This window comes from Setaria viridis, chromosome 7, assembly GCF_005286985.2.
Source record: "Setaria viridis chromosome 7, Setaria_viridis_v4.0, whole genome shotgun sequence".
Lineage (NCBI taxonomy): Eukaryota > Viridiplantae > Streptophyta > Magnoliopsida > Poales > Poaceae > Setaria > Setaria viridis.
This window is the reverse complement of record NC_048269.2, coordinates 26,826,869-26,888,548: the sequence shown is the minus strand read 5'-3', so window position 1 is coordinate 26,888,548 and position 61,680 is coordinate 26,826,869. Positions and strand designations below refer to the sequence as shown.

The 61,680-nt window shown below is 47.6% G+C and overlaps 6 protein-coding genes, 2 long non-coding RNA genes and 1 pseudogene across 10 annotated transcripts in view; 5 read left to right on the top strand and 4 right to left on the bottom strand.

Annotated features, from left to right (window-relative positions):
* The first annotated feature begins 8,731 nt into the window (after positions 1 to 8,731).
* Positions 8,732 to 12,530, top strand: LOC117863167 (cytochrome P450 87A3). Its single transcript, XM_034746773.2, has 8 exons — positions 8,732 to 9,450; positions 9,549 to 9,698; positions 9,966 to 10,217; positions 10,303 to 10,392; positions 10,875 to 10,953; positions 11,079 to 11,185; positions 11,880 to 12,010; positions 12,100 to 12,530. Exons 1-8 carry the CDS (start codon positions 8,815 to 8,817, stop codon positions 12,188 to 12,190), a joined length of 1,536 nt encoding a protein of 511 aa, XP_034602664.1. The 5' UTR covers positions 8,732 to 8,814; the 3' UTR covers positions 12,191 to 12,530.
* A 4,693-nt stretch (positions 12,531 to 17,223) lies between these two features.
* On the top strand, positions 17,224 to 19,654 carry LOC117864812 (uncharacterized; annotated as a pseudogene).
* A 1,935-nt stretch (positions 19,655 to 21,589) lies between these two features.
* LOC117863366 (probable glycerol-3-phosphate dehydrogenase [NAD(+)] 1, cytosolic) lies at positions 21,590 to 22,588 on the top strand. The gene is made up of 4 exons (XM_034747033.2): positions 21,590 to 22,019; positions 22,211 to 22,349; positions 22,382 to 22,388; positions 22,468 to 22,588. Exons 1-4 carry the CDS (start codon positions 21,774 to 21,776, stop codon positions 22,586 to 22,588), a joined length of 513 nt encoding a protein of 170 aa, XP_034602924.1. The 5' UTR covers positions 21,590 to 21,773.
* A 2,201-nt stretch (positions 22,589 to 24,789) lies between these two features.
* LOC117863010 (spliceosome-associated protein 130 A-like) lies at positions 24,790 to 26,944 on the bottom strand. The gene is made up of 3 exons (XM_034746578.2): positions 26,304 to 26,944; positions 25,723 to 26,204; positions 24,790 to 25,368 (listed from the first exon to the last, which is right to left on the bottom strand). The coding sequence occupies exons 2-3, from the start codon at positions 26,094 to 26,096 to the stop codon at positions 25,221 to 25,223; spliced, it is 522 nt and encodes a 173-aa protein (XP_034602469.1). The 5' UTR covers positions 26,097 to 26,204; positions 26,304 to 26,944; the 3' UTR covers positions 24,790 to 25,220.
* A 5,537-nt stretch (positions 26,945 to 32,481) lies between these two features.
* On the top strand, positions 32,482 to 35,060 carry LOC117865528 (protein IQ-DOMAIN 22). Its single transcript, XM_034749753.2, has 4 exons — positions 32,482 to 33,064; positions 33,645 to 33,821; positions 33,895 to 33,963; positions 34,043 to 35,060. The coding sequence occupies exons 1-4, from the start codon at positions 32,663 to 32,665 to the stop codon at positions 34,790 to 34,792; spliced, it is 1,398 nt and encodes a 465-aa protein (XP_034605644.1). The 5' UTR covers positions 32,482 to 32,662; the 3' UTR covers positions 34,793 to 35,060.
* A 5,333-nt stretch (positions 35,061 to 40,393) lies between these two features.
* On the bottom strand, positions 40,394 to 41,198 carry LOC117865147 (uncharacterized). Its single transcript, XR_004642461.2, has 2 exons — positions 40,589 to 41,198; positions 40,394 to 40,502 (listed from the first exon to the last, which is right to left on the bottom strand). It is a non-coding gene; the product is annotated as an uncharacterized lncRNA (long non-coding RNA).
* Positions 41,199 to 46,719: 5,521 nt separating this feature from the next.
* Positions 46,720 to 51,115, top strand: LOC117864455 (probable pectin methyltransferase QUA3). Its single transcript, XM_034748568.2, has 7 exons — positions 46,720 to 47,227; positions 48,034 to 48,237; positions 48,316 to 48,526; positions 48,620 to 48,881; positions 48,982 to 49,353; positions 49,807 to 49,902; positions 50,607 to 51,115. Exons 1-7 carry the CDS (start codon positions 46,862 to 46,864, stop codon positions 50,827 to 50,829), a joined length of 1,734 nt encoding a protein of 577 aa, XP_034604459.1. The 5' UTR covers positions 46,720 to 46,861; the 3' UTR covers positions 50,830 to 51,115.
* A 191-nt stretch (positions 51,116 to 51,306) lies between these two features.
* On the bottom strand, positions 51,307 to 53,211 carry LOC117864456 (RHOMBOID-like protein 2). The gene is made up of 5 exons (XM_034748569.2): positions 52,710 to 53,211; positions 52,455 to 52,618; positions 52,166 to 52,329; positions 51,809 to 52,050; positions 51,307 to 51,724 (listed from the first exon to the last, which is right to left on the bottom strand). Exons 1-5 carry the CDS (start codon positions 53,057 to 53,059, stop codon positions 51,613 to 51,615), a joined length of 1,032 nt encoding a protein of 343 aa, XP_034604460.1. The 5' UTR covers positions 53,060 to 53,211; the 3' UTR covers positions 51,307 to 51,612.
* A 7,690-nt stretch (positions 53,212 to 60,901) lies between these two features.
* Positions 60,902 to 61,680, bottom strand: part of LOC117864198 (uncharacterized) — a 4,036-nt gene continuing 3,257 nt past the window's right edge. For all 3 annotated transcript variants that reach the window (XR_011898717.1, XR_011898718.1, XR_011898716.1), the window contains 2 exons: positions 61,583 to 61,680; positions 60,902 to 61,502 (listed from right to left, as the gene is read on the bottom strand). The exon at positions 61,583 to 61,680 is cut by the window's right edge. This is a non-coding gene — a long non-coding RNA (uncharacterized lncRNA). The remainder of the gene's footprint in view (positions 61,503 to 61,582) is intronic.

The following is a 61,680-nucleotide window of genomic DNA, read 5'->3' as shown; positions in this document are numbered from 1 at the left end:
CGTGATGCACGACTCAGCACTGTGTAGTCAGTGGAGCAGCTAGCTAGCTAGCACGTACCTGGCTGGTAGCCTGAAACGACGACATCGTGAACCATATGCTATTGCGTATCGCGAGAGATCAAGAAGAGATCGACTCGCCATGCGTGTTTGCTTCTCTCACTCGTTTTTTTCTTTGTTTATTTTTTTGAACAAAAACTTTCTTCTCTCCTTGCCAGTGACTCTGTGCTCGATCTTGATTAATCTTCAAGTCTTCGGTAGCCTACTCCTGAACCGATGGAACTCTTGCATGTAGTCAAGGAGGTATGCATTCCGGTAATCCTGTATACTCGTTGTCATGCACTCAGCCTCTAGCTCATGCATGGCATGTGAGTAGCAGGCAGGCGTAGGAGAAGCTAGGCTAGCTAGTACTAGTAGCTCATCTGATTGTTGATGTTTCAGTCAAAACTTGATGTCCACTCCAGTCAAAACACCTCCATGATTGTTGATGTTTCATATGTAGTGATGGATAGAAGCAACTTGGAGGTTAAGAAATTGGACCGAGCTTTAAAGTATTAAGTAACGGGGAGCAAAATGGTTATTTTTATTTATTATTTTTGCAAAAAAAGAATCTTGGTAACCATTCAGCATACATAGTTTGAACTTTGAAGAAAAAAACTACTTTTATTTTTGCATTAATGAGAGGATAAAATAAGGCACATAAATTCAATCCTAAGTTTTTTTTTGAAACATTTTTCTACGAAAACCTCAAACATTTTCATGTGTTCTTTCACAAAATTAGAATTGATAAAGTTACATGCCAATAAATCATCAACGTACCGTGCTAAATTGTAGATCTGTGGCGTACCATAAAAGGAGTAATATTCCCTTTGCTTTGATCCAAATTGTAACTCGCTAGAGTTATCATGCAAGCAGAGGCGGATCTAAAGGAGGGGCTAGGGGGCTACATGTGTGAAGCCAATGGATCCCCCCACCCCCCTAAGCGCCATGTTTTTAAGCCATGGATGAAGGAGTGTAAGAAGAAAATAGAGAGGAGGAAGAAGAGAAAGAGGAAGGAGAAGAGGAAGAAAAAGGAAGGATGAGCAAATGAGCCCCCCTAGGCTGCCTCCTCCACTGCATGCGAGTAATATTACGTGCATGATTCCCCAAAACAATACTATATGCATGTTATGACTAGATCCATTGTGAAAAATGCTTCAAAATACGTGTTTTTATTTGGAATGCCATAATTTCCATAGAAAGCATGTTATTCTAAATACATTTTTTTAGAATTTAGATTACATCATAAATATACCAAACCACTTGTCAGATTTCCAATTTCCAAGTTTCCATGCCATTTGGCACAGCTCCAAGTTAGATTTAGAGTTTATAAACTAAAATAAAAGTGATATTTCAGTATCTATTTTAGAGTAAATTTGACTTGGTGCTGTAGTCTCGTGCTAACCAGATCGACCATGGCTCCAGTTTTCACCTAGCACCAATTGCCTCAGTTGCTTTGCCTGCACCACTGCACGTGAGCCTGTACGTTCTTCGACTCAAGCGCACATGAATATGGTTGGTCGTGTCCCGATGTGTATGGCGCACTGCGCTTGTACATGCAGAGATACGTTGAGTACTTTGAGTCTTTGACCGGTCACGTAGCATGCATGCACAGAGCATGCAGGCTTTGACAGTTCAGTTTGACTGAGATCCCCTGTACGTTGCAGTGCATGGTTACCTGGATCTGCATGAAGCAGGCGGAAACTTGGCTACGAGGTAAAGGCACCTTGTATATAACATAATAGCCATGATTATATATGTGCATAAGTGGTGTAGACTAAACATATTATCAAAGCAAGTGATCCCCTGTTCAGTTCAGGAAAGCTTAAAGTTCGATCAGCGCAGTCAGACACGGAACCTTCCTTCAGACCTCTGCTTTGCGATTACTGTGACTGTGGCATCTATGGAGAAGTGATCTTTTAATTTAACTACACGAGTGTTTCGTGCTTTTCAGCAATACCTAGATGTTCCACAAGTATTTGAGACCTCCCTTGAGTTCACAGCCACACACTGCTCGCCTTGGATTTCCAGGAAGTTTGGGGCTTGGAGTCTCTAGCTTCCCGGCCTAGTGCTTCAATTCCTTCAACGGCTAACTGTAGCTAGCTAGCTAGGTGCCGGGAGCGCTAGTAGGCCTACGTGGAACCTGCAGCTGTGTTTCGTCCAAATACACTGCACATCAGAAGCGAGTGATCTCGCACGAGCCTTGTCCTGGGCTGTGACTAGACAATGCACCGATATGTCGCTGAAAACAAGCGCAGCTGAGTGAGCAGGCAGGTGCAACGCGGCGGCGACAGACTATGAAGAAACGCGCAGTTTTGGTGAGCCATCCTAATCACATTGCTGTGCTACAGGTTGGAGCCTGGATGTCTCAGCAGGATTTGGGTCCAAACCAAAACGATACCCCGTAGTAAACTATCTGTAACTGGCTTCACCATATCTAGAAGTGAGATCATATCCTTGTGCTACCGATCGAGTACCGACCATTTCTTGGCCTGATCTCATCAGTCATCAGCTTCCCGTCATGCAATCGCCAGAAAGATAGCGCCCGGGGCAAGTACTAGGCTACGTGCTGAACTGCTGATCAGTGATCACCGGGCTGGCTGGTGTGTTAGATTGAATTTGTCAAGGGTCACTAGTTTAACGTCTCATAGTCCGTACCTACTCGTAGGAGGGGCGATGGAATAGCTAGAGGCCGCGTATTGCAGCTGTTGCCCTCTGTAAGAAAAGGACGGGAGTGTGCATATTTTTCATGGTTTACTACCATATTTTCATCATCTTAATTACTGTATATAAAATTTTAGTGGCAAAGGTGTGCACTTGTTGCACACCACGGAATCTTAGTCTGCCAAGTTATATATTGAGTTCAACTAATAAAACCAGTAATTCTCTGCACGAGCTATTAATTTTAAGAGGTATAAGTAGTAGATGTTCGTGGATAAATTTTGCATTCCTACTCAATTAAAATCGTTTATATTTATTCTCTCATTTTCTCTCATTTGTTTATATTTCTAACTCAATACTAATATAGATATAGATACATTGCAACCTTTATCGGACCAATTACTCTTTATATACTTTACCACCTTCCCCTGTAGTTTTCCCCTTAGCATTTCATCTATGTATGTGTTTAACATATGTCTAGTTCAAACCATAACTTTAAACTATGCGTCTAACGTGTTAACGATATGTGCATGAACCCTTAGATGAGGGTTTTGGTGGTTGTTTTATGTTATTTTTAATAATCGAAGAAATGTGCAATTTATATGTGAATTTGGGAAATACTTTAAATTATTTTTCATAATACCATTAGTGGATAATTTACATGTTACTTTGTGTGTGTGTGTGTTTTGGTTGGGGGGGGGGGGGAGGGGGGGGGTTGCTTTAGATGGTTCTGATGATAACAGGGGGGTAGAGGTGAGTTTTTTTTTTTGGAAAACAGAATCGATCGGTGGGTACATTATTTGTCAATGGTGATTGGAGTATGTTGAATTCATGGGTAGACGTTTCTGCTTTCTGTGAGAACTTTTTAATTTATCTCTTTTTCTATCACGTCTCATGAGAGTTGATGTGGAGGCTATCTTCAAACATAAATTTCTGCCACCATAAAAATTGTTTTCAGTGATTTGTCTAATGATTTTTCTGCCACCATAGAGGGGACCCGGACTCCCGGAGACTTTTGGGCAATGAAAGGCACAGCGCATGCAGGTGCATCAGACGTGGACGCTGCTGACGAAGAAGCTTTGTATTCCCCTGTCGGTGGGAGCTGCAGCAGTCTTCCTCCAACCCCGATACGTATGAACGAAAAGGAAATAATGCCACGTTCCCGTGGCTGACTGGCAGTTGGAACCATTTCATCATCATGCCTCGGACAGTTGCGGCGTTTACTTACTCGATCGGCATCGGCAACTGGACGGGTACTACGCAGATCTCTTCTCGCTCGATAATCCATGGTACACTGCATGTCTGCATTGCACACATGAACATAGGTTGATAAGAGTCGTAAGACACAAGTAGCTAGTACTAAAATTACAAGAAAGTACAAGCAGATGGGCAGCTATAATTCCCAAAAGTCGTTCATGGAAAGCACCCATCAGAAGCACGCCGTACGCAAACTGCAGGCACGTCCGATCCGCAGATCTCTGATCTCTTGCTTGCATGAACATAAATCCTCTATTGTTGCTTGTTGCACTTGCACCATCTGACGATCGATCTGACAGTTGCTCGATAAAAATCAGCAAGAAAGTAGCGGCCAACAACGCAAGTGGTTCACTTGCAACAGCTATATTTGTATCTGCACTCCAGATACAAATATATTCTCCCGCTAGATCGTTTCCTTCGCCCACAAGAACACACGCACCTTTTCAGCGTCCATGCATCCAATGCATCTGTCCGGTCGAAGCCTTTTCATCCCTGTCGCAATGATTCGGCGGTTGGGATCGCGGAGCGGATAGGGTCGTCGCCCTCGCTCCCTGCCTCTCCCCGCTGCCGCCATCGTCGTCGTCAACAAGTGGACTCGCGCGCGCGAAGAATCTACGCTCGATTTTTCAACCCCGGGCCTCTCGCGGCCGTGGTTAACAAACCGGCCACGCGAACAACGCTCCTCTTAAACAAAGTAAGCTGCTAGGGCTTCGCGTCGCGTACGAGAACGCGACGACGGCCGCTGCGGCTAATCAATCTGCCACGCTCTGCTCGTGCTGTGCTGCTGATGCTTAGCGCCTTAGCCAATCAATCAGTGCGTGCTGCTAGTCTCTAGAACCCCATGGGGGGGCGATCCTGAGCGAGAAAGTCCACTGGGGGGAGCGAGCTGCAGCGCGAGCCATTTGCAATAAAGCGGCATGGCCACTGGTCGTCGATGATCGAGCGAGGGATGAACTGGAAATATTCGCGGCGACTGGAATGATTGGGGAGCTAGTAGGCGGACTGTGCAACTCGCATCGGCGGCTCAACACTGATCGATCTGGCTGTCGTTTTCTTGGTAGTATGTTAGTTGGTGAAAAGGGGGAGCTGAACCCGGGGGGGAGAGCGTGTTGCTAGCTTAGCTGCCTGCATATAGGCTATGGCTCCTCCGTGTTCTAGACTGGAGACCACCGCACGTCACGTTCACACCTGCCGCTGAAGTTTATCGTTTTAAGTATGCGCGTAATGTGATCGCTGCATAATTACGCGTACAGATCGGATCAGGAGTTGGTCGTAATTAAACTAGCTAAGATTATCGTTAATTTGCTGCGGCTTCTTGAGTTCTTGTATGTATATATTCCGGGACACAGCATAGCTGAAGGAACAGACCAACACGTTTATTAGGATGATCCGGAAGGAAAATATCTTCCATAACATCCACCGTTGGATCGGTAACTAGAGACGTTCACCCTATTTTCTGGTATGTTTCGGTTCTCCAATTAGACCTCAGCCCCTACATTGCCCCTACCCTCAAATTAGGGTCGTGTGGGTGGGTCGGGCTCCCAGATCATAGGCTTTTTATGCACCGGTCTAATTATATAGCACATGTTCATATTCTTCATCCTTTCTTTCTTTCTGAACACTCCCCCCGCCACCCTCCTTAATCTGGGCCGTCGACAGTCCTCCCACTTACCACCGGCGGCATCCCTACCGGCTACCGCACCACTTACGTGTCCGTGACACACTGTTTGGTGCCTCCCTCCCCAACCGAATCAGCTAGCTGCCACAACACAAAGCATACCCAAGATGGAAATTCTTGGCATTTTCAGGTGATTTAAAATTCAGTAGGTGTGTCGTTATATCTTTCAATATTCCATTCGGGAAGGCGCAATCCGCAATGGACGTGCACGAGAGTGCCCATTCGTTCAGCATACCACGATAGCAGCAATGTTGCTCAACAAGACTTCCCTTCTCCACTGCACACAGGATCCCAGTTTCCGAGAGCTTCCCTCCGTGATTTGGACCCCCATTCTGCAGGCTAAAAAATATTCTGATCCCAGAGGCGAAGCCCTGTTTCGCTGTTGGTCATGTTACCCCCCGTAGGAGGGGGCCACTTGTGCGCGGCACGCGTGTGGCCCCGCTGTCCCCGTACGTCCCATACGGAAACCCAAATGATGATCTGTACTACAGTGCCCCCATATGCGTCCAGGAGCACGTACGCGTGTTGCAAGGTTCATGCATTTTTCTGCCCCGTTTTCTTGTGCTCGGAAACTGCAGGGCGCGCGCGCTCGGGAGAGCCGGTGCCGGTGCCGCGGGCTCCAGTGCACCGGCAAGGCTCGGACAAAGGCAGCGCGAGACCAACGAAAATGAGCGTTCTGCGACGCCTTTTTCCAGCAAGAATCCCAGCAGCCACACGGAGAAAGTGCTTGAATTCTGCTGGCTGTTCTCCTTCCTGAACTTGGTCATGTGCCGAAGAAAGCTGGGACAGTGCTAGTAGTACGAAATGGGCGCGTTCAGCTGTTCTCCGTGTCTTTTTCTTCGTGAGTCCTAAAGTGCCGTTCCTCTTGCTACGTGCGGAGCACTTTATGTTAGAGAATGGGTTTATTAGATGGCAAAAAAATTGGACACCTGAATGGAAATGGCAACCACAGAGCATCACCAGCTAAAATCTAAAAAAGGAAAGGAAAGAAAAGAGCACCACCGGCCGTGTCGAATCTATTTGACACATCTGACGGATTTATGCGCCAAGTACAGCGCCCAGGACCGCTTCAGCTGGTCCTTGCTCGCTTCCAAGAAGATTCAGAAACCGGATTGATCTGCTTTTTTTTTTTTGGTCAGAGCTGGATTCAGGCTAGCATTGCAGATAGGATTGTTTAGAGCCAAGGAACTTAATCTATATACTGTCTAGATAGCTGGCGAAATAGTATAAGGGCACTGATGAAGCTCTAAGTATAGACCTTAGATTGTGACGCCTGACGCGTAGTAGTTGTACAGCCGGGAAAAGAAGGAAAAAGATCGATGCAAAAGATTGCGAGAAAAAAGTTCAACTGTTGATTCCTATCCAAGGGCGCAGGGAGATCAGATTGGCGTGTGCCGGACTGCCGGTGAATATACAATCAGGTTGTTTTGTGATAAGCACGTAGGCCACGAATCATAAAAATAGTGTGTACAGTTTCTTATGCTTAAAGTTCACATATATTTGACTGATGACTACTCCCTCCGTTCCAAATTATAGATCGTTTTGACTTTATTAGATTCATAGACTTTGTTATGCACTTAGATATACCCTATGTCTAGATACATAATAATATCTATGTATCTAGAAAAGTCAAAACGACCTATAATTTGGAACGGAGCTACGAGAGCTCTGAAGCAAGTGCAATGCATGCAAGGAGTGTACTGCACTTTTCATGTTTACTAGCAGTACGTTTGGCTTGACAATTGACATGATGTTTGTAATAAGTAATTTTTTTGGGATAAGTATGTAATAAGTAATAACAGAGCCTTGCCACAACATAAAAAAAATACAAATAAATCTGAAGTTGAGAAGTGACCACATCACCAACTGCAGCTAATGGCTGCAGTACGGCGCTACTACTGTTCCATTCTCCCCACCCACACACAAAAATGGGCAGCATGCAGTACAGTGTCCGTGCTTGAACCCTGAAGCCGAGGCTGGAATCTCGTGCTCCGATGATGGAATGAGATGAGAAACAATGGTGCACTTGCCCACGCGCTGTGGATAAACAAAGGCATCGCCTGGCACCGAGATTGATGGCAGAATAATCCATGGTCCGGAGACACGCCCGGCAATTCTTTGCTGTTCTTTTCTGTACTAGTATATCCCCTGGCCAATTCCAGCCAAGCTCTCACCAGCCAATACGGGCGCCCAGAGGAATCGATCGCAGCCAACACTAGCTCCTCCCCACAACCACGGTCTACCACAAATAAAGGGAAGTATTCTTTCGTTGAACAGATCTGAAATTACAATCTTGTCCTCGGGTGCTTCTTAATTTATCAGAGTTGCCTTGAGTGTAGACTGCTAAACCTCATGGTAGATCAACTACTCCGAGCTTCTTTTAGGGGGAAAGGGTGTTTAGGGGACAAATTATGGAACGGAGAATTCAAATTTTATATGACAATGAAAAAAAAGATAAAAACAATTTATATGTTGCACTTGAGTAAAAATATATTCTCCTCAAGGAAAAAAAAATGTTCTTCTACAATGTCTTGCTCAAGATAAAAAAAATGGTTCGCTAGAATGGTGCACTTAAGATTAAAAAAAGTATTCCACTTAAGAATATAAATGTTTTTTGCCTATTGAATTTGCGAACGTTCTGCCTTAGAAAGTTGCTCCACTTAAGGAAAAAATATTCTAACTTTGTAAGAAAATGTTCCTGAATGTAGATGTTCTGAAAGTTGATTTAGACGGTTCAATGTAGATCAAATGGTCCAAAAGAGTGACTGATGGATAGGAAAAATATCAGTCGCCTTACAAAGTTACAAGGAGATAGACCCAAGGATTAATGAATCACATCCTTGCAAAAAAAGGACTAAAGAAATTGCAAATAATGTGTGAATTTTCTCATTAACTAAATGACCATAAAATTATCAGTCCTAAATAAATTATAGTAGTATTGTTAGAAAATCCAAAATATATTACTGCTATAAGAAAGGGCATATACGTAAACAATAAATATATAAAAGGGGTTGTACGCTTATTCTTTTCTTCCCCTCACTTTTTTTTAAGGCCAAGCCTTTCAGCGAGGTGGTTTATAAAAGCCAATCCCCTCAAGCCCATACTCCCACAAACCCACACATAACCCCTCTCCTCCCTGCCTCCTCGCTAGCTGCCAGTCTCCTCCTCCTTCCCCTTGGCACATGCAACCATATCTTCAGCTAGCTTCTCTCCGCCTCGCCACCACCATCCCTCTCTCCCGGAAATTATATACCGCGAACCTTCTCGCCATCTCGGAGGCCATGGCCGCCATTGCCTATATAGCTCTCTGCGCCGCGGCATTGGCGGTCCTCGCCGCGCTCCTCCGCTGGGCGTACAGGTGGAACCACCCCAAGTCGAAGGGCAGGCTCCCGCCAGGCTCCATGGGCATCCCCCTCATCGGCGAGACGCTGCAGTTCTTCGCGCCGAACCCGACCTGCGACGTCTCCCCCTTCGTGAAGGAGAGGGTGAGGCGGTACGGGAGCATCTTCAAGACCAGCATCGTGGGGCGGCAGGTGGTGGTGTCGGCGGACCCGGACATGAACTACTTCGTGTTCCAGCAGGAGGGGAAGCTGTTTGAGAGCTGGTACCCGGACACCTTCACCGAGATCTTCGGCCGCGACAACGTCGGCTCGCTGCACGGGTTCATGTACAAGTACCTCAAGACCCTCGTGCTCCGCCTCTACGGCCAGGAGAACCTCAAGGCGGCGCTCGTCGCCGAGACCGATGCCGCGTGCCGCGGCAGCCTCACCGCGTGGGCGGCGCAGCCCAGCGTCGAGCTCAAAGAAGGCCTCTCCACTGTAGGCATATATGCAGCTTGCCTGTCGTTGATGCCATTGCCAGATTATTAATTGTTGTTTATGCTCGTATTAACACGGATTGCTGCTTCGATTTGCAGATGATATTTGATCTTACCGCCAAGAAGCTGATAGGCTACGAGCCGTCCAAGTCGTCGGAGTGCCTGAGGAAGAACTTCGTGGCGTTCATCCGCGGGCTGATTTCTTTCCCTCTGAACATCCCCGGCACGGCCTACCATGAATGCATGGAGGTAATAACATGCGGTGGCTGCGAATTCATCTCATCAGAATAACTGAAGAACAACCCTCAAATTGCACCATCTGCAAGCAGTTTGCACATGCCAAGCCCATAAACTAGTGATCAGCACACGCGCACGGTTGTACCTGCGCGCGTACATTATTTCACAAATTAAATTCTCAAGGAATATTTTCTCCAAGTTTAATTCTTGGTTGGACAGTGAACAGCATTCGCAATCGAATTTTCTAATAAATTTTCGTCGGTGGATGTACGACGACAGGGCCGGAAGAACGCGATGAAGGTGCTGAAGAGCATGATGAAGGAGCGGATGGCGGATCCGGAGCGGCGGTGCGAGGACTTCTTCGACCACGTGATCCAGGAACTCCGGAGGGAGAAGCCGCTCCTGACGGAGACCATCGCGCTGGACCTCATGTTCGTGCTCCTCTTCGCCAGCTTCGAGACCACGGCGCTGGCGCTCACCCTCGGTGTCAAGCTCCTCACCGAGAACCCCAAGGTCGTCGACGCGTTGAGGGTAAGCAATGCAACAAAGCCAGGAGAAATCGATCGCCGACTCTGACGGAGCAAGCTAACTTTGCTACATATGCGTGATCGAGCAGGAGGAGCATGACGCGATCGCCAGGAACAGGAAGGACCCGGATGCCCCGGTCACGTGGGCCGAGTACAGATCGATGACCTTCACGAACCAGGTGAGCCTAGCCCGGACCCTTGCTTAGCCTAGCTCGTTCGTACTACTAGCAACTGCGCAAGTTGCATTATTGTTAACTTGCCAAGACAGTATAAACGAGTGGCCAATCAAGATCTAGCAGTGCAACTCTGCAAGAATCTTGGTAGCCCGACGCTGCAGCCAGGCCCAAGCTTGCTATAGTTAATCTTACTTAATCAGTGTATAAGAACACGGCCCAAGCTTCGAGGTTGATAGATAATCTTACTTGAATAGTGTCTAATAAGAACTACAAAGCCGATTGTTAATTCGCCGCTGAAGATTAAAGAATAGAAGGGGAATCAAAAACTTGAGGCCGCGATTTTGCCACAGTATAGAGAGTTTATTTACACGCAGTAGTAAAGCGCGAATTGCCAAGCTCTTGGATGCCTCTCTGAACTGAAGTGCAGTTCTCTGAACCCAGCAAGTGCTGAGAAACTGACACCCCTGTTCTCTGTGTCTCTGAAGGTCATCATGGAGATGGTGAGGCTCGCAAACATCGTGCCGGGAATTTTCCGGAAGGCCCTGCAAGACGTTGAGATCAAAGGTACACATCAGGAATACCATCCTACACATGCAGTGGCATCTCTTGTTCTTTGCATAAGAAAATGTTCTCTCCAGCAAATTGCGTGGTGCTCAATTTTGTGCTGTGTTTTTGTGGCGTTGGCACAGGCTATACGATTCCGGCGGGATGGGGTATCATGGTGTGCCCACCGGCTGTGCACTTGAACGCTGACATATACGAAGACCCGTTGGCGTTCAACCCATGGAGGTGGCAGGTTCGTCTCCTTCAATATCTCAGCAACCACTAGCGTACTCTGCATCATTCATGTCAGCTTTAGGGTTGTGTGTCACAGGTCGTTCAGCTTGTTTTAGGTCGTGAGAGATTGTGTTGTTTAGTTGTATCTAGGGAGTAGGAAACGCTATGATCTGATCTGCTCACCGAACCTGCATATATTCTCCTCGCCATTAAAACGGAAATCACAAAGAAGAGTACTTTAACCAACTGCAAAAGTCTCCAATAATTGGCAGAGTGATTAATTAGTATGAGATCGCAAGGCTCTGATCCCAAGTACCAACTTGGCCACGGAGATCAAGAAGGAATTCGGTTGGTGTCCGTGGTTCCTGAACCATCGCCGAAGCTTCCTTTCCGAGTAGTTTAACGACAAGGTCAAAATGGCAACAGATGAACATGGTGTAGATCAGTAACAAGAGACAACCATGCAAACGTACCAAGTATATAGGCACACAGAGAGTGCCTGATTGTCTCACTGTCTGACAATTGTTTAATTGCGTCATCGGGGTTTGGAGCTCTAATCAGAGGTTTCTCAAACCGGTAGCTGAACCATGTGCTATTTCACTGATCCCGATAGAAGATAAGAATTTAAATAGAACAGAGTATGATGCATTTTCTGCATTAGAGAGCAGTATTCAGATCGAAGTTAGTTCCTAAATTTGTTGTTCTCTGAACAGGACAAGCCTGAAATCACCGGAGGAACGAAGCATTTCATGGCGTTTGGAGGTGGCCTTCGGTTCTGCGTTGGGACCGATTTCAGCAGGGTCCTGATGGCGACGTTCATCCACAGTCTGGTTACAAAATACAGGTAACATTTTTCACATCTGCTACAGCATTATGAATCCGTATCTTGTGTTATAGAACTATGAAATCTGAAATTTGTTTCTTTTATGACAGTTGGAGAACAGTAAAAGGCGGGAACATAGTCCGGACCCCTGGCCTTGGCTTCCCAGATGGGTTTCACATCCAGCTTGTCCCTAGGAATTGACCCTATTTTTGATCTCTGACATGTTTGGTTCATCGAACTAAACACAAGATTGTCTGTGTAAAGATATCGACTTTTAGGTCTCTTAGGGACAGCATCAAAGGATGGAGAATCGTATACTTAGTCTAGTGTTAGGATACACATCCCTAGTTAGAAGTGCAGTCATATTACCGAGTCCTGCCTCTGATCCATGCAAAGGGGTTTTTGTACTTTGGTCGTCTGTTTTCCATGTGGTTAGTAATCTACCATGTGTTGTATGTATATCTGATCATACTTGTCTAATGAAACACTGAATACTGAAAGGTTTTTGTGGAGCCATGCGAAGAAGCTCCATTCGTTCCCAGCTTGTTCAGCCATAGTAGAAGTTAATGACTGAAACCAGCCTAGTCTTCAAGACAGCAGCAGCAGTAACTGTCGAAATGGGCTGCGGTTACATCTCGGCGCAGGAGAGCAGCTACCCTTGACACAGGAAACACTGAAATCCTCGGCAGTAAAACATTTACATGGTGCAGAAAACAGGAATCTTATTGGACTGCATAAGATACAATCTTAGCTACGATTTGATAGAGCAGTCTCGAATCGCCACAATTTGTGTGTTTTGCACGTAATCATCCAAATCCCACAGGTCAAGCTTGATCTCTGAACCGGATCTTTTCCAACTGAAAAATCTTCCAGACATAGGTTTGCTATGCACTTTTTGTGACCTGTTTACCGTTGGTCATCTTCGTTTGCTTCATTGCACAACCCAAGGAGCAGCTAACACAAGCCACAGTAGTGTTATTCAACTCTGATAGTGTTCAGACTTGTTAAAGAACGCTACACAAGTGGAGTTTAATTATGTGATCAAGATGGACTTTCTGTAGACATGCCAGCGACAGGATCTCCCCCGCGGGAACATAATCGGAGGATAGAGATCTCGTTATCCAGCAGCTCGTCCCAAGCGTCTGATTTACTCGTCTGACATGACTGTGTAGCGCGTCAATGTGCATCTCGAGGCCTCTCTGAATTTGCTGTTGGTAGTGGATGCCCCCCTTCCTTGCAGAAGGACAGAAGGTCCTCGTGTTGATCATGCGGAGGTTGTGGTTAATTTGAAGCCAGCCAGTTTGAGTGATGTAAAAGCCTTTTGTAGCAGTGTAGACTTGGCTCCGTTACTCATTCCGTGATCTTGCCTTGTTCAGATGAGGTTTCTGTTCAGACAAAACTGAGATCGTGGCAAGCTAGCTTCATGCCTGTCGAGAGTGAGACGCTGATGTGTCATAGCATGGAATCACTGTCAGCATGCTACCTCCTGTAGAACTTCTGAGCAAGCGAGGCGCTCGGATTTTGCTAGCTTAGTTTTTTCGCGTGTGCTGACCCAGTTAGAACCTACTCCTACTAGTTGCTCAACTTACCTGATGCTCATTTCTACCAGAATTGTTCTTATGGAGGCAAGGCCGTGGCGCCCTGCTATGCTATTTGACAAAGGCCCATAGCCCACACATACTCGTAAGCACTTCCACCCTGAAACATGGGTTCAACATGGTGTACTGAAATCGAATCAAGCTCCATCCCTCACTTGCAAGTTGCAAGTGGAATGCGACGAGGAGCGGGGCCAAGTCAGCAGCCCCGATCTCTAGTAGCGGCGACGAGCGAACGCCACCGCCGTCCACGCGCGGGCGCCGCAACGCCGAGCTGTAGCCTGTAGGCCCGAGGCCCGTGGCCCCTCAGTCTCAGGCCGCCGCGGCATCCCTGGAGGAGCGAGGGCCGTCGGCGGCGCGGGAGGGGAGCGGGAGCCAGAGGATGCACGCGGAAACTCCTCGGGGGCTCACAGGGGGCCATGGTGGCGAATCTGGCGAAGGTCACCGGCGGCAGCGCCACCTCGCTGGCGCCTGGCGGCCATGCCGCCGGCCAAAATGTTTACACGTAAGCCCCTAAATAGTTTCAAATAGCCCCAATCGCGACTAATAATTGCGATCCGATTATTTGCAAATACCCTCCTGATTTGAATCGCGACTAATAATTGCGATACGATTATTTGCAAATACCCTCCTGATTTGAATCGCGACTAATAATTGCGATCCGATTATTTGCAAATACCCTCCTGATTTGAATCGCGACTAATAATTACGATCCGATTCAAATACCACCCTGATTTGGATCGCGATTATTGATCGCGATCCGATTACTTACAAATTGGTCCCTGGTTTGGCGCTCTATCTCCTCATCGGCTCATGCTCCGGCCCTTACGCCGACGCCCTCGCCGCCTTTCATTCCATCCGCCGCCGTTCGTGAAAATCCATCCCCACTTGAGCCCTAGGCGGCACGAGTCAGCTCTCCCGCAGCAAGACTGCAAGAGAAACCGCTCCATTCGCCATCGCCAGTCCCCACATCCAACTATCCAAGCCGAGGAAGAGTCACGTGCTTGAGCGCTCACGCCGCCGAGCATGGCTGCAGGGCAATCCTGAAGAGGCTTTGAAGAATCTTGCTAAAAAGCTTTGTGCTCTGTCTGTATCACCATTCTGGGTATTGCTTTCCACTTAGGGCCTGTTTGTTTCATTGGAATCTGCTGGAATTGGAATTAATTTCCAAAGTCACCCTGTTTGGCTGTCCTCGGAATTGGAAAGAGGGATTCCTGGTGATTCCATCCTTCCTTCCCCACATTCCGAGCAAAATATCAGGAAAACGATTCCCCCGACTCCTCGCCCCGACTCGCCTCCCCCCGACGCCTCCTGACTCCTCGCCCCTGTGCCGCCGCCCCCGACTCCGCGCCACCACCTCCCGCGTCGCCTCCTCCTCCTCCGGCGCCCCCTCCGCCAGCCCCTCCTCCACCACCCCCGAATCTGCACCGCCTCCTCCTCCTTCGGCGCCCCCTCCGCCAGCCTCTCCTCCGCCGCCCCCTCCACCACGAAGACTCGTCCTCCGCCGCCGCCACCTCCTCCGCGAAGAAGGTGATGTCTACCTCCTCCGCCGCCTCTCCTCTGCGAAGAAGACGACGTCTACCTCCTCCACCGCTCCCTCCTCCTCAGGCGCTCCCATCTACCTCGCCGCTCTCTAGGGTTCGTGCAACGTCTCTTCTCCTCTAAAATTCGACAAATCATTGGTTCGTTCTCTTTTGAACTCTACAGATTATTGCGTCGTTCTCTTCATTAGGTAGTGCATCGTGGTTGAATGACTAGATCTCCTCCTGTGTTAGAAAAGCCAGCTGCTACGCTTTGTTCTCCTGCTAAGGTCATATGTGGGCCTGGACTGTGGGAGAAGATCCAGTTGACACTTGATAGAGAGGAGGCTGCTATGGACATATCTGTGTGCGAGAGATGAAACTAAGTTTTAGATTCTGTCCACTGATTAGTGGACCTCACCACTCCAGATTTAGATATAGGAAACTTAGCTAGACTCAAATATTAGCAAACCATACAGATTTTCTTAGATAGCCTTTTCAGATTCAGCTGCATTAGATTTCACAGACCAAGTATAAATTCTGCATTCCCCAACCAACAAATAAAGCTAGAACAGCACCAGTACAGAAAGAGACCTTAAATCCATCAGATTTGCGCTTCAATTCAATCTGCAAAAATGCCTAGTCGCTTCCACAATTAGAGATAACACGATTGGTTATAGAGAAATAAAAGGGGCAGTTAGGACACCCAAGCTACACCCCAAAAGCATCAAAATCACATCTTTATGATTTCTTTTCTTTTGGCGATAAGCACGCACAAAGCAGGCAATTGATTACTTGAATTGAATCAGCCAGGTACACAAACTCACATAGGACCGGCAAACTGAAAAGAGCCAGCAATGCTCAGAGCTAGTAGGCTCCTTCACTTTTAGCAAACTGATTGTTCACTTATGGTGGTATGCTTTGTAATCAGGCAGTGTCAAGCTGATGACATTGAATAAAAACTATATTGTACACCTGGTGCCTATCCCCAATATTTTGTAGGAATATATGACACCTTCCATCGTGGATGCTTAGTTTCATAGTGGCTGCAGGATTATTATGTAAGCTACTAGAAAGTTACCATTTTAGTGCAAACCTGGAGCATCTCCTAGAGTGAAATTAGATTAGGTATTGGGGCACTCCAGAGTTCAGACTATTTGCCAGTATTATTTTTTGTTAACTAATTAAACTGTAACACATGAAGTTACTGATTATCCAAAATGTTAACTGATTATTTGCCTGTATCATTTTTACTGACTATTTGCCTGTATCATTTTTGTTAACTGATTATTTTTATCTTCTGATTATCCAAAATAGTGTAGCATTTTGATGATAAATTAAAACATTATCCAAACTAGCTCCCATATATAGTTCAGGTCATGGCAGTTTAGTAGAGCAGGAAAACCAACACTGACGGTTATTTTCCCAATATAACCAGAGCCATTTAGGAAATGGATGATTTACAGCAAGATTTACACCTCTTGCACAGTTGCACAATAACCAAGGAAAAATGTTCAGTTCAATTTCCTGAATACAATGTCTGCAAGTAACAGCTAGTCCCGCTCTTCACTAGTCCTGAGCATGCACACAACACATAGCACATAAAGATAAATTAGTTTACTGGTTATTGCAGCACATGGGCCTCATTTCTTTTCCAATGCTGGGTGCTAAGTTAGTTAATTATGAACCTTTTTGATGATAAATTAAAACATTCCTTTTTGCATATGTGCTTTAGATGCCTGACAACAACATAAACTTGGTTAATACAAGCATGGAGCAAATGAGAGAGATGCGTAAGAAGAAGAGAAAAAGAATGGCTGCTTTATTTATTTCTGTTGTCATGAGCATGATTGTGCACTGGTATCAGCGTAAGAGACCTAGACATATCGTTGATCCGGATGAAGTGGCTGAGAGAGATGTAGCTACACGCAAACAAATGCTAAGAAATCTGTACTAAGGATCAAATGTCTATTGCTATGATAGTTTGTGCCTAACTAAGAGATCATTTTATGACCTATGTGCCATCTTACGTGAGAGATGTGGTATGTGTGATAACAAGAATGTGTCGGTAGAAGAAAAGGTAGCAATCTTTTTGCTTGTAGTGGGTCATGGCATTAAGATGAGGATGATTCGTAGCTCATATGGATGGTCATTTGAGCCAATCAGCCGTCACTTCAATGAGGTGCTTAGAGGTATTCTATCATTATACCATGAATTTATCAAGCTTCCTGATCCATCAGCTATAGAACCTGAGGATTCCAAGTGGAAGTGGTTTGAAGATTGCCTTGGAGCATTAGATGGTACACACATTGATGTTTTTGTGCCTTTGGCTGACCAAGGGAGGTATAGGAATAGGAAGCAACAGATTACTATAACAAGGGTGAAGGGTAAGAAGTCAGGCTCGGGCAGGGGTTACATTTCTTGGAATGATGACATGGACAAGGCTCTTCTTGACACATTTGTGGAGTACTATAACAAGGGTGGCAGATGCCAGAATGGGTGGAAGTCTCATGTCTATACAGCTGCTATCAAGAATGTCCGAGAAAAGTGTAATGTGGATATCTCAAGAGACAATATCATGGCGAGGAACAAGACCTTTGACAAACACTACACTATCATCAATGGTATGCTGGAATCAAGTGGATTTGGTTAGGATTGGAACAAAAATAAAATATCTGTTGATAGTGATTCTGTATGGGAAGAATATGTGATGGTAAGTTTCAAAAACTACTAATTTACTTAAATTTGTGTTAAGTTCAGAACTGATATGCAGTAAAATCCAGGGTAGACCTGATACGTAGTAAAATCCAGGAGCTGTTATGTAGTAAACATGATAGACTTGTTAAGGTAGACCTAATATGTAGTAAAACAGGGTAGACTTTTTAAGATGCCTGTCACTTGTTATTTGAATATCAATATGTTGAAGTATTACTGAAGTTGCTCCAAATATTTGGGACACATTAGCTGTCTGGGAAACAATATGTGCCTTGTATGTTTTTCAAGTTACCTTTCTCTTATGAATCTATTTTAGTAAAAGGTTAGGTTCACGATGATATGTTTTCCAAATTTGCCACATGGCCTTCTGTGCTTTTGAGTTATTTAACCTATAATGCTACCTGTTTGATAAGCTCAGTATTTATGGGTTGGTCCAGTCTATCAGTAGGGGAAGGGTAATTCAAGTCTTTTTTTCAGATGCAATCAACCTGTACAGTGTGCAATCCACAATTTTAGAGTGTATAAAAAATTCAGAGTGAACTACACACTGGTTTGATGCAAATGAGCCCTTAATAGGCTGATGCTATTGATTCCCTTGTCATGTGCATGTGGATGTTTGAATAATTTCTAGGATAACTGACCAAGTTCTTGTTCCTATCTGAACCTGCTCACATGCATGGTTTGACCATCCTGTGTCCTGTGTCAGTGCAAATGGCACTCCTGAACCTTCTTTAGTCATAACAGTGGAGGGAATTATTTGGGTCTTTAACATAAGAATTGGATTGTGGGGGGGGGGAGTGGAATGGTTCTAGGGATTTATCATTGTGTCTCCTCTGATTGACTGTCAATTTGAAACAGTTCCCTTTTACTTTCATCTTCCTTTGGGGCTTATTTGGCTAATAGGCTAATACCACTAGTTACCTTTTAGGTCTTATTTCCTTTTGTGTGTCCTCCTAATAGGCTAATTCTACTGGTTACATTGACATGCATTTGAAAACCTAAAAGGTTTATAGAACCAATGGGTCAAGGTCCTGTTCTTTTCTGAACCACCTTATTTGGTTTGACCATCCTTCCTTCCTAAACATGGCACGTCTGAACCTTTTCCTGCTGATGACAGTCGTTAGGATTATTTGGGTCTCAAGCATCTGCAGCAATTCAACATTGGATGGTGGGGTACTGAAATGGTTGTAGGGATTTCTCATCTTGTTTGCTCTAGTTATCTAAGAATGTAGTTGTCCTCCTACAATTTTAGTCAGAAGATATACTTGCTTTACAAAATATCATCATTATCTCTGCAGTGTTATCTCTGCAGTATAAAACAGAGTTTAGGTTGGATATACATGTGTTAACCATTTGTTTTTTGTAGAAAAACAAAGAAGCTTCTGGGTATAGGCACAAGACTATCTTGTACTGGGACTCAATTAGCTTGGTGTTTGGCAAAGACCATGCTACCGGTGAAGCGGCAAGGACTGCAGCTGAGAGCTCAAAAGACATGAGTAAGGAAGATCTTAGTAACAAAGAGCCCACATCATCGGCAACTTCAGAAAGTTTAAAGAGGCAACGGTCAGGTGACTCTTTTACCTCTATGATAGCTGAAAAAATGGACAAGTTCGCTGAAGCACTTAAGAAGGAAGCCCTTAAAGGCCCAACATCAAAAGAAATTCTAGACACACTGAATGAAGTACAAGGATTGGATGAAGACACTTTGTTGGACCTATTTGATATCCTGACCGGTGATGCACGCAAGTATGAGTCTCTGTTGGCGCTTCCAGAGAAGATGAGGAAGAGGTGGCTCCTAAAACAGCTCAAGAAGTGAAAAAATTAGTTCATCTATAAATTATACTATCAAGTGATGGATAATGTCTATTGAACTTGCATTGCCTTGTAATAATTTGTGGCTTCAACTATATGAAGGATACTATGTTTACCTGGTTGGAAGGATACTATGTTTAGATACATTCAAATTACTGGTGTACTGAGTTCGGAAGAGAGAGAGAGAGGTGATAGTTCGGATGAGAGAGAGAGAGGTGAGAGTTCGTATGAGAGAGAAGCAGCTTAGAAGGATGAGAGAGAGAAAGCGGTATTCAACTGGATGGTGGAAACTTCATATATTACTAATAATGCATCCAAACAACATTTGGAATTTAATTCTAAGAAAAACTTACAAGAAAATTCAATTGAATCAAATTCTACGAATCCATTTCCTATAGAATCTAATTGCTAGAATGATTCATGGAATGAGTTTCAATTCTAGGAAAACAAACAGGACCTTAATTGAACCATATACAGTGTACTGTACTGTTGGGCTGCAGTTCAACTGAAAAATTCATTTCCTTCTCACTTGGGCCTGGGCTTGTGAGATAATTTCCGCTTATCGAAATCTGCAGGGAGCTTCAAGCTACAGACATTCTCGACGCCTTTTGAGATCAAACAATGAGGAGTGCCCTTCGGGAAATGATTGGGATGGCATAACCATGCACTCTGCCGCCCATCTTTCTTCAAAAACCATGGCCTTAGTCGTCCTGTATATGAGTATACAATATAAATGAAGGTTGGATGAGTTGAATGTGCCATGCTACTGGTAATTTCTGATAATGCTTGTAGCATGTATCTCTGTATTGATTCTGCCTATATGTGAGTTTGATAACTATTAGTTGTGTAAATGGGCTCTAGCCTGGTTGGCTAGCTCATTCTGGAGTGGAGAGCAACCACGGTTCGAATCCTCATTTGCACAGATATTAAGCCATCAATATGGCCGGGGGGCTAGACCACTATAGTCGTTTAACTATTAGGCCCTGTTTGGAGAGGGGGTGCTAAACTTTAGCACCCCACTTTTTAGCACCTTTTAGCACTTGGACTCCCAAACAGGGGTGCTAAAAGGGGTGTGCTAAAGTTTAGCACCCCCATTTTCTTTAACACACCCAAGGGATACTAAAAGGTGCTAATGGGTGCTAAAAGTGGTCCCAAGCTCATTTTTTCCCGTGCTGCCCCCCTCTCTCTCCTCTCCACTTTTCCCCAAGCCAGTCATAAATGAGGGCAATGTAGTCATTTCTCACCCAATGTGCTAAACTTTAGCACTGTATCCAAACAACCTCAAGTGCTAAACTTTAACACTCTATTTGAGGATGCTAAAATTTAGCACTGTGCTAAAGTTTAACATTGTGTATCCAAACGGGGCCTTAGTTTTGTACAAAGAGATAATTGAATCTGTAGATATTGTTTTACTACTGAGAAAAAAAATGCTTAAGAGATTCTCCTTGCTTCATTTTTCAAGAATAGAAGATCTTATTGGAAATTAGCATTTGTAAATGCTACACTGGTGACTTCTCATGTGTCAATATATTTTCTCTTTATGTTGCAGGAGTGATTTCAGCTTTCATAAACCAGAGTGTAACGAGCAAAATATACATTAATAACTTGAGAAACTTGCCTGTCCTGTGCTTGCTGACTCTGTAATTCTCCAGGTAGTTCTTCATTGCCAGTTGTACAACAGATCACTGAATAAATGTTATTAAGTGCCTGTTATATGAACACCCTCCACTCATGAGCACTCAGTACTGGAGGAAGAATTTTTTTTCGAGGAACAAACAGTAGGCATTCCGCCGACCCATGAAAGTCTTTTATGTTTAAAGTTTAGTCGATCTGTTTAACAGTCACCCATCTGGCCATTACCATGACCTCTTGCCTTAATAGAGTATGGGTGGCAGGGTGGGTACACTAAAATCAGAAGGGTACCTTAGAATTTTAAGAGAAAAAAACAATCGAATTGGAAAATCTTGAAATAGGGATATAAAGTTAAATAGTTGCTACTTACTTTCTGATAATCTCCATTCTTTGACTCAACATTGTATTTGTCATAAATGGCCGTGGACACAAATGGGATAGTATGTTCTACTTTGTTTTACTACATTTTGTGAGTTTCCGTTTCACCATATTTCTCTTTATGTTTCAGGAATGGTGACAGCTTTACCAAATGAGAGTGCAACAAGCAAATCAGTATATTTTGCTCATTGCACATCAGAGATGATATTCATTACTCACGTGCTAACAGAACAACCTGAGAAACTTGCTGGTCCTCTGCTGGCTAACACATATGTAATTTTCCTAAAAGGTCACAGAGTATGGTATGGACAAATGCTTGCCAAGGGAGAGTTGAGTCCTGACATGGGTGATAGTCTCAGGGGAAAGGGAATGATTCAGGTAATAATATAACCATGTTCTTTATTCCATTCAACTTTATTTTGGGAATATCTTTGACAAATGTTGAAAGGCGAATATTAAAGTAGATGTCAAAGCTTCCTGGATATCTCACAACCCTGACTTTGCAACTGTTCATTTTCCTTTTAACATGGTGTGTTTCACCATGATCGTTTTCTCGTTCCATCGGACAGGGTATCTCTGCCGTTGGTGCATTTTTTGAGCTGCTTAGTCGACCCAGCTTAAGTGTGCAACACCCAGAAGAAAACAAACAAGTTGCTCCTGCTGAACTATACCCAATCCTGAAGAGGCTGCATAACTGGAGAATTGACGGTGTGCTTGAGGAGTGAGGGCTGCAGCCCAAGTGAAAAGGTAACACTTCTCACTCATGCCTTTAGCTGCTTCATGTTACTCTTCTGATATATTATACTTGACATATCAAAATTTGCAGGGAGCTCCCAGCAAGAGACATTCTCCAAGCCTTGAGGGATGAAACGATGAAAGATCCTCGCGAAAGGATTGAGATGGTACAAAGCCACGCATTCCGCCCATCTCTCCTTGGAAAACCATGATCTTGTTAGTGTTTGTATACTAGTAGATAGAACATAAATAAAGGTGGGATGAGATTGAATCCCCCAAGCTACCAATTATTCTTGGTCAAGCTTGGAGCAGGCCTGTGTTTGAGCTATAGGGGCTCTGCAGTTGTGGAATTCTTTGTCCTCCTTCATTGCCATGTTGTACAAGAGATTACTGAATCAATAAACTTTATGATCGCCTGTTATATGAACACGTAGTTGAGAGTACCTCATGAAGAAACTACTCTTGAATCTCTTGATGGAAATTAATACATTTTACAATGTGTCAGCCTGTCAGGTCGACTGTATGTGCGGATACATTCTACAACCTGTAGCATGTTGGACTGTTGGTTGTGGGACTTGGGAGTGCATTATAAAAGCAAAGCAGTCCGTGCGCAGCTGCGAGCACCACCTGCCGTCGGCGGACCACCAGACATACTCGCTGCAAGTGTAATGGGACCAGGAGCGAAGCCGGGGCTGGAGCCGGAGCCGGAGCCGAAGCCCAAGACAGTAGCCAAGACATCGGTGAAGAAGAGGAAGCTGCCAGCCCTACCCACTCTGCAATGCCAGGGCTAGCGACGAGCAAACGCCACCCGCGGCCCGCACCACCACCAGCGCCTCCGCCGTCCGCGCGCGGGCGCCGCAGCGCCGAGCTGTAGGCTCATCAGTCTCAGGCCACCACGGCATCCCTGGAGGAGCCAGAGCCATCGGCGGCGCGAGAGGGGAGCTGGAGCCAGCGGATGCACGCGGGAACTTGTCGGGGGCTCACACGGGCCCATGGCGGCGGCGGCGGCGCCACCTCGCAGGCGGCCATGTCGCTGGCTCGACTTTTTACAGGTAGGCCCTAAATATTTTTAGATAGCCCCCTGATTTTGGATCGCGATTATTCGCGATCTGATTATTTAAAAATACCCCCCTGATTTGGATTATTTACAAATTGGACCCTAGTTTGCCGCTCTGTCTCCTCGTCGACTCGTGCTCCGGCCCTTACGCCATCCTCGACGTCCGCCGCAGCCCGGAGAGCTATCCATCCCCACTCGGGCCATAGGCAGCACGAGATAGCTCTCCCGCAGCAAGGGTACCCGCTCCATCTGCCATCTCCATATCTGAGCCGAGAAAGAGACACGTGCTTGAGCGCTCACGCTGTCGGGCATGGCTGCGGGCGATCCTGAAGAGGCTTTGAAGGATCTTGCTAAAAAGATTTGTGCTCTGTCTACGTCACCATTCTGGCTATTGCTTTCACTTAACTGAACTATGTAGACTGTACTTTTGGGCTACACTTCAACTGGAAAAAAAACATTTCCTCTCACTTTACCTGTGATATAATTGCCGCTTATCGAAATCTGCAGGGAGCTCCAAGATAGAGACATTCTCAAAGCCTTTTTTTTTATGAAACAGCAGACCTCTAGATCTTTTTTATTTTATATATGTAAAAGATATGTACATGTACAAGGCCGAAGGCCCAAAGAAAAAAGCAGGAAAGAAAGCTAATTGAGATTACACAACCAAGGGGTTAAGAAGGCCTTCAGAGAGGGTTTAGCTCTAATGATAGTCTTGGACATCTCCTCTCTGAAGCTAGCTTTCTCAAAGCCTTTTTAGATAAAACATTGAAGAGTCCTCTTCGCGAAATGATTGAGATGGCATAGCCGTCCTGTATATAAGTACAGTATAAACGAAGGCCGGATGAGATTGAATGCGCCATGCTACTGGTAAATTCTGATTAAGCTTGGAGCATGTATCTCTGATTCTCTATATTGATGCTGGCCTGTATCTGGGTTTGATGGGCTTTAATTATTAGTTATGCAATTTTGTATGCTTCTTTCAGGACCTGTTTGGCTTGTTTATCTGAGATGTAGCTTTTGAGCTTTTCCTGAAAAATGTCTACACTATTGGAGCTGGTAACACGTGGCCTGATGAATGCCTAGGCTATTGGAGCTTGTAATACTGTTTTTTTCACTTTCTTTCCACTAAATTTCGTTTGCCCCGCTGTGAACATTAACTTGATTGGCATTCTACCCATCGTGCTGGTTGCTTATGATGTTGAACAATGCATAAGAGCAAATCATTTGTTTCAAGTGCAATTGAAACGAAGATAAAATCATTTTATGCGTATGAGCTGGGCACACCCAAAAACAACACGCATGCACACAGTAGAAAATGGAAGAAACTTAAATTGAAAGTAAAAGTTCTGAATATAATGCAAGATTCGAGAAGATGTATAGCAGTTAAGGATTCCATCGGCTTAACAATCTGATGAGAGGGATGGCACTGAGGCATCTAACAGGTCGAAAAACTTCTATGGTACATTAGCAAGGTAGCTACCGACTAAGCATCCAACAGGAATAACTTCAATTACATCAAGCCAAGCGACAAATAGTCAGACATCAGCTGAAAGCTGATCTAAGGGATACAGCGCAGTAGTGTAAACAATGCTTGATTAGCTCTAAAATGCAGACTGGACCAGTTAGCATGAGAAAGGAACCAAATCGCAAGCTTGCTCGGAACTTGTTGAATGGCCGCATCACATCTTGAAGAACTGCAACAGCTCAAACTGGATGCAATTCTTGAAGTATCGAGGACCAGACGGTTGTATTGCCGCTGCCTATTTCTTTCAAACTACACCGTGGGCTTAGATGATTTTGTTCCTGACGTCTTCTAGCTTCTTCAGGATTTCACCAGGAGTTCTGTCGAGCACATCAGCAATCTTCCTCTGCATATCAGCTGATAGGGATGGATACTGCTCGCAGAGATCACCATCTATCACATCCAGGGGCGGATCTAGCGATGGGGCAGGCGGGGCTCAAAGCCCCCCTACCGCCGCTTGGATAATGGAGCCCCAGCTCCTCCATGATTTTTAGGAAGAAGAAGAAGAGAAGGGAGGGGAGGAGGAAGAAGAGGGAGCCCCTCCTAAGATCAGGGGCCGCATCCATTCACATCTTGTGACAGAACAAAATTCATCAGTAACAGTGTGCTTCAAACTGTCTCCGCAGTTCAGCTGTAATGACATCCAAAGAAATTTCATGCACTAATGTGAAACATATGCTATCTGATACGAAACATCTTGTGATCAATATCCTGACAGTGTATTAATATTGTTTAAAGAAAGGTCAGAAAAAAATTACCTTCACTGAAAATAAGCAGATCTGTAAGCCAAATGATCTCTTCCACATAATGGTGGATGCTCCTGACGGAGATGCATCTCCAAGTGAGAGAAGAAGTCAACATCTTCCCTGGAGGTGAATGCGAGCAGTGCTCCCACACTGCCCATCACAGTTCCGTAAATAAGACATTCACCTCCACCAGGAATTAAAGAGGCCTTCTGCAAACTTGTGACAACATCACCAACATGAAACTGCACGATTTCCTCCACTTTGTTAGGGGCACCATTTAACTTCCCTTGCTCCCATTTAATCTTTCCTCCAGTTGGGTCTTCTTCAATCTCATCTGAGATATCCTGAGGAAGACGAGCAAAATAGATATTCCCAAACTTATCAGCTCCAGCCATAGTGTCAAAATCTATGTGTTGAGCTTCTGTAACCCATCTGGGAACACTGTCATCAGCAAAGATATACAACTGGTTTTCATCCCGTCTGTACTTGCAGTAGTGAAATGACTGCAAGGAAACATAAAAGAAATACATAGATTTAGCACTTCAACAGAATGTATGAAAAGCTAATTAACTCGACTGTTTGTGGAGTAATGCAGTGCTCACAGCCCACAGCGATGAGCCCAGTCACCATAACTAACCACCGGGCTGCGGTGCGCAGGGGCGGCAGTTGGGCACAGCACGGCGCGAGCGGAGTTAGCGGAACGGGCGGCGCTGCGGCTTTGGAGGTGTGGACGTGTGGTAGAATCCAAGAGGTGGTTGGGAGTTTGGGAGGATCTGGTGACGCCGGCACACACAGCCGGTTAGCTGACGGCAATCACGCCCAGATTGCCTCAGCTCAGTGGGCTGGGGCACAAGCGGCGGAAGAAGAGATCGGTGAGGGATAAGGTGTCGCCGCAGCGGCGAATCCGGGCCGTGGATACGGCGGCGTGGCGCGGGAGAAGACGGCGAGGCGCCGCCCAGGGCGCGGGCGAGGTCGCCGCGGCGGAATGGGGACTGGACGGTGTGTCGTGGACTCGCCGCCGGTGCCTGAGAAGAGGGGGTTTTGCAGAAACCCGATCGCGATCCAACTATTTACATTAAACCCGCTAATTTCGATTACAATTAATAGTCGCAATCCAAATATTTATACAAACACCCTTACTGTTTACTAAGATCCCCTATTTTGGATCGCGAGATCCTGATTTTTTTTTTCAAAGTTGCCTTTTCGGTTGCCGATGCCCTTTCGCTACGGCGACGGCAGCAGCCATATCATCACCGGCGAACGGGTTCCGATCCTCCTATGGCTCCTCCCTTCCTCTTCCTCGCCGTTTCTCCCCTGCCGCACCCCTTACTACTCCGTTCCACCACCGCCGCTATGTCTCTCTGCTACTTTGCCCCTCCTCCGGGAGCTTGTCCCCGTCGTCGGGCACGCTGGCTGCACCGTCGCCGAGCGAGAGGTCGTTTGTGTCCATCACCTAATCGTGCGAATCCAAACCTATGGAATGTTATTGAGAAAGAACACTGATTCAAACCAATCGCCATGTTCGGCTGGATTTATAAGCCGGCTGAAAAGCTGAAATGGCTGATTTGTTGTGAGAGAAAAACACTGTTTGGTGGCTGATAAGCTGAAGCGAATAGGCTGAAATGTTTCTCTCCTTGGCCATCGGGAGCTGATTTATCTCCGAAAGTTTCAGGTGCTTCATGTTATGAAACTATTTTGTGGCATCAAAACTTGAGATCTGGGTGCCGCTTGTTGTTCTAATTTGCAGGCAGTGTGTATGAAATTCGATGTTGCGCATGAGCATATTGCCAAGTCATTGTATATGACTGAGGATATCGAATGAAAAGGCTCATCTTGTTCATTTCTGGAGCCCAAATACCACCACATGTTTACTGCATTGTCAGATTCAGTGAAACCTGGAACTAAAACTGACACTACACCGGTTTTATTCCTTCAAGAATTGTACCAAGTTTTTTTTTCATAGACCAACAATCTGACCGTAGCAATTTCATCCATTTCAGTGATCGTAACTTCGTAAGGCGATGTCCATTCACAAGTCACAATACATCCCACCATTTCTGATGCCAGCGAACTGAAATAGAGCCCGACCAATATCAACAGGAGTAGCTTCATCCAACCAATTGCTAATTCAATATAGGGGGAGCACTATTTCCCACCTTTTAAAGTTTCTGACGATCCAACATTTGAGAAGATTTTAAAAGACAAATTTCTGATTGGGGGAAAGAAATCCAATTCACGTTCGATTTACCAGTGTATGAACGCGTAAAAATGCCCAAAAGGAAACCGTGATTCATGGAGGCAGGGAATTTATCTTCTGGGCATTGTACAAAATTTCATGTCCTAGTATCATATGTGCATGCAGAAATGAAAAGTATAAATTGGCATTGGCAGGTTGTGCTTTGCAGATGCAAATTTGTTCATGCCTCTCTCTTGCTTGATGTCATTTTTATGCCACCGACAATTTCTTTCCTGCAGAATTTGATCTCGTTATCCAGCAGGTCGTCTCAAGCGTCTGATTTACTCGTCTGACGTGACTGTCTAGCGCGTCAGTGTGTATCTCGAGGCCTCTCTGAATTTGCTGTTGGTATCACTGTCATTCCGTGATCTTGCAATCTACCTTCATGCTTGTGGTTGTGGACATTGAGACGCCGATGTGTCATAGGCTCATAGCATGGTATCACTGCCACTATCAGCATGCTACCTCGTGTAGAACTTCTGAGCACAGGAGGCGCTCAGACTTTATTTGTTAAGATTGTTCGTGTGTGCTGAGTTGCTGACCCAGTTAGAACCGAGTGCCTGAACTTACCTCATGGTCGATTTTACCAAAAAGGAGTTGTTCTTTTGGGGAAGCAAGGCCATGGCGCCATGCTATGCTGTTTGCCTGTTTGACAAAGGCACATAGCCCACAAGCCCTTACATCCTGAAACATGATGGACTGAAATCGAATCAGACCACGAAACGCCCTCTTATATCCTCATAACCCGCAGTGATGGGCCCAATCAACATCAGGGGACTGCAATGTTACAGCACAGCGCGGCGGATTTGGGGCGTGCGCGACGGCGACGGGCAGGTGGGGGTGTGGATGGTACTATGGTAGAGTCCATGAGGTGGTTGGGACTTGGGAGTTTGGGAGGATACGGGTGACGCGACCACCATCCACGGCTCAAGTTTTGTCGCCGGCAGAGACAGCCGGCTCGCTGACGGCGATCACGCCCAGATTGCCTGAGCTCCGTGGGCTGGGCACCACGTCCCCTTGCTGCTTTGTGCTTTTGGCGTCGGCACAAGCACAACCACACTACCAGTCAGGGTCAGATGAGATGAGGCCCAGTCCGTCAGCAAGCCAAAATCCCAGACCGAGTTGTTGTAAGTTTGTAACACGACTGTTTTTGAGTCTACAGGGTCGTCAGCCTTTCTTTCTCGAGCCACCGAACTTCGGGTTCGAGGTCAGCCGGGGATAGCTCCCGCCGCTGCCGCCTGTATTTCTTTCCACCTTTACCGCAGGACATGATGGCGTGGCGGCGGCATCTCCTTTTCTTTTCAGATGAAAGGGGTTCTACACTTTCTATATATTGAGCCGGGATAAAAGTACACCCTGCGAAGAAAGACATCAGAATACAAGAGCACACTCGCACTCAGCAACGTAGTTCTGAAGATTTTTTTTATTAACAGAAGTACTGTAGTTCTGAAGAGTAGCCGAGCAGGCTTTGCTTGGCTTACTCAAAAGTCAGAACTATTATCCAAATTAATAGACAAAGTAGTAGTTGATTAGCACTATGTTATCTTATGCTCTGGCTGTGGTACCACTCGACCGTCTGTACGCAAGGATCAGGCAATGGCCAGGGACCAAACGAAGTGGCGCTCATGGTCTGCGCCAACAGAACACCCGCAGTGCTGCTACTCATTAGCGCTCGAATTGGCTTAGATTTGGCTGTCGCTTGCGCCAGCGGCAACAGCTTTTGGAAATACCGAGGCCGCCGCCGCGGCCAACGAGGATCGCTCAAACTGTCAAACAGGCCATCTGGAATGATGGCTCCCGCCTTTCGTGACGGAAACTAATCCATCGTAAGCAGCAAAGCCAAACCTTTAATCGTACCCCTCGTCGTCTGCCACGAATCACGATCATTGCGTCGCGTACTACAAGTTTGGTAGCAAACAGGTCAAGGACGACCCGCACGGCCACTATCGAAGTTAGAGATCATGGTGGTCAACCAGGTTCCCCTTTTACCCTTTATCGACGACTTTATTTAAAAAAATATTACTAAAGTGCACCCTCTTTTTTTTCCCCCTTGAAATTGAAGGCGTATTGGGCCTCGCAGGATGCAGCCCATCTAAACCATCGACTGGGCTGCCGGCCGGGCAGAGACCCCAACAACAGGAAGGCCCAGACAGATATGTGACGCCATCTCAGCAAGCAACGGGAATCCATCCAAGCAAGGACCCACATGCCAGCGGAGGCAACGCAAGCAGGAATCCGGCAGTCCGTCCACGTGACCGTCCTCTCCTCGTCCTCGCCCTGGCGCGCAGCGGCTCTGCACTGCCTTTCGCGCGCTCACGCCACCCTCCCCATGTCAGGCTACAACGAACCGATAGCCCTGCCTGCCCTGCCCCTGCGCCTGCGCGGGTAGGCTCGTGCTGTTTCCGGGGCCAAAGCCTGGCACAGGCCCCGTCACGTCCCGGCGCCCCAGCCAGCGGGTACGAGCGGCCGAGCCCTCACGTCGTCAGCGTCGCTACAGCAACCTCAACCTTGCATGCCAGCGCAGGATGCCAGCGGAGGACGAGGGCGAGAGCACCAACCAGAGGAGTAGAGGACGGCCCCGCCCTGGCTCTGGCTGGGAGGATGGTTCCGGGGGGACGCGTGGCGCGGCGACGGGGGGGGGGAGCGGCGGATCCGACGGGCGTGCGCTGTTCGCGCCACGGGAGGGATAAAAGACGACGCGGGAGGGGAAGGGACGAAAGGCATCACGGAGGCGGCGAATTTCACTGTTGCTGCTGTGGTCTTTCCGCTGTCACTGTGGGCCGTCGAGGAAATGTCTGACCGGGGGAGATCTGAGTAGTTCGAGGGAACGAACGGTGGAGCAGGACGAGGATCTTCTGAGGCCATGGGACACAGGAGACAGTGCGTGCTTGGTTTTTTGCAAGTCTCTGTATTGCCTTTTGGAACTCGGCCATGAACCAACAGTATTATTGCTTAGGCAATGTTTGACGAAGGAGTGCAATAATTTTAGTCAAGATCTAAACATGCTCTCGGTTTTTCAGTGGTGGGATGACTAAAATTGTTCAAGAGAGAAATGAATAAGTATAGAGAACATCATTGTCTTACTTGTTAAGGAAATTTATCGATAACCACATCATCATAGGTACCGGTGGATGGCTAAGAACTCAAATTGCAATATTACAATTTTCAAAATTAGTCAAAATTTGAATTTTTTATGGTTATTGCATCCGTAAAATATAGGGTCATTGCATCTTTGATGCAACCAACCAAACATTATACTTTTTAGGATGAGGCATCCACTCATTGTGCTTCCGCTTATCCAAATATACGATGCAACTCTACAAAATTACATTCAAGCAATCAAACACATGCATCCATAGCGAATCCACCAGTACATGACGAGACATGATGACTACCGTACCCGTCCATCCAAAACCACCTGATTTCAAGGCAACATTGGATGTGATTATATGAAATACGATGCTGCCTCGCCACGCAATTGAAAGATGAACAAGCTAAGGCATTCCTCTACAGGTTGAAACACTTCCTCGCCCTGGGTCATTCATGTTCTGCTACCCAGTAGACCACACCTCCTAAGATGATTCTTTCACTGATGCGGGTAGCAATGATCGTTAGCTAAGTGATAATCCAATGAGGAGCGACCAGTGGTAGCCGTGTGATAGGAATATAGCATGCAAGAAAGCTTTGAACAAGTTAATTTTGGAGGAAGTAGACGTGGTTGGCTAATGGACAGATTTCTCTGTAACAAACGACAAAATAATAGATAGAAACAAGTGGCTTTATTGCCTATTTCTATATATATTTGAATTGATGCACCCTATTTGATTTTGTATGTAATTAAGAGTTCGAACTTGAAGAGGTACTTTATTTTATTTTTTTTCATATGTCACTTCCTCGTAGTTGTAACGTTTGCCGGCACTTGCAGATCCAAGCCACCAAGATCATAACTCCATAACAAATGTATCAGTCAAACCGTTGTCCATATCTATCCAATTGTTGTTTAACGCTTCCACAACCAAAGTGGGATGGTCCCCGGACCTCCTTTAAGCTGACACTAACCTGTAGAAGAAGCAATCGCTAGCGAAAATAGCCTATTATTAAGTGTGAAAAATCAATAGACTTATAACGCTAAAACGTGTTATCATATGAGTAGAAAAGTTCTTTAAAGATAAAGATTTTCTACTTATGTGAACTAGATTTTCTCATGTAAAAAATTTGTGTGACTTTCATTTCCCGCTTATTCTCGGAGCCCTGAATTTGGCAGTTAATTAGTACATCTCAAGTACCGGAAAACCACAATTTCTAGCAGCGTTTGACCAAGTAGTCAGCCCGTCAAACACCGTGCCGGCCATGCCACCGGCGGAGCAGAGGATCAACACCAACAATTTTCCATATGCCACCCTCCAAATAGTCTAAATTCAATAGCTCTACACGCATTAAAAACGCTCCAACAGTTTAGCACTATCGCCCCGGAATAGGATAAACTATTCGCACAGAGGGGCCCTACCGTCTGCGCTTCCTCTATAAGACTAGACCTTCTAATCCTCCACTAGACCATTCCTTTCTCTCCTGCTGCCTTTTGCTCTTCTCGGTGTAAGCGTGTGCGCGTTTTCACTGTTTTGTTTCATCTCCCGCTCTTTCTTTCCCCCCACTACTCCGGCCAAGTGCTGGAACGGGGAAGCCTCATGCGGCCGACGCCTGCCGGGGAGCGGTAGATCGGCGGAAATGGGCTGGGCGCCCAGGTGGCTGCGCGGGCTGCTCGGCGGCGGCAGGAAGGCCGCCGAGACGAAGCCCGTGAAGGAAAAGAGGCGCTGGGGGTTCGGGAAGTCCTTCAGGGAAAAGGCGCCGGCGCCGGTGGCGGCGCGGCCTCCGACGCCTCCGGTGCAGCCCTCGGCGACGCCTCGCCGGGGCTACGCTGCGGCAACGGATGAGGCGGACGACGAGCAGAGCAAGCGCGCCATCGCGGTGGCCGCGGCGACGGCGGCGGTGGCAGAGGCCGCCGTCGCCGCGGCGCAGGCGGCCGCCGCCGTGGTTCGGCTGACGAGCAGCGGGCGGTGCGCGCCGGCCGCCGGCAAGCGGGAGGAGTGGGCGGCAGTTCGGATCCAGGCCGCTTTCCGTGGCTACCTGGTTAGCTTCTTACGCTCTTTTCACTCTTCAGTTACTAAATCTTTTGTGAAAATTCCAAAAAAAACACAGGTCACCTCTTTAAGCTTCATACCAAGAATACAGACTGTAAAGCGGTAGGGGAAACATTTTTGTTCCAAAAAATCACCCCCTTTGCTTGATGGGGGTAGAAATTTCCGTCTTCCTGTGTAACGTACAAGTTGCTGCGGTAACCCCATCCTCTCCAGCTGGGAGAAGCCACGTTGAGTCTCTGGTATCTGTGGTCTGCCATCGTCTTTACTGCCTCTTGTCTAGTCTCTAGGCTCCGTTTCTGCAAGCAACGCATGGGCGCATCCGCGCATGGCCATGGCCGCTTTATTCCCTTTCCCTCACAAGAAATTGGATGGCCTTTCTTGCCGTTTGCGCCTAGTTTACTGCGTTACTGTTCTTGGAAGGTGCTAGGCGCTGTAGTCGTAGTAATGCGGTGGTGGTTGGCATGCCAAGTTGCCCGACCCTGGTTTACACTGCGGATGTGTGAGATGCCCATGGCCATGGGACCATTACTGATTAATCCCTCTGCTCCTGCTTGTTGTTCCGTGCGAAGGCGAGGCGGGCACTGAAGGCGCTGCGCGGGCTGGTGAAGCTGCAGGCGCTGGTCCGGGGCAACATCGTGCGGCGGCAGGCGGCGGAGACGCTGCGGTGCATGCACGCGCTCGTCCGCGTCCAGGCGCGTGCCCGCGCCTGCCGCGCAATTCGCTCGCAGCAGGCCCCTGCTCATCCGGTGAGTGGTTCTTTCGCTTGTTAGCCAGACGCGTTTCGGGCGCGTTCTTACGCCTCATGGATGTGCATTGCAGGATCCGCCGACGCCGGAGAAGTACGATCATGCTGGTGCCCCCAGGCACGGCCGTTCTGGTTCTCTAAAGGTGAATGTTTGATTCCTCTATTCATCGTTTCCTATGTGCATTGTGATGACCGTGACAAATCGTGAGGTGATTTGTGCAGGGGAGTTCATCGAAGACACCGGGCAGTGAGAGGCTGGGCAGGGAGAGGTCGGAATCTTGCGGGAGGAACTGGCTGGACCGGTGGGTGGAGGAGAGGTTCATGGACGACGAGAAGAACGCAAAGATTCTCGAGGTGGACAACGGCAAGCCAGGGCGGCACGCTTCCAAGAGGCGCGGCGGCGGCGGCGGCGGCGGCAACCATCACCATTCACCGTGCTCGACGATGACGTCTGACCAGAACAGCCGGAGCTACGCGACCATGCCGGAGTCGCCGTCCAAGGACTCCACGACGGCGCAGCAGTCCGTGCCGAGCCCGCCGTCGGTGAGCATGGGCGAGGCCCTGAGCCCGCTGCGCCTGCCCGTGGACATTGCCGAGCTCTGCGACAGCCCGCAGTTCTTCTCGGCGACGTCGCGGCCGGGGAGCTCGCGGCGGGGCCCGTTCACGCCGACCAAGAGCGAGTGCTCCCGCAGCCTCTTCGGGGGCTACTCCGACTACCCCAACTACATGGCCAACACCGAGTCGTTCCGCGCCAAGGCGCGCTCCCAGAGCGCGCCCAAGCAGAGGCCGCAATACGAGAAGTCCAGCTCCCTCCGCAAGGCGTCGGCGGCGAACGCCTTCGCGACGGGGCCGTACGTGCCGACGGCGGCCGCAGCGCAGAGGTCGGCGGCCTCGCTGCACGCCAAGTTCACCAACAAGGCGTACCCGGGCTCCGGCAGGTTGGATCGACTCGGCATGCCCGTGAAGTACTGATCGTCTCATCTGATCCTACCAAAGTTGCTTCAGGATAGAGTGGTGTTGCTCCTTGATCGATCAGTGTCTGAAAGTAGGGACGATGAAGTGAATCTAGTAGTGGTCGTTAGGTGCTATTACCGTCAACAGTTTTCCGTTTCTTGCTTGAGTAGCCAAGTGTAAGTTGGTACTAGCTGCCTGTAATACTATGTGTGGTTTAACTGTTTAACTGCTAACAACTCCCGTCTGCCTTTCCGTTATATACAGCATGTGCTGTCAATCTGGTTAATCTTGTGAAGGAATTGTATGAGCTGCAGTGCTGGCCCAATGTTGATCACACACACATACTGTTACTGATGAGATTTTAGCTTCACTCTGTTCTCCATTTCCAATCTCTGCTTATAGAAGTACCCCTTAGGTAACCAGCATGATAAGATTCTTTTGCCACTATCAGTAGTACCACATTGCATTAGAAAAGAGGCTTATTGAGCGAAAAGCGTCTCTAGTTACTTTGTCCATTGGTGGACCGTGGACCCGTTCGTGTGTTTGTCCCGGCCGGTCTGTCTCGGGCCTATCTGGTGAGCTGTGACTTGTTTTAAATGGCACTAGCTGTCCCGTCCGGTAGCCATTGGAGCCACTTGCCGAGCTCGCTCCGCAATCAGTTTCGCCTTTGGCTCGTACTAACCACCGCCGTGAAACAATGGCGGGCACCGAGAGGAAGACACCAGCATGGGGTTAGGCTCACGTACTCCTGGAGTAGTATTTCTTTTTCTACCGCCCTGAAAAGAGGAGCTTAACTGAGCTAAGCAACCTTCCCCCTCATCGCTAACCGCGACCCGGCGTGCAGAGGACGCAAGTACGCCACGACCCCGCCAGGTTCCCGAAGAACGAACGGTATGGAAGTGGCACAAAAACGTCGCTCCTCCTGCCGTCTCGACGCTCGAAACCTTTGCGCGTGTTTTCGGAGGCGGGCAGCAGAGGGTTTTGTGCTTGGGGTCTGTGTGTGTGTGTGTGAGGGAGGAGAACCAGGGCCCGGGGGGTGTCGGTGTGGAGGTGCGGCAGCTGTGAGTGCCGGTGCGGCGACGCCAACGCTGGGTCGCTGGCTGCTGTGCTCTGCCGGCAGCTGCACTGAGCTTTCCGAGGCCACCATCAGCTTATTTTTAGCACTCGCCCGCCGTGCCGATGGGGAACGGCCGGCACCGCGGAATTTTCCATCCGTGTGCTTCCAGCTCCCACCGCCTTCTTTCGCCCGTAAACTAGTATTGTCAGGGGCCCTCGCCTTCCTGCTTTCGGCTCGTGTGATTATTGGTTGAATCATTTATGATTTATTTCAGAAAGATTACTTGTTGAATCACAAATGGAGGCCAGACATGGAGGACGGATCTAGCCGGGCGAATTTCTAATCCCGTGCCCAAAGATTCGGCCATTCGACATGGTAGTATCTGCTAGTATATTCTCTTAGCTGGCCGTTTTGTTTTTAAGCGGCGACATCTTTCGTTCCAAAAAAGAACAAAAACTCGCCAAATTTTAAATTAGAGGTGTATTATAGCTACACTATAAAGCAAGCAGTATTTGTCTCTATCAACCCCGGCCCATTGCCTAGCGGAAATGGGAGATTGGGATCGCAGGGAATTCAAAGCTGTCTCGGAATGTTGTCAATGCGCATTCCGTACCAGCTTTGATGCTGATCCAGGGAGTTGGGGATTAATGTGACTTCACATGAAAACCCAAAGGAGGCTTTGACCGAGGAATGATCTGAAGCACCAGGTAGATTGGTCATTAGTATCGGTGAACTTGCCCGCCTCTGCCTTCTCCGAAAAGTTAGCAGGCTGCATTTAAAGTTTGTTGCAGGAGGTAATGGGGGAGTTCAGAGAACCGTACCGCAGTACCAAACAAAACAACAAAACACAGAGCTATGAAGAGGCTAGAGGCTCTTGTGGTGCCCCTTTGCCTGTTCATGGCCAGGCATTCTCGTCCTGGAAGGGTTGGTGGGTGGTCACACGAGCTACAACATTTTCGGTGCAACCTTGTACAGCAATCTAGCTACAACACTTTCCTACACATCTACAGCTTGGTCGTACCACACCAGATGGTGCCTTGCTGGAAAATGACACTGGCATGGCCATGCTCTATAGTCCATCTCTATGGATGTTACTCCAGATTTTCTGGTAGCCTCATGCAGGAGAAACCCTGTGCGCTGTGCCTGATTTGAAGCTGGATTTGGTGCCTGTTTGGCTGTACCAATAATCTAACCGGAGCACCCTTGGGCAACAGTCCTCTCTGCCTACTGCCTTTGGTAGAGAATGGAAGAGCACAGAGAGGGGTGGCTGTTAGCAGCGGATGGGGGACCGAGGACGAAAGCCTGGCAATGCATGGCACGACGCAAGTGCGCCATACTCTCTGCTCGTCGTACTGCATGATGAAGCCGCGGCGAAAGCTACGTGGCTCCAACCATCGCCTTCCATTGACGTTTTAGGCCTTGCGATGACGGCAAAGACTATTAGTGGTTGATGGATGACCCGTTCCCTCTCCGTCCACCGTTCCCGGCCGGTCCAACTATTTTGTTGTTTTGACCCCTCAAGAATCAGTATATCGAATCGCAATGATGGTGCGATCCGTCGGCTCTGCTGGTCATCGTGCTGGTCTGATCAACTGTTTTGTTCCTGTGGTGTCGCCTTTTGCAGCCGAGAATTTGTATGGATAAACGTCCCACTTCTTGCCCCTAAAAGTGGCACTTTTTAGCTAGTGCAAAAAACGTCCCATGGAGTACAATGCATATAATTATCTTGTTTGAATTTGAAGGGAATGCTCTCAACTATTTTTGTGGAATGCACAAAACGTCGAAGCAAATCCGTTGGCTGTGCTCGTGGGCAACATTCCACGTTGCCTCGAGGAAACAAAGCAAATCGCATGTCAGAACCCGATCGGCAGCAGGGAACTGGTACTGTATGACCTCATGTCGCACGCGCCACATTTATTAACCTACCGCCGGTGCCCGGTGGGATCCCCGTCGCGGCGGGCAACCGCGGAACACGTAGACCGGGGAACAGCAGCGTCGCGTCAGACACGAGCACGGGTGCCCGCAGCGACGGAGCCAGCGTGCCGTTGCACCCGGGCATGCGACCAAGATCGCGGCCCCCGTGAGCACATGGGCTGCACCCCCGGGCCCGGGCCCGGGCCCTGCCGCCACGCGCTGAAACCAACCGCCGCAACGCGAACGCAGCTCGGTGTGTACGCATATGCTGCAGCGGCGGAGGGCGCCGATCGGCGATCGCGGTCTCATCGGGCCGACGAATCTTTTTGCCCGACCGGCGGACCAGCAGCAGCGTTCGCGCGGCGCTGCGACGCAAGCTTCCACGCCGGCTAGGCGACGAGCCGGCCCTGCGCGCGGCCACGCTGCACCGCCGCGCCGTCGTCTCCTTGCGCGCGCAGCCAGCAACCAACCGGTTTGCAGTTTGCTTCGACGGGCATCACGCTGTGCCGTCGCGTGCAGGTGCACAGGGCTGGCCTGAGCCGGGGGCAGCATGTGGTTGCGCAGACTTGCAGAGGAGCGGAGTCGTAAAAAAGCCCCGAAATGCTCTGTTTGGCAAGGTGGAGCTGCTGCTTGTCGCAGGCCAGAGGCCAAGGACGAGCGGCTGCTGCCTCAGTGCCTCTGAGACGCACTCTCTTTCCATCCCTGATCCCTGCGCGTCATGCACCTCGTTGCATGTGTCTGTCAGTGTGCTACTGTGCTGCTAGTACGCCTAGGACAGGAGTGGGGCCGTGCCTCCTTCTTTTTTCTCTGGGTTTGTTCGGTTTTGAGTGCCGGTCTTGAGAAGGGGCGCCGCTAGCCCGCCACGGCGCTACCTTCCCTGTGGTTCTCCGTGCTCTTGATTTCAGTTCATTCATTATCTCTGTTTAATTTTACGGAATAATCTCTTACAAGGAAATACTAGCTTTGTTTAATTAGAGTCGGCACACGGGTGAATGATCCAAACCGCAATACGTGGTAGTAGCTCGCCTCTCTTTTGTCTCGTTGCCGCGGCGGCTGCTTGTACTGCGATACTAATGCGTCTGGATACTACCTGGCGGCCCGTAAATAAGCTCGCACGGCAGGTAGGCTTCGAGCTATTCAACCCGGCGCAAGTACGATGTGTTACCGACGCAGCACAGCACAGGAGTCGGAGCCCGTGACACCGCCTGGCCCGCAACGTCCATCCTGGATCGCTGGCGGGGGAACGGTACGAGCCTCCAGGGCTAGGCGGAGCGAGTCATCGCCCCGGCCGAGGCCGACGGCCGTGCGGCATCGTTGGTTCGTGCAACGCGCCGGGCCGGCCGCCCGCACAAGCGAAGAGGCGGGCACCGGAGGCCGAGATGAAGGACGACGGAAGGGGTCCTCTTTCTTGCGTCCTGCCCCGCGGAGAGCGCGGCACGTAGGCGGGCGAGCAGCTACGTACGCCTGCGCGCCGTCCTCCTCCTCCTCCTCTACATGTGGGGGCGTTTGACTGGAGAGGGCACCCTTAAAAGCCTATGCATCTACCTCTGCCCGCACGGCCACGGGTCACCGGCTATTGCACACATGCCCGAACGGCGTCATGTACAATACAAATCCCAGGTAGTCCTGTGCTCCTGTGCTGGGCATCTTGATGGGACGGAACGACGTATCGCGCGCGCGAGAGAGAGGCAATGCCGCAGTGGCTCGTCCGGCGTGGGTGAAACCAAAGATTCTGCAGCTAGCTAGTGATTGATGAGATCTGCCAGCCACGGGAGTGAGCTAGAGGTGAACAATGGGATTTCTCTCGGTCTCTAGGGCATTGCATTCGTACGGAGTATCACGCTAGGTCCAGCCGTGTCAGAGTCAAACTGCATGGTCTCGACTCGGTCAAACGTCAATGCGATGGGTCTCTGTTCGCGTTGAGGCGGCTGTGCGTCCGTCAAGTTAACAGTGAACCTTGATGATCTTGTAGACTTTTGCAACACTATGCACACAGCACACTGTATGCCTCCTCAACCTTGATGATCTTGTAGTCAACTTGCTAGCTCGTAGATCTAGGGTCTGTTCGCTTCAGCTTATAAGCCGGCTGAAAAGCTGAAACGACTGATTTGTTGTGAGAGGAAAATACTGTTTGGTGGCTGATAAACCAGCTGAATAAGCTGAAGCGAACAGACCGCTACATGGCACATCTTCAGTGGTCCGACTCGAAGCACGCGTAGGTACCACTAATATTTTTCTCCTTCGCCGTCATCCCCACGCTCGACCTTGCTCGAGCTCGTCGCCCTGCCAAAGCTCGCCGCCCGCAGCTTTGGGTCGTTGCTACCGCTCGTCCTGCTCGCGCTCGCCGCGCGCGCATCGCTGTGGGCAAGCAACGCACTGCAGCTGTGCGCTCGCATGCGCTCCGGCCGCTCTCGTACGCAGCTCGCCGCCGTTCGCCCACAGGGTGCCATTTGCCGCAACCAACCGCGCTCGCCGGTCACTCCGCGCGCGTCTTGCCATGGTAGAGGACGAGCAGCTGCTTACGAGCTGGAGATGCAACAATGAGCGTGGTCATGTTCTTGTCCTACTGACAGAACGAATCGAATTGAATAGGACTGCAAATCCTTGGCCGGCAATGCGTCCATTGCAAGACGATGAAAGCTCGACAATTTCTGAAATGTAGCAGACACTTATTCACAAACAAATGTCCCCCAACAAGCGAAACAAGCTTCATCAAAGCACGGCCACCGTGAAGAGCCATTGCTGCGCTCATCAGATCTGGGATGGAGATAACAAAAAAATGGAGTTCTTAATCCATGAGAATGTTGCGACATTTGGATCAGACGCTGCGAGAGGAGATTTACTCATCCATCCATGGTACGAGAGGAGGGGAGGGATTGGATCGTCGCAGTTCTTGCCGCTGCGACGAGGGAAGAACGCCTCCGCTGCCTTCCTCATCGGCGACGCGAGCTCAGCCTTCTTCTCCGGCACCGCGAGATCTCCTCGGCGCCTCGAGCCCGGCCTCCCTCTCTAGCAGCGGTGCGAGCCCGGTCCCCCTCTCCGACGGCGCGAGTGCAGCCTCCCTCCCTCCCCTCCGGGCTCCGGCGGCAGCGTTCTTCTCGAATGGAGAGAGAACCAGAGAAGCGGTGTGGGCGGCATGGTGGGACCCGGTACTCCTCGGTGCCCGTGAATAATGATCTCACGCTAGCGTCAAGTTTTTCGCTGTTTCTCTCTCCGCCAGGAGAATCCTACGTGGCTAGAGCTAGCTGAGATGTCTCCGTTGGAGGAGGCCTTATCGTATCACTCTGCCGCCGGTGCCTTCCAGCACATGCAGATCCAAGCTTTCTCGTCTTCCGGCAAAAGATTCAAGAACAGTAGTTTTGGCAATGTGATGCACGCCAGTGACTTTGTTTTCCCTACCGGCTACAGAAGCAGGCGATACTACTGCTGCAAGCCTGCAACTGCAACTGGGCAGCGGAGAGGTGACCCTTGCTTGCTCCTCGTAGTTAACAAAGGGCACGGCCGGGGCCGGCGGGCAGGCCGCGGCTTCAACAGTTTCACATCAGTTCACGTGGGACCGTAACCGAAAAAGGGCCACGGATTCACACTTGATTCTTGAACCCGGTGGCCAGCCGGCCATGGTGGGGGGAGCAGGCTACCGTGCATTTGATTTTTTTTTTTATCACAACGCCATTAAATTATTCCGGGACCGCACGTTTCACGGCATGTTGTTCCGAGGACGGAGAGAACCTTTTCCACGGGACGAACATGCTCGATGCATTATCCAGGACGGGCAGCGGTACCGGCACTTCGCTCACGCGTGTCTCCTGCAGTCAACAAACTGACACACAGGTGTGAATGTACTACCAGTAGTTTGTCAGATGTCGGGTGCACATTAGGGGGTGTTTGGATACACCCCCATAAATTTTAGTACCCGTCACGTCGGATGTTTGGATACTAATTAGGAGTATTAAATATAGTTTAATTACAAAACTAATTACACAGATGGAGTCTAATTCGCGAGACGAATCTATTAAGCCTAATTAGTCCATGATTTGACAATGTGGTGCTACAGTAACCATTTGCTAATGATGGATTAATTAGGCTTAATAGATTCGTCTCGCGAATTAGTATAGGGGTTCTGCAGTTAGTTTTATAATTAGCTCATGTTTAGTCCTCCTAATTAGCATCCGAACATCCGATGTGACCCCTCCTAAAGTCAACTGAAAAGTCACGATATTCTCTTGCCGGCAGGTCGGGCCCTGGTTGACCGATGTTTACTGGTCAGCACCGTGGGATTTCGTTTTTCATCCACTCTATGAGGTTTGAAACAAACTAGTAACTATTTTAAAAATAAACTTACTTGTCATAAACGTCGCATTTTGAGAATCACCTCCAGCGACATCGGAGGAGCGATAGGGACCTCCGGACCCGAACAAAATTGCTCGCATCGCATGCTCCTGCTCTTTTTCAAAAAAAAAAAAAGCTCGCTTGCTCGACAAGACAGGCCTTGCTGGATGGATGGGCTGAAAATAGATAGTGGAAGTGAGCCCAGGGGCCGGATTGAAATGGCAGCGTGTATGGGCCCTGGGCAACATTTTTCGTAGTTGACATTTTATCAACAAAATGTGTCACCACAATTTTGCTGCTTATAAGGATTTTTTATATCATTTTTAAGACGAAAACAAACTGTCCCCAACTCAAGTTTAGCTAGCTAAAATTTAGCTAAATGATGGTTAAGTTTTAGCTAAGAATGTTTGCTAAATGATAGTTGAAGAGTTATTGTCTATCCTACCTCTCTCTCCCACTTTAGAAACATTTTTCTGAGGAAGATGGAGGGACAATTAGCCAGCTAATTTTCAGCTGGGTCCTGTTTGAACCTATAGCAGCTAAAGATTTAGCACGTATGAAAATCAGCTGGTTGTTTAATTATGCCAATCTTATGGATTAAGAAAAAAAGCACTGCTAGTGCCCGGATGTCCAATGGGAATTTTCCCATCAGACGCTTCGTTGCAACATCAAAATAAAACATCTGCAATATCGAAAATCTATAGTTACAACATTCAAAAATATGTGAAAAAATAAATATCTCGTTCGACTCTGGGATAGAAATTCTCGCTGCAACATGAATACTATCTTTCATACAACATTTACTGTGAAACATGCAGAAACAATAATTGCAACATCGATATTTAACTATTGCAACATGCGTCGAACAGTCCGGTTTTTTTAGATTTTGAATGTAAATTCCCTAGCATTACCGGTAAAAAAAAAAGACGACACCCATTTCCTAGTCACCTACTACTCACCTGGCGACTGGAACAGAGATGACACCTATTTCCTACCCCTTGTTTACTTCACCCCCAACTCCCAACTTTAACACTATATAAAAAGAAGATTCCTCATCACATCAAACTTACGGTACATGCATGGAGTACTAAATATAGATGAAATTAAAAACTAATTGTACAGTTTTGTTGTACTTTGCGAGATGAATCTTTTGAGCCTAATTAGTCAATATTTGGATAATAATTCACAAATACAAACGAAACGCTACAGTGTGCTACAGTGCTGTAACAGTAATTTGGCACCTCCCAATTTTGCCAACTACTCATCTTTAAGTGACGAAACCTGCGGACATGCTCTGGCAAGAGATTGAGCCACGTCGCCTACGTTTCTTGGGCATTGGATCTTGATCGGACGTTCAAGCGCAGGGACAAGAGCTAACATAGCTAGAGTCTTCGGGGGCGTTTTCTTCCCGTGTCTTATTTTTAGCACGTGTCACATCGAATGTTTAGATACTAATTAGGAGTAGTAAACGTAGACTATTTACAAAACCAATTACATAAGTGGAATCTAAACGGCGAGTCGAATCTATTAAGCCTAATTAAGCCTAATTAATCCATCATTAGCAAATATTTACTGTAGCAACACATTGTCAAATCATGGACTAATTAGGCTTAATAGATTCGTCTCGCCGTTTAGATTCGTCTTATATAATGGGTTTTGTAAATAATCTACGTTTAATACTTCTAATTAGTATCTAAACATTCGATGTGACGGGTGCTAAAGTTTAGCAAGTGGAAGAAAACAGGCCCTGAAAGTCCATACTCCAGACCATGAGGAAACGCCGCCCCTCCTCCCTTCATGTGGCACGCCGTGCCGCCTGCCCAACCGCCCGCGCCTTCCTCTGCCCGCTACGCCGCCCGTGCCTCCCGCCGCCTCCCGCGCCGCAAGACGCCCCCGTGTTGCCAACCTGCCTCGTGGCCCTCGGCTCGATTTTTACCGACGGAGATCCGACGCATCTCTTGCTTACCCGCGACCTCCCCTGTAACGGTTAACGAGCCACTCGGCTGCCTAAGCGATTCTTCCCTTCGCGCGCCGAGGGCCTCAGGGCGCTTCTCGGGAAGGGGTCGAGCTGCCGGCGTCGCGCCCTTGGTGCAGCCCACACTGCAAGGTCACCACGAGGGCGCCGAGCGATTCGCCACCGAGGCGCGGCAAGCTGCGTTGCGCCTAACGGGAAATGCATCACTCACTGCCCGTCGCTCACGAAGGAGCCGCGGTGTCCGCGCCGGCCCCGCGCAAGGCTCGCACGATGCGCAGCTCAGCTCCCCAACACCAATGTGGGAGTGGAACCTCTCGCGCCGGCCAGCACCCCTACAGCCGGAGATGCACGATGCAGGCGGCAGGTCCTCACTGAATAGCATCCAGGAGAGCGACTAGCACGTGTAGAGCTCATTTAGATTGAAAATGTGACTCTGATTCAAGGGAGCATGATGCAGCAGCTTTGTGGAATTACAGATATAATTAACATTTGTCCTGATGGATATTTTCCTCAGATATGCATGGTTGTTTAATTTGCAAGCCCAGCTGCTCTAAAATTCTTTTGAAATGCACAAAGCCGCTGGCTGTTGCTATGAGAATGAAATCAGTAGGATTGTATATTACCTGATTGCAGCATCCAAGATATCCCTAACGTCTATGGGAGAGCAATGTTTATAAGCATTTTAGTAATTGTGTTTTGCTTTTACGGTTATTCCCTAATGCAATTCGATCTGTCATCTCTGAAGTTGCAACGAATGTTAGATCCTCTCTGTTAATTTGATCTGATTGTTGCCGTCTGTAGTCCTGCTTCTTCCAGTTCCATAACGTATGCTTTGACCTATATTTATACAGGTTTAACCTACAGCTGCAGTAATGAGACAAACTGATGTAGTATTTAGATATGAAGTTTCCTCAACAAAATCTTGTGTCAAGGACTAACTTTTGCTTAGCTAAGTACCAGAACGGTTAGAATATTTTGTTTCTCATGAGCTGGTGCTGGACACTGGCTTCCATCATTCCATGGATTTTCCCATCTATGGAACGAATTATCTTAGCTCTAACATTGTCTTTTCAAAAGAAAAATATCTAAAAGATGATCTGCTTATTATGCAGTCGCTGCGTTGCTAAACAACTAAGCCAACTCTAAATAACACTTCTGTATTCCCTCCATCTATTTTTATAACGTATCGTATGATTTAGCACGATCTTCCAAATAACACTTTGATCATTCATTTATCTTATGCTATATTATTTATGGTTATAACTTATAATCATTGTGAACTATATTTGATTACGAATCCAAACACATAAAGTTCACATTATAAAAATAAAAAAAATTAATAGTCAAATTATTAGTTAGAGATCGTAAATTTTGAATCTTGATATTCGTGTGCACCTTATAAATAAAACGGAGGGAGCAGCGAAGCACAATATACGATATAGGCTGTGGACTATGGGGATGTTTGGTAGCACTCCACCTCACAAAAACCAGCTTCACTCCACCAACTCCACACTTTCCCAGCTCCACTCCACCAACTCCAGAAAAACATGGAGCTGTTGTACGTGTTTGGCAGATTGCAGTGCTCCAACTCTAGAAATATGAGGATTTGGTGGGAATGTTCTATTTTTCCCATGGTAGATGGCTGTTTGTGTTTTAAGCGTTATGGAGAGTTTTTATTTAGTTTTTTTGCCACTGCTACGTACTTCAGGGGGGAAAAAATAAAAACTAGCTCAACAATGAGCATTGCAAGATATAAAATGAGATGTTCCATCCAATAATATTTCGCCTGAATGCTTGAATCTATTTTGAGCTCTCCTATTAGACTTATTTCTAGCACATGTGCACAGTATCACGGCCACACCTGCTCCTGAACCCACCCAAAAAGCCTCGGCCGGCGGCGCCCAGGTCGCTAAGGCCGCCCGGGCCTTCTTCTTGCGCGCCATAGCCATCCTTAACCCCGCCCAAAGAGCCACGGCTGGCGGCGCCCAGGCTGCCATGGCCCAGCGCGCCAAGGGCACCAGGTGCTTCTTCTTACGCGCCAAGGTCAAGGACGCCACAGCCAGCCGTTGGCGTCGGCGGATTGAATGGACTCCGACCACCTGTAGATGAGCGCGAGTTGTCTCTGGGCGGCATGGGCGGACGCTAAAAACAAGCCGGTTGGAGGAGCCGAGGAAGAAATCGCCGGATTGGGTGGAGGAAGGTCGCCATCACCATCCATTTTCGCCGGGGACTCGGCCGACGGCGCCCAATCCGACCAGCGGTGCCACTAGGGTTCGTGGGAGGTGGGGGAAGGAGCGAAGGGATGAGGGGGGTGGGGGGCGACGGGATTCCTCCTGACATTTTTTCCTTTTGTCAATCCAACCGATACGTTTGTGTAATGAGTGATAATGGTGGTAAATACCTACCAACTCCACGAGGAGGTTTGAAACTGGAGTTTTTGAGTACCCTTTGAGGTAATCCATAAAAAATGTGGATATGACCCCTTAGCTCCACTTTTTTTTAGAGTTGGAATTAGTGAAGCTAGACGTGTTTGACTGCGAGTTTTTTTTAGAGTCGGTGGAGTGGAGCTAATTTTCGAGGAGCAAACACCCCCTCTACACGATAGGCCGTGAGCCCTAAGCCTCTGCACATAGGTGGCCTGGTCCGCGCAAACGCCGCACCTGGTTTTTCTAGTATTCCCGACCGTCATACCGCGGAAGCACCGAAATCCAACAAGCAAAGCACAAAAAAACACACGGAAATCAAAACCCTGATGGCCTGAGTCCTGATCCGATCGAGCTCGCACACTCGCCACCGCCTCCCACTCCCCCCCATGGGGCTTCTCAGCTCGCTGCCGCCGCACCGCCGGGGCGGCGGATGGCAGTGGTCCTTCCTCGACGTCGTCTGGGCGGTCTTCCTCCTCGCCGTGGTCGTTTTCCTCGCGCTCGTCTTCACGCCGCGCCGCGGGGACCCGCTCTCCGTCGCCCGCCCCGGCGGCGCCGCGGCGGTGCCGCCGTGCGCCGCCGCGGAGGTGGACCTCCTCCCCTGCGAGGACCCGCGCCGCAGCTCCCGCCTCAGCCGCGAGATGAACTACTACCGCGAGCGCCACTGCCCCGCGCGAGGAGAGGCGCCTGCCTGCCTCGTCCCGCCGCCGAGCGGCTACCGCGTCCCCGTGCCCTGGCCCGAGAGCCTCCACAAGGTGCATGCCGTCGGCAATGGCCTTTCGACACTCAGAAGTCAGAACTTGTCGCTTGTTAATTACAGCACTTTTTTCAGCATCGGTCAGTGGTGTGTGCGAGTTCTAATGCTGCCTTGAAACTTGGTTTGATCTGATATATCTGGTGCCGAATGGCGATCTGGGTTCGAGTTGCGTACATTGTAGCGCCTGATCCGTTTTCTGAAGCTTAGATTGGCTTGGTTTCGTGCTTGTAGCTTTGTGCTATGTATGACTTGCTCGTGGCTTCTGCATCTGGAGGTGCAGACGTGCAGTAAATGCTCATGGTTTACTGATTCAAATCATGTGACAAATGGATTTCCTACTATGCACTTAAAAACTGTGAGTCCTGGATACTGTTGAGAGTGATAGATTGGCTAAGGATTTGCTTGCTGGTAGTTGTGTCTATCTACTTGTCTATATATTATTTTTTGGGCTAGGACTTAGGAGTGGAAACATGTGCGCTTAGTTACTTTACAGTTTCTGTAGGAAGTAGTATAAGATTAAGCAAGTGATCAGACATTCGATGGTAGTGTATCGCTCAATTTGGGGCTAGCAAAACAGAAGAGTTCAAAACTTAGGCATGTTGAATTGTTAATTTTGTATATGACCTTAAACAAGAGGCATAAAATCGGTTTGGAATTTTAAATTTCAGTTATAATTGAGTGGGACTATAAAATCGGTTTCAAAGTTTTCATTTAATGTTTTATCATTGGAATATAGGGATGTAGATTAGCTTTCCATTTATTTTATTGATATTTATTGTCCATAGTCATTTTTCCTCCTTTCAGATCTGGCATGACAACATGCCTTATGGTAAGATTGCTGAAAGAAAAGGTCATCAAGGGTGGATGAAGCATGAAGGTTCACACTTTATTTTTCCTGGTGGTGGGACTATGTTCCCTGATGGAGCTGAACAATACATTGAAAAGCTTAGCCAGTATGTTCCGCTGAAAACTGGTGTCCTCAGGACAGGTCTTGATATGGGATGTGGGGTAATATTTTAATCCATACTTGGGGGGTTCTAGTTTTTTTTTAAAAAAAATTGGATATAATGATCTTTTTCTCTGAAGGTTGCCAGCTTTGGAGGGTTTTTGCTTAAGGAGAATATCATGACACTTTCATTTGCACCAAGAGATTCACATAAATCTCAAATACAATTTGCTTTGGAGAGGGGAATTCCAGCATTTCTTTTGATGTTGGGCACACGTCGTCTTCCATTTCCAGCACAGTCCTTTGATTTTGTCCATTGCTCCCGGTGTTTGATACCTTTTACCGCCTATAGTAAGTAATTTCCTCCTGCATTCTGTAATCCATAAGCTTCATGGATATGTACACGCACTTTTCGACCAGCTTCTGACTTGTACACACTGGCAGATGGATCTTATTTGATTGAAGTTGACCGTCTACTTAGACCAGGGGGTTACCTAATCATATCAGGTCCCCCTGTGAAATGGAAGAAGCAGGAGAAGGAATGGGATGAACTTCAAGTAATGGCAGGAGCTTTGTGCTACAAATTGATCACGGTAGATGGTAATACTGCCATTTGGAAGAAACCTGCTGAGGCTTCATGCCTTCCTAACCAAAATGAATTTGGTCTTGATCTGTGTAGTACTGATGATGATCCAGACGAAGCATGGTAATTCCTTTTCCTGTGCCTACAAACTATATTTATATCTTGAGGTTGAGGGTACCAAAAAGCCTGCTGTATATTTTTCATAATACAAGTTCTCATGTAGGTACTTCAAGTTGAAGAAATGTGTTAGTAAAGTTTCTATGGTGGAAGAAATAGCTATAGGTTCCATTCAAAGGTGGCCAGATAGGCTGTCTAAACCTTCTGCTAGGGCATCACTTATCAACAATGGAGCAAACTTGTTTGGAGTAGATAGTCAGAAGTGGGTGAGGAGAGTATCATATTATAAGAAATCACTTGGTGTCAAGCTTGGGACCACACACATACGCAATGTCATGGATATGAATGCATTCTTAGGAGGATTCGCAGCTGCTATAGTGTCTGATCCTGTATGGGTTATGAATGTTGTTCCTGCTCGGAAACCATTGACACTTGGAGTTATCTATGATAGGGGTCTTATTGGGGTTTATCACGACTGGTATGAATCTAACTTTCTACTAATGCCAATGCCTCATTTAACTATAAGTTCTCTCTTTTCTGCATTTTGTTGGACTTATCTTATTGGTAATTAACATACTATGTTGTTACTCCACATCTCTTTGCTATAGCTCTTCTGCAAAGTTTAGCTTGAATTTACTGGTGTATCTGACAAAATAGCATTTATCCACTAATCAAAACAGAAGCTACATTTTTAATAGTCTATGGATATTTGCCTCTTTCAATAGATCTGAGAGACACTAATATAGCTTTTATACCTGTACTTTCTACAAGGTCTGGTCACTTCACAATTAGTTAGATATCCAGTTGACTTATTTGATCAACTATCAAATGCTCCTTCATAAATGGACCACTTGTCATTTTATGTTGATGAAATATTCATGTAATAAACTGACTGTCCTGAATTGTGCTGATTATATGTTTTTGGTCTCAGGTGTGAACCATTCTCAACATATCCTCGAACTTATGATCTCATTCATGCTGATGCAATCGACTCCTTGATAAGCGATCCAATTTCAGGCACTAGCAGGTACACCATCCATATACCTGTAGTTATGGTGCCAATGTTCTATAATCCTTATATTGTGCTTGTTTCCTTTATTTTTCCCTTTACTACAGTAGTCCATTCTCCAAATACTTTGGCATGATTTCACTGTATTAATGTGATATGGGGGGAAAAAATCTCATACTCCATCTCTTGTACTGCTAAATAAGTTAAAACGAAGGCTATTGGATGTGAATCTCGCCAAATATAAATTAGTAACAATCTCTAGTTCTTTACAAACCTCTTAAGATTTGTTTTCTGTTTAGTTTTTTAAGTCCTAGTCCTTATCTTTTATTTGTTTGCAATGGCTTGTGCAGCATGTGCTCCAGCTGCCAAATTTTAGGTCCAGTCAGTCCACTCATTTATTGTTTTCAATGGTCAGTAGTGCAATGTGTCTTCCATCTTCAGAACTTACAGAACTGGAGTTTGGGTAGGCAGCCTAAACCGTGGTTGAACTTGAATTATTTTTTAAAATCTAATTATGGTTGACTTAAGTGAACAATTAAAGCACACAGAACTGAAGTACTTTGGAAGTTGTTCCTGTACCATTGTATTGGCCTTTAGCAGCTCGTTAACCTCAGTCTTGCTAGAATTCAAGCAAATATATTATGCATGATTGTTACCATAGTCGTGCCTTTATGTGATTAATCTTACAAAGGGCTCCCTGCGACTCTATTTCTTTTTTTCAGATGCGATCTGTTTGATGTCATGTTGGAGATGGACCGCATACTGCGCCCAGAAGGAATTGCTGTTATACGGGGCTCCCCAGATCTAATAGCCAAGGCAGCACAGGTTGCTCAGTCAATTCGGTGGAATGCCCAGGTACGTGACAGTGAGCCAGAATCAGGTAATACTGAGAAAATACTTGTGGCTACGAAAACATTTTGGAAGCTACCACTAACATCACAATAGGGTAACTCCATTCATGTATGAACCCCTTTTCTCTTGCACTCCCTTAATTTTGTGTTTTTGGGGGGGGTTGGGCTGGAGGGATATAACAATATCAGGCTAACGGGGACTGCTGGAATAGTTTAATCAAGGTGGTCATTCTTTTCTTAATTCTTTTGTTTGTTCCATAGTGAAAAGTTAGGTGTGGTGTAATTCTCTTTGTGGCTCCGTCCCCTTTCCCATCTGACAGGAAAATACTGATTGATGTTGTTATAGCATATTTACAATTTTTTAAGTGATTGGTTTGTTCCGTCGGTGGTAAGGCACTCAATGATCAGAAGACCTACCAATCTAGCTGTACAAGAGATTGCTTCAATCCTGACACGATTTGCGCCAACTGTGTGTGTTTCATGCGCTTACATAAAAACTGACCCGTTCAGCAACGTGAAAGAATTGATTCAGCTACCAGATTTGGTCTATTATTAGTCTCGACTATGCAAATGGAACAGAACACACGAAGAATCAATGAATAAACGCATCAAACAGAGCATAGGCAGAGTGATTTACAGGGTTCTTAACATATACGAGAAAACGTTACCGATCAACTCCTCATGTGCAAAGAATGAAAGGGACTTGAAATTCTATACAAGGCAGCGTTTTAAAACGAAACTTGAAAGCAATATATTGACAATGTCATGGAAGGTGAGGGACATGTATCTATCTTGACATTGTTTCCAATGGTGGGGGCGCATGTTCTCACTTCTGCAAGACGCAAGCACGCTAACGCGTCACTAATCTCCGTTCAGCTCAATTGTCACACTTCCAGCTTGACGTCGGCACGCAGGTGAGGAAGTGGCACCAGCGGCAGTGGTCGTTGCCGTTCTCTCCCCTGAACACCATCACCAATCCAACAGCAAACCTGATGCAAATGCATAACCAAATGTTAGGATCGACATACTCTGGTTGAGAGCTTTCAGTCTGTATGACCACGAATTATGCTTACCCTGCAGCCAACAAGACCAGTGCAAGAAGCAGGAGGATGATCTGATACGCCTTGTACTTGGATTTGGACTTGGAGCCGAAGGGCTGCTCCAGCCACCCGAACTGGGGCTGGATCAGCAGCACGAACCCGAGGAGGAAGCCGGTGGCGAACCCGCCGATGTGCGCGAAGTTGTCGACGTGGGGGAGTATGCCCAGCGCCAGGTTGATGGCGGCGATGATGATCAGGTTCAGCATGGCTGCAAACTGGGGCGAATTCAACAGATTTAAGGTCAGATGCCAGCACGCCTGCGAGGTGATGCTCCTTGACTAGATAAGCTTTGATAACTGAATGAATGGCAAAGATGGGGGAGGCGCGTACTCTGTTGGTGTAGATGGTCCAGTTGGTGATGAGCTCCGACAGCATCGCTCCAAGGAGGCCGAAGAGCGCGCCGGAGGCGCCGACGGAGACGCCCTTCCTGATGAAGAGCACTGAGAGCACGCTCCCGCCGAAGCCCGAGACGAGGTACACCAGCCCGACCTTCCCTGCGAGATGGCGGCGGCAACAAATGCCGGTCAGAAACCGCGTGTCCACGCGCGTTGCAGAGGAGGAAGGAACCCTGCTGTTCCTGACAGAGACATAGCCGTCAGGCACGTGTTTGGGGACTTACAGAATCCGAACTGCTGCTCGAGGCGGACGCCGATGAAGATGAGGCTGATCATGTTGGCGAGCAGGTGGATGAGGCCGGCGTGCAGCCAGGTGCAGGACTCCAGCCGCCACGCCTGGTTCCCGCGCACCACCTTGTACCAGTCGAGGGCGCCGTACTTCTGCAGCCTGCGGCGAGATGCGTTGGGCGATTAGAAACCAAGAGTCCAGAGGAGAAGAGAGGTCGGGATTGATCTCGCGGGAGACCGCGGCTGCTTACGTGGCGGCGGAGGGGCCGAGGAGGGGGTTCTCCTTGAGCGGCTGGAAGGAGAAGCGGCGGAGGAAGCCCCGGCCGACGCAGTCGCCGCCGCCGCGCGGGCAGTTGTTGTAGAACATGACCACGACGAACATGGCCACGTTGGCGATCACCACCAGGGGCACCAGCCACGCCCAGTGGTGCCGCTCGTGCGCCGCCGCGTTGTCGTAGTAGAACGGCGACGGCGGCATGTACGGCGCGCTGCCGTTGCCGTTGCCGGCCGTCATGTTGTACCGCCCGGGGGGTGGCTTGATCCCCGTCGTCGCCGGCGCCGCCCGCGCCGGGCCGCCGGCCTCCACGTCGGCGTTCGACATCGTCTGGCCACTAGACCAACGGACGCGCTTCTGGTTCTGGGCTGGTCTCCCTCCTCCTCGGCGTCAGCTGAATGGTTCGTTCGGCTCTCGGGGTGGAGAAGAAGAAGAAGGGGGTGGACGCGGAGATGACGACCGGAGACTCGGCGTCGGAGGAGGTTTTAACCGGTTGGCTTTAACGTGTTTCTTGTTTGGTTTTTTCTCTTGAAAACAATATAATCTCTTCTCGTTCAAATTAAGCGGGCAGCGAACCAACTAACGACCGAGGTGATTTTTAGGCTCCTATAAGATTTTATAACCACTGAATCTGCAACCAACGTACAGGATTTAATTTAGTGCAACTGGGAAAGCATCTCAGCATTTCAGTTTTAATCTTTCATCCTAATATTTTTGGGTGTTTAATTTTGCGGCATTGCATATATCAGTTGATATCAATCATGGTTGTTGGAGAGACTAGGAGTTGCGGGGGCATTTTCTTTCTGAGGAGCTTTGTGGGTAAGAGGAGTTGAGTTGATGACGCAATTAGAAGTTGACCCGTCGGTTCAGTTTGATGGTACAGTATGCTGTATATTTTTTTGACCAGCCTAAATAAACTTTAGCTTAAACAAAGGGTAAAGTACTGTTAACATACAGGTCAACTCTAACCTGAGGCTTGCCAACTGCAATTCCTTCTTATTACAGATCTCCAGATCATGCTCCCTGCTACGGTCTTCAATATTCCATTCCCATGCCTGTACTTGATCTTTTTCCTAGCTTGGATATGCGCCTAGGCCTAGGGTTGGTTAACTCTCGGCAGTTTAGCTAGCTCAGTGGAACGAACCGTAGTTTTCATCCACATCACGTCTGTGCCTCTGTGCTATCTTTGCTAGGATGCTTCCCTGGCACATCGTTACGGTTGAAAGCTCTTGCTGATGGCGAATAACCTGAGGGGCGCGTCGGCTCAAACATTGCCATTTCCGCTAACCATCCCACGCGTTCCTGCAAAAGCACTCCATTTTCCTTGCCTCTGAACCACATTTTGCCGTCTTTCCCCTTCAGTTTTGGGTGAGGCCAAGCTTTCCGAACCACACTATCCGATGCTGATGCCGGATGGACGCCCTCGAAGCTGGGCCATCATCTGCAACCTCCTCAACTGGACATGGTGCAAGAAACAGACAGTCTGTACCTTGCCGATTTTCGAAAGATAGAAGCGATCACCTTCGTCTCAAAGGCTCCTTTTGCTTGTGCGGTCCTGGCATTTCTTTTGCCGTTTCAGCCAGACGTTCTTTATTTGATCGCACCATGCTATTGCTGGCGCTGGACGGTGCATTAGTGCCTGCCACAGTTGGCTCCACAGGAATCCCTGCTTTGCGTAATGGGATCCCACTCAAACCGTATATAAATAAAATAGATAAATAAAGATAAATGTCACGGTACCTGCGGCCTGTACCCAGGTCTAAGTTGTAAACAAGGGTCGCAGTCTTTTCAAAAAAATTAAAAGCATGGGTCATCAGGGAATGAAAGCTGGGTATTCGAATCGATAACCCTTCTAGCGCTGAACTGGAGGCATTTCATTTGATTTTCTCACGATTTCCATGGAAAACGTGGACTGGGCCGCAGAGATCTCTCGTGGACCTAGCAATCCCGTTACGTTTGTGTCGCCAAATGGTACTGCATCTTCGATCGTTGGCTTCGTCAGCGTCGGAACACACTGCCGACGATGACCTGACGACAACGGTTTCCTTGCTCCTTCATGCCGGCTCGAGACGCACGCCGACGGTACCAATAACAACGGTGACACGGTCACGCACAACATTTCCAGGCCGTGCCGGTTTGACACGGCTGGTTGCGGGCGGAATGGGCAGCGGGTCTGTAGTCTGTACCTGCGCAGTTTCGTGGCGTCGCTGCTACGCCTGATAACGAATGGGCCATCGCGGTCAGGAGTCAGGACACCCTTCGTGCACACGCAGCTTAGCCCTGCTCGTCTCCCCGGCTGCCTGCTGAGATTTCGTATAATCCATCTACTAGCGTCCTCCCTCCATCCATCGTGATGCCCGTAAGGCCGTAACCGATTAAATCAGGGCCCGCCGTCACGTACGCAGGTGCTTAACATCTTCGTGCTGGGGCATTGATACGTCCAAATGGCCAATCACTGGCTCGAACCGACCAATCATGCTAACTGAAGAGGGAATAATGTACAGGTACAGCAGTACAGGGGCACTGCCAAAGTCAGCTCACCCGGTCGTGTCAATTACTACTGCTGGGCAGCTACTGCTAGTCTGCTAGCGAGGTGACCTGTCGCCGTCGGGCAACGAACCTGCAGCCAGAATGTCCCCTACTCCCCTTGCATGCGGACGTATGAGGAGGGGATGGGGGTTTCGTGGGGGCTCCATCCGATCTGGGGGCGCATTCCTAGTCGATTCACCAGGTTAGGTGCAGGTGCTGGGGTGCAGCAGCTGCTATGCTGTACGCCTTGAATCGGTGACACCGGCCGAGAGGGACGCGCGGGCCCGCGCTTCCGGCTCCATTTGGCCCCGCCACGCCTTCGCCGAGGCCCGAGAGGACCCGAGCATGCTACGGACGGTGGTGCAGAGTGTTAGAAAATTAGTCTTATTAGAGTCTGTTTGGGAGCACTTCACTTTAGAAAAATCAGCTCCATTCCACCAGCTCCACACTTTCCTAGCTCCACTCCAATAACTCCAGAAAAACATGAAGTTGCTGCACGTGTTTGGTTGGTGGCAATGCTCCAGCTCCAAAAACATGAACACTTGTTGTGAATAGCCTATTTTACCCTTTGTAAACAGACCCACATGTCTGTCTCTCCTCCCCTTCTCTTCCTCCTGTACACGCCAGCATTTGCTTACAGTTTACAATAATTGGTGGCTCCTGTAGCCTCACAGTTACAAAGATCACACAACAAAACAGATCGATTAGGAGCAACTTGCTAGGCGATAGATCCTGACTCATCATCATTGTGAGCCTGAATCATGTGAGGGCGTCGGCCTGGATGGTGCCGCAGTCCAGCAGGACCTTGTAAATGTGGCCAGCAGGACCTTGCAAATGTGGAGGCAGGGGGAGATCTCGGTGGTGAAGACGAACTCCGGCGCGGCGGTGACCACGTGCACGTCGTGCCCCACGGCGACGAGATGCCTCACGACCTGCAGAAGAGGACGCGCCGACCGGCGTCGCCGCCGCAGGGGGCCAGGCCGGCGCGATGAGCGCGTGTGCGGCCACTTCTCCCGCATCGAGTGGTTCGAGACCCCCGACGGCGCCGCGGGGGAGCTCGCCCCCGGCCGGCCTGCGCCCCGGCCGCGCCGCCGCGGGGGAGCTCGCCCCGGGCCGGCCTGCGCCCCGGCCGCGCCGCCGCGGGGGAGCTCGCCCCGGCCGGTGCGCCGCCGTGGGGGAGCTCGCCCAGAAGTAAGCGGAGATGAGGGAGGGTGCCGTGGGAGAAGGAAACGGAGGAGATAGAAAAATAGAAACGAACCGGTAACATGTGTAACCAGTGGCAATGGTGGGTAAATAACCCCAACTCCATGAGGAGGTCTGAAAAGGAGGTTTTTGGAGCACCTCTTGAGGTACTCCATAAAAAACGTGGATCTGCCCCCTGCTCCACCTTTTTCCTGGAGTCGGAGTTGCTGGAGCTAGACGCGTTTGGCTGCAAAATTTTTGGAGTTGGTGGAGTGAAGCAATTTTTCCTGGAGTGGAGTGCTCCCAAACACCCCCTTAGTCTTTGCAGCGATGAGCCGCGCGCTATTCTTCGTATGCGGAAGCGGTCGATTGGATCAACCGAAATAAACTTACACGATCACAGATGATAACGGAGACACAATCTTTGTTGATGAGGTTCGATCGAAGTCTACATCCCCGAGGCATGACTACAGGCGCTCCTCCTCAATACCACAACACCGGTCACTCCAGGGTCTCGGCATCGTGCCGCCTCCCTCTGCGAGCCTATCACCGTGTCGTTACGGTTACAACAGCAGCCCTCCTCTTGTATTTACAAGGAGATCCGGATTATAGAGTTTGATACGGATTCTACCCTATACTACTAAATACAACTTAAGTCTCTCGTAACCGAACTCGTACGAATATTCGACACAATATAAGGCGGCCAGGATCCGGCGGTGGGAACGGGCGTCTAGCACCGGATCAGCGGCTGTTGCTTGTCAAGGTACCGTGTGCCGCTTGGAAGACGCGCAAGTGCTTGGCACGACGCGGGTTCGGCTCCCAATCGCGAGCGCGATCAAGTCCGGGACGACGACCTGCTCGCACGTCAGGGCCACACGAACACGAGGACTTGCGGGACCTGCCTGGGACGCCGTCTGCAAGTCTGCACGCGTTTGGACCTGCTGCTTGCCTGCTTTTGAAAGGGAGATCGTCGTGGTCCGTCTGAATCGAATCTGCTTGGCACGACCCGGAACTCGTACACGGTAAATGCCGAAAACACATACCTGTTGATAGGAGAGCTAATCTACTTAGTGCAGTGCTAATCAAGTTTTGGTTCCCGGTTTCCAGATTTCCTTTGTGGTGGTTAAGAGATGACTGGCCTTCCATCTTGCTTTCGAGAGCAATAGGTAACTCTCCTCATTCCTTCTCTAACAATCTAATATCCATATGCTATAGTTTAGGTGTTGTTTCCCTGATTAGATAACCTAACTGAAATTAATGTACAAGATTCATAAAGTATACTCTGCATGCTTCCAGCTGACTTGATTAATCAATTCTTAGTTGTTTCATATTATTACTTAAGAAATTTGTCAAAAAGAAGTGTGATAGTGAATTTGAACATTACTGTGGCTACGGCCTACATTACCACTTTGTAAAAAGTTATTTATGCTATTTTGATTTAGCATTATTTTGTTTACAACATTCTGGTAAAATTTAAGGCTGGTATAATTATTTTGAGTCTTTGTGATGTTCCCATCAAGGGCGGAGTTGGGCTGGGCTGGATTCATGTCTAGGGCCACTCAATAGAGCAAATGGGTATTAGGCCTTCTTGCTACAGTAGTCTACAGTATAGAAAAAACAGCCCAACGCCTAGGGCCATGGCCCTACTGGCTCTAGGCTTTCCTCCGCCCCTGGTTCCCATCGTAGCTCGTGATCGGCATGTGAATATTGTGAAGAACATTTTCGGATCGCTTTCAACAATTTTCGTCTTAAACATTCCTTTCCATGATGTTTCATGAAATTTGTTAGGACAACAAACTATTAGGGCAAGTTGAGGTTAACCATGATTCAACGTGCACACCTGCGGCTTGCCCTCCTATCTCACTTCCGGATTCCAAATGCCTATGTTGCTCCAGTGCCAGTTCATGGCTCAAATTGGTAGGTGGGTTATCTGGCAAGGCAGCTTTTTACCTAGCAGAGTCTCCAATATGGCTTCTTTCTTTGATCTTTTTTTCAGGCACCTGGGTGATTATTGTTGTCTAGCTGTTAATAATTGGGTATTGGTTCGATTGCAGGCTGTAATTGAATCCTGAGAAAAATGATTCATGGCTAGAATTTGAGCACACTCCTACTGTTTTGTTTGGTATGTCTGCTGATAGGTTTGTGCGGATCACTTCAACAAGGCCCTTGGGGTGGTTCAGCATAGTGGCTGCTTCTTTGCCAACCAGGTCAGTTTCTATTGGAGATCATCGTTAATTCAGATCTAGAACTTGATAAGATGAATTGAGCTTATGGCATGCATCTATAGTTCTTGTGTGCCACTGCTCTTAGGCATGGTCTTCTATGCCTGGTGATATTATTATTATTTCTAATAATCTGGCTCCATTCAGAAGTTGTCCAATGTAGATTCAACTACATGCTGATAATTTTTCCATATAATGCCAAGGAAATAGTTGCTGAAGTAGCAGTGCTTAAGTTATGATATTTCAGGGCCGGTAAGTCTCATTTTGCTTTTGCCTTCTTCCATTTCGTTCTGTTCTTGCAGAGCCCCTTGATGCCTATAGACATTGGTAATTGGTTGCAGGGACTCTGCAAGAACAGAACGAAATTAAAATTAAGGATCATGCAAAAATACGCAACAGATAAAACAGGACCCTCTTGAGTTTCAAGGGGATCTGCAGAGAAATTCATTTCCTGTATTAATGATGGAGGCCAAATGTAATAGCAAGCTCATCAGTAGAAAAGACCCCAGAAACAGACCATAGAAAGAGAAACGGTGCTGCAATTCAACCTGTGCTCTGCCAAAACATTGATGAAACTTGGAAGATGAATCGAAACTTACACCTCCACTCACACAGATGGGCACGATTTCATCATGTGATCAGGAATAAACATGATAAAGAAAAAATCACAGGCATAAAAAAAAAGGCTATTTGATCTCAAAATACAGGACAAATGTCTCTTCAATCGGATCTAGATATATCTTTAAGGTCCGTTGATTCAAACAGCTGTCACTTGCAGATTACACATAATGATGTGTCATTATTCTACATGGTAACAGATTAAGATATACTTTAATCTTCTTTTGAAACTGGAAAAATAGATTATGCATGGAAGAATTGTACATACAATTGTTAAATAAAAAGTTGGCAATGAAATAACATTACTCAACTATAAAAGTTTGACATTTTCCATATTTTTCTCAATACCATCTATATGCATATTTGTTCTATAAATTCAAAGAGATTTGACAACTGCGCGTATGTGCAAAGAAGAATTCAAAATGTGGCCATCACAAGTACTTTGGAACAGCCCAAGTAATGTAGTCATAACTCACCATCAGAAAAAGGCACCTATTGCTTTGCCGATACACAAATTGGATAAAACTAAATGCAAGAAGATTAATAACTGAGCAGCAGCAACATATAATTGAAGTGTGAACAGAAATGTCAAAATATGAACTGCAATATTTTTATTTGTGCAAGCATGCCAACATCCAACCCAAGTGATCGCACAAAACAAAGTTGAGGTTACAAGCTGACAACATTTTTTTTACTAAATGCTGACAACATTTTTTTTTTACTAAATAGTGAAGTGCGAGGAAATGGTTGTTGTGCTGTTAAATGTTAGCCATGGAAATTGGTTTTGTCTATGTAGTGGTCCATGTTTATGGCCATAATTAGCAAGCTGATGAAGAAGTCTTGAAGAAGTACCTCTCATTGTTTGGAATTGGTCAAGCTCTAAAGAAATCTTGAAGAAGTACCTCTCATTATTTGGAATTGGTCAAGCTCTGATAGTACTCTTGCACTACTTAGTGTGAAGATGGATCATCTGGAATTGAAATTACAAAGCAAGCCATGAAGGATGACTGCTTGAACTGCAATTTGGAGGGATCCTTTTCTTTTTTGTTTTAGGCTACATGTCTCTTACATGTGCTGACGTTGTAACAGCGGCTACCTTTTGTAATAACTCCTCTTTTATGGATGTCTGAAGCTTGATTTTCATCCATTATCTAAAAAATTTCCCAACGAAAGAGTTGGATAAATAATTACTTCAAGTTAATCAATAAAATGTGAACTTGACAAAATTAACAGCCATTCAGTAAAAACAGCATATGCCATAAATAACACACAAACCGGGTAAAGTGTTCACCTAGAACCGCTACTTTGGAACCATGCCATTAATGATGCAAAACCCAAGCCAAAACTAGTTGAGCAAGGCTACAGTTAAAAGTTAAAACCCTCATTCATTAACATGTGAAAACATCCAATAGAACTGCCCATTGCAACCAGACAAAAGTGATTAACTTTGGGCGTTACAACCCAGTAAGATCATTCAAAACACCATTTATCAATCAGAACAGACGTAATGATACTTCCCATAACTGATTAAGTAAGAACAAAAGTAAAATAGTATTCGCAAGACAACTGATAAAAACAGTAAGCAATAAGAGATGGAATGAGAAAGGCACTTGGGGTATAAGAGTACCAGGAACTGCCACACAATTAGCTAATCTGCCGTTTCTGCACATGCAAGCAATGTTTAAAGGCATCAAAGGACCTCTATGCAAGAACAGAGCGAAATTAAAACTAAGGATCACTCTATAAAAGAGCATTGAAGAAGAACTGGACAAATCTTATGCGAGATGGCACGCAGCAGCTGGGTCCTGACATCAGTGGCAGGAATGCCAGTGTTAAGAGTTAAGACCTAATCATATGTAGAAGTAGTTAAATTCCACCGTATGACAAGATTCATTGATGTACCACCTTCCAAGAGTACTATAACCTAAACCAGGAACTTAACCAAAAAGTATTGCAGCTCCAACTTCTGCTTTTGCATTTCCCAATGCTGAAATCCATCGCATAAACAACAGCCTAACACTAAGAAGTTAACCAAAATGCCTTCCGGGTCCAACCTCTCCTACTCTGCCTCAACCTCTGCCTACTTCCTACTCAGTCCTGCAAATGAATGCAAGAATCAAGAAGACCAAAACCTCAACCGCGGACCAGGCTTCACCTTTGACCCGTCTGTAGTCAGTACACTGGATGATTCGTAAACCTCCCATATGCTGCTGAATATCCTGCAGAACAGCAAGGTTTAAACACCTTCATGAACCAGAAATAAAAGAAACAATAGAAATCTCGTGTCAAGGAAGCTTACTGTTTTCTGATTAAGCGGGCAGCCAACATATTCCTCAAAAGTTTCGACATGTACGGGCCCATCTTGCTTGATGCAAACACCTCCATCTCAGGAATACA

Excerpts from the sequence above, each read along its gene's own strand:
- LOC117863167 (XM_034746773.2), top strand. The coding sequence starts at position 8,815 with ATGCAACCATATCTTCAGCTAGCTTCTCTCCGCCTCGCCACCACCATC. Across the intron at positions 10,218-10,302 it reads AGGTCGTCGACGCGTTGAGG|GAGGAGCATGACGCGATCGC; the intron begins GTAAGCAATGCA and ends GTGATCGAGCAG. Across the intron at positions 10,954-11,078 it reads GCAAGACGTTGAGATCAAAG|GCTATACGATTCCGGCGGGA; the intron begins GTACACATCAGG and ends GCGTTGGCACAG.
- LOC117863366 (XM_034747033.2), top strand. The coding sequence starts at position 21,774 with ATGGTGACAGCTTTACCAAATGAGAGTGCAACAAGCAAATCAGTATAT. Across the intron at positions 22,020-22,210 it reads GGGGAAAGGGAATGATTCAG|GGTATCTCTGCCGTTGGTGC; the intron begins GTAATAATATAA and ends TCCATCGGACAG.
- LOC117863010 (XM_034746578.2), bottom strand. The coding sequence starts at position 26,096 with ATGGCTGGAGCTGATAAGTTTGGGAATATCTATTTTGCTCGTCTTCCT. Across the intron at positions 25,369-25,722 it reads GCTTACAGATCTGCTTATTT|TCCGCCCCTGGATGTGATAG; the intron begins TCAGTGAAGGTA and ends CCCATCGCTAGA.
- LOC117865528 (XM_034749753.2), top strand. The coding sequence starts at position 32,663 with ATGGGCTGGGCGCCCAGGTGGCTGCGCGGGCTGCTCGGCGGCGGCAGG. Across the intron at positions 33,822-33,894 it reads AGCAGGCCCCTGCTCATCCG|GATCCGCCGACGCCGGAGAA; the intron begins GTGAGTGGTTCT and ends TGTGCATTGCAG. Across the intron at positions 33,964-34,042 it reads GCCGTTCTGGTTCTCTAAAG|GGGAGTTCATCGAAGACACC; the intron begins GTGAATGTTTGA and ends TGATTTGTGCAG.
- LOC117864455 (XM_034748568.2), top strand. The coding sequence starts at position 46,862 with ATGGGGCTTCTCAGCTCGCTGCCGCCGCACCGCCGGGGCGGCGGATGG. Across the intron at positions 48,527-48,619 it reads GATACCTTTTACCGCCTATA|ATGGATCTTATTTGATTGAA; the intron begins GTAAGTAATTTC and ends ACACACTGGCAG. Across the intron at positions 49,903-50,606 it reads CCAATTTCAGGCACTAGCAG|ATGCGATCTGTTTGATGTCA; the intron begins GTACACCATCCA and ends TCTTTTTTTCAG.
- LOC117864456 (XM_034748569.2), bottom strand. The coding sequence starts at position 53,059 with ATGTCGAACGCCGACGTGGAGGCCGGCGGCCCGGCGCGGGCGGCGCCG. Across the intron at positions 52,619-52,709 it reads CTCGGCCCCTCCGCCGCCAC|GCTGCAGAAGTACGGCGCCC; the intron begins GTAAGCAGCCGC and ends ATCTCGCCGCAG. Across the intron at positions 52,330-52,454 it reads CGAGCAGCAGTTCGGATTCT|GGAAGGTCGGGCTGGTGTAC; the intron begins GTAAGTCCCCAA and ends GCCATCTCGCAG.